Raw genomic sequence first — 72089 nt, 5'->3', positions numbered from 1 at the left:
AATAGGGGTGGCGAATGCAGTCTTTCGGTCTTCTGGTGCCACAGCCACCTGCCAGTACCCACTGGTGAGGTCAAGGGTGGAAAAGTAGTTAGCGGTTCTGAGCGCAGCCAGGGATTCTTCGATGCGGGGCAGAGGGTAAGCGTCCTTATGCGTTATCTGGTTAATTTTTCGGTAATCCACACACATCCGCATGGTGCCATCCTTCTTTTTAACCAGGCCCAGGGACTACAGCTGTCCCTAATAACCCCTGCCTCCTTCATGTTCCTCAACATGTCCTTGGCACATTGGTAGTGTGCAGGGGGAATAGGCCTGTACCTCTCTTTGATAGGGGGGTGCTCACCGGTGGGGATATGGTGTTGGACCCCTTTAATCTGCCCAAAGTCTGGGGGATGTTTGCTAAAAACCCGCTCATACTCCCGTACCACCCGGTATACCCCTTCTTTGTGATGGGTAGGGGTATTTTTAGTGCCTACGTGTAGCTGTCGGCACCACCCGTCTAACTCCCCTTGGGATGGGTGAGTGCTGGCAGTAGGTGGTGAGGTTAAGGGAACGGCCTTGCGGATGGTGTGGGGATCCAGAGTGCGCAACCTGGCAAGGGTGGCGTACCGGGGAAGCCTGACTTCTTCCTCCCTGCAGTTCAGCACCCTCACGGGCACTCTCCCCTTTACGTCTACCACCCCTCGGGCAGCCATTACTGTGGGCCAGTGTTCAGAGGGCATGGGCTCTATCATGGCGGGGTAGTCACATCCCTGGGGCCCTACCGCTGCCCTACACCAAATCATCATCTCGCTCCTGGGAGGTACAATCAAAGGGGCAACATTCATCACTCTCACCCCACCAATCTCTCCTCCTGTCGAGTTCACATGTTGGCGGTACATCAGGGCTCGAATCTCACGCTGCACAGCTCTGTCGGCTCCCCGCTGCCGTGGCGGCCAGCTGTTGCAGTAGGGTCAGCACGTCACTCATACAGTGCTCCATCACGTTAGTCCCTAGCACTACCTTCGGGTTATGATCGCTGGGTTCATTCATTATCACAATCATACCCTGGTGTTGCAGTTCAGCTCGCCCCACAGTCATGGCCACTTGTTTGTACCCCACTTGGGTCAATGGGAGCCCATCAGCAGCAATCATACTGTCATAGTGTCATACTGGCGTCTGGGGGAGCCAATTCTTTTCCCCAATACCGTTGATACAGAGTGTATGGTATGGTGGTTACCTGTGATCCAGTGTCCAGGAGAGCCATCACCGGTATGCCGTCCACGGCCACGGGGATGATGGGCCGGGCCCCGATGTACCGGTCCCGCCAGTCTGGGGGGCCATGGGGTTCTACTCCTGAGGATTGGCCCATGGCCCCAGGGGTTGCTCGTTTAACGGACACCGTCGGGAGTAGTGGCTGGGTTTGCTGCACCTGTAACAGATTGGGAGTCCATACCGTGAGTCATTGGCCCTCCTCCGCTGCATCCAGGGGACGTCCTCAGGGCTGTCGGCGAGCTGCATCTTCACCGGGGCCTGGGATCTGGTCGGAGGCTGGAGTGAGGCGAGGATCTTAGCGAGATCCCCATCCATTCGGCGAACCTGAGCAGCGAGTTCTTCCATCGTTCCACTTGGGGCTGCAGGTGCTGAAGATGTTGGTGGGGTAGGGGCCACCACGACTAAAGCAGTCTCAACCGGCTATGGGGCCGGCTCAGGAGTTTCAGATTCGGGGGGTTGCAGAGCTTTGATGGCCCGTTCCTTTAACACGGCAAAGTCCACATCAGGGTGCTCTAGGGCCCACAGCCGAAGTTGTTTGCGGTCTTCTGAGGACCTCATCCCCTGCACAAACTGCTCACTTAACATTTTGTTACTGTCCGCACTGTTGATGGTGTCCACCCGCTTCAGTGTGCGGAGTGCGGTTTGCAGGCGCAAGGCATAGTCCCGAATGCTATCAGCGGGTCGTTGCCGGCATTGATAGAACTGCATGTGCAACTCTGCCTCGGTACGGGTCTCAAAGGCGGTCTGCAACTTCTCAAAGATGGTGGCTACAGCAGACCGGTCCCCCTCGGCCCAGGTCTCCGCCTCTTGCTCAGCCGCGCCGGTTAGCTGCCCCAGCACTAGCGCTGCATGTTGCTTATCAGTCAGGGGGTACAGTTCCAGTAGCGGACTAAGCTTCTTCCGGAAAACCTGCAAGGCATCAGGTTTCCCATCGTACTGCGGTAGCCAGGCAGCTCCGGGCACATAGGGCAAGGAGAACGACATCACCTGAGCGAGAGCTGGGGACGCGGCGCCCCCCGCCAGCGCGGCCGGGACCTGGGCAGGCCCATTCCCATCTACGGGTGCCCCCGCGACCGCCGCTCCTCCAGCGGCTTCGTCGGGCGCAGACATCTTGTTTCCGTCCCCCTTAGTCTCTTTCCGGCTCCTCCTCTACAGGGGCGGGGTTTTAGCCTTCGCGCCTCCACTGCTCGAGGAGACGCTCGAGCGGGAATCTTTCGCGCCAAAGTTGGCGGCTTCTCAAATTTTCCGGCCGGACACCTCCGGCGGTAACAAGACGCACCTCTACCAGACGGCAGAGCGGTAAGATCCTGTTCGCGACGCCAAGTTGTCGCGGGCGGAGGAGGGGACGCTGCGCTCTCACTGCTCGGGTCCGGCTGCTGCTGCTGCTTGGTGGTGGCTCGAGCGGTGAGCCGGATCCCGGGGACTCGAGCGGCACTCCTCGCCTGTGAGTGAAAAGGGGGTTTGGATTGTGGGGATTGGATATTGTCCGTGACGCCACCCACGGTTGTGGTGAGGTTGGTGACACCACCGCTGCTCTGGACGGGGATCCCGGGAGCGATGACAGGGAGCAGCCTGGATGTTAGTTCTCCCCTCCGTGGGTAGGGGGTTGGTTGTCCCGGGGCCCGGTGATGGGGTAGGGATGGATGGCAGGCGGGTTACGGGGCCTGGCGAGGTGCAGGGTCGCGGGGGCAGCGCTGTGCCGCACGGCACAGTGGTACTCACTCAGCCAATGATGTACACAGTCTCCGGTAAAACAAACGGCTGGATGGACGGGTCCCACAGACGGCTGCGGTGCTTTCTCCCGGCAGGTTGATGGTGACTGCCTTTCCCTGCACCTGTGTAATGTAGACGGTTCCAATGGGTTCCCACCGGTAACCCGCTCCCCAGCTTGAAGGTTGCCGAAGGAGCCCCTTTTGCCCGCAGGCTCTGGCCCTGGGAACTGTAGCCTTGGCGGTGACTGTGTTTCCCTCTCTCGGTTGGACTGTTGCCTTCTGTCGGGACTTGGCTGCTGGGAAAACCAGGAGGTTCCCTTCGCTAACGGATTTGGCAAATTGCATGGCGACTCCTAGCCTTGCCGGGGTCCGTAAGCCCCTGCCTGATGGTGCTGGCTTCTCTTTGCGTACTGGTCCGGTACCGCCGGGCCACCGCCCGTCCACGGTCCTTACGGCTAGCTCCAATAGGCCTCTCCTGCAGACAGTCACCACAGTCTGCCAACCTTGCTGTTCCGTCCGGGCCACACACCCGGACCACTTTCTGTCCGCTCCTTTACCACTTCCCTCCTTCCTCTCACTTTCACTTCCTAACTGATCTGTTCTCTTTTCCCGCCTCCAGGACTGTGAACTCCTCGGTGGGCGGGACCAACCGCCTGGCCCACCCCCTGGTGTGAACATCAGCCCCTGGAGGTAGGCAACAAGGGTTTTGTCTGACTTAGGTGTGCCTGACCGGGAGTGTGGGGTGGGGTGTGTTGGTGTAGTGCTTGTGATGTCCTGGCTTGTCCAGGGCGCCACATATATACCGCAGGTGCAAAGAATCCCACATCCACCCCAATAGATAAAGGTTTATATGTGACCTCCTGACACTATTATGAGTATATACCGCAGGTGCAAAAAATCACATACTTCCACTAAATCACATGTGGTCATATGTATATAAATATACGCTCATCTCATATAGGGATATTGTAAGGTGTCCATTTGACTGTATATAACACATTTTTAACTGATCTCTATATATGTCCTGACCACTATATAGAATATGTCTATATAATATATATATATATCTATCTATCTCTATCCTCATCTCTATATATAGAATATGTCCTTATCGCTATATATTATGTTCTTTATCTATTTAATACTGTTCTATATTTTGTAAGCTATTTATTAGGGAGTGATATTAGTTTATATTGATGATCAAAAAATTGGTATATATTTTATTTTATAAAACTCTTCCACTTGGTGATTATTTATAGTATTGAATTTATTTAGATTTATATAAACTCTGATCGGGAAGGGGATATTAAAAGTTTACATCTATTTAACATATTTAGTTGTTTTGCTCTGGGAAAATACATATAAACCCTTACCTATTGGGGTGGATGTGGATTTTTTGCATCTGCGGTAAATACTCATTGTATAATAGTGTCAGGAGGTCACATATAAAGATGTCATCGGGAGTTTGCCGTGATTAGTATCTCCCAGATCCACTGCAGTCTGGGGTCAAAAAATTCCCCATATTTTTTTCTTTGATTTTAAAAATGTAATATATATATTTTTAAATAATAATAATAATAATAATAATAATAATAATAATAAATAATAATAGAAAATTGGTCTGGGGTAAAAAAATTCTCCATATTTTTAACTTTAATTTTAATTTAAAAAATCTGTATGTAATGCAAAAATTATATATATATTACATTAATAATGGAAAATTGGTATAATACACTCGTTATCTCGTTTCTTTGATAAATTGTATAAGTTAAGATGTTGTGGTTTTTTTTGTTTTTTTGTTTTTTTTTCATAGAGCACCATTGATTCCATGGTGCTGTACATGAGAAGGGGCTTACATACAGAATACATATATAAGGTATAGTAGACAGACTAGTACAGAGGGAAAAGGGCCCTGCCCTTGCGGGCTTACATTCTATAGGATTTTGGTGAGGAGACAGTAGGTGGGGTGGTGGTGGTGCGGAGGCAGCTCCGCACGGTGGTGGGGCGGCAGCTCTGTACAGTAGTGGGGCAGTGAGGTCATTGAAGGTTATAGGCATTTCTGAACAGGTGGCTTTTCAGGTTCCGTTTGAAGTTTGCGAGTGTAGTAGATAATCTGACGTGTTGAGGCAGCGAGTTCCAGGAGACTGGGGATGCTCGGGAGAAGTCTTGGAGTCGGTTGCGTGAGGAGCGAATGAGAGAGGAGGAGAGATGGAGATCTTGGGAGGACCGGAGCTTACGTTTTGGAGTGTAGCGAGAGATTAGTTCAGAGATATACAGAGGAGACAGATTATGGATGGCTTTGTAGGTCAGTGTTAGTAGTTTGAATTGGTTACGATGGAAGATTGGGAGCCAATTTGCAGAGAGGAGAGGCGCGGTGGTAGTGTAAAGAGAGGAGGATCATTCAGGCAGCAGAATTAAGAATGGACTGGAGAGGGGCGAGCGTGTAAGCAGGGAGACCACAGAGGAGGATGTTGCAGTAGTCGAGGCGGGAGATTATGAGGGCATGCTCTAGCATTTTTGTAGATTGGGAATTGAGGAAAGGGCGGATTCTGGAAATATTTTTGAGTTGAAGACGGCAGGAGGTGGTGAGGGATTGGAAGTGTCATCGGCATAGAGGTGGTATGTGAAGCCGTGGGACTTTGAATTGTCCCAGGCCAGATGTATAGATGGAAAAGAGTAAGGGTCCCAGGACAGAACCTTGAGTGACGCCAACAGAGAGATGGCGGGATGAAGAGGTTGTGTGAGAGTGGGAGACACTAAAAGTGCGGTTGGAGAGGTATGAAGAGATCGAGAAGCGGGTGAGATCTCTGACACCAAGGGAAGAGAGGATCTGTAATAGGAGGGAGTGGTCGACAGTATCGAAGGCTGAGGACAGGTCTAGAAGGAGGAGTATAGAGAAGTGCTTGTTAGCTTTGGCAGTAAGTCATTTGTGATTTTAGTCAGGGCAGTTTCAGTGAAGCCGCAAACTTTAATAATCATCCCCACCACAGCCGTAATATTAGTTTACCCCGCCAGGGTCAGTCGGGCCCCGCCACCACTGACTACCCCCCGGACTAGTCCGGCCCGGCACCGGGTGTCCCAAAGCCCTGGGGTGGGCGAGTCATATCATGCAGCCAGTCCCACCAGGTGTCATGCAGCCAGCCCCCTCAGGGCCTCTGTGTCATGCAGCCAGCTTCCCCCATGTGTCATGCAGCCAGCCCCCCCCTGGGCCTCTGTGTCATGCAGCCAGCCCCCCCCTGGGCCTCTGTGTCATGCAGCCAGGCCCCTCCAGGCCTCCATGTGTCATGCAGCCAGCCCCCCCCCAGGTGTCATGCAGCCAGCCCCCCCAATGCCTCTAGGTGTCATGCAGCCAGCAAAATAAAAAAACAAGTACCTCTCTTCTCCTTCCGACCCCTGCGACCGCGGTAGTTACGCCCCTGCGCCCATATCTCACACAGCCTGCTTCTCCCCCCGTATCACACACTACTCCCATATGTCACACACCCTGCTCCCCATACAGCCTGCACCCCCCATATCACACACTACACCCCCATATGTCACACACCCTGCCCCACATCTCACCCTGCCTGTACCCCAACTTACCACTCTCAAACACTCTGCACCCCTTCACATGCTTCTGTCACAGTCTGCAGCCCTCATATCCCACTCACCCTGCACCCCCTCCCCCTCATGTCACATCTTTTCTCATTACCAGTCATGTGTCCAAAGTATCTTCTCCTGCTTTCTCCCCGGCAATCCTGTGTCTCCTCCCAAACAGTCACATGGACATGACATCATCGCAGGTCCTGGTAGGGATGGATTCCATTTGCCGTGCAGGAGTGCTTCTGCTCTGCTGCAGCTCAGACACGCCTGGTGGGCCTCCCCAGGTCAGGGGCCCCTCTGCCCCCCTGCTGACACCGGGCCCCCCTGACTCACAGGCCGGCCCCCTAACGGTCGCGCAGTCGGCCACTACACAGCCGCACTACACATAGGGGCCCGGTAGCCGGCTCTGCAGAGCTGCCGCCGGGCCCCTATAACTCTGCGGGCCCGGTCATGGTGGCAACCTCTGCGACCACGGTCGTTACGCCCCTGCCTCCTGTGTCACATTGCCTCCTGGACCTTTCTGCACATGTTCTCCCCCATGGCTATCCTGCTCCTTTACATTTCTACTCCTCTTCACAATATTGCTGGACTTACAATTCCTGGCAATATGTCTGACACATGACACTAGAAACATTGCACACATCCAGGTTCTTCTCCATTTTAGTCCCTGACCATTTGCGGTTCCCGGCAATGTGACCTAATCCATTCCAGGCAGCATCTATCACACGCCATGCTGGATTCTGGGTCTCTAATAGTACATGGCTCATTCTCTTTAAAGCTTATAAATTGTTCCAATAGTAATGATTTACTTCTCACAATTTCCCTTTTACATTCTTTCTCACTTGTAGAAATCAGATTTGTCTTCCCATTTGGTAATGGGATCAAATTTAGAAATATTCGATCCATCACTTCTTCCATTTCTCCCTCTTTTTGCCCTGAACAAGGAAACATGGCTCCAGAATCCGGCCTTGGTTTCTCAGGCAATAAGGCTGGAGCCATCATTGCTAGTCTGCCTCCTAGATATCAGTTATTAAGAACAGCTCTCAACCAATCCATATCCCCAATATTTAATACATAATGTAATAGGAAGAATCATAGTATATAAACTTAAAAAGGACTAGGGCAAGTCGTAGAAAACCATAATGAAACAAAGGAAGAAACTACCAACAGAGCCCAATTGCTGATTGTGAAAAAGTCTTTAATAAAGGTAAATGGTGAGCGGCACAATCACAAGAACACCGATGTCAGAAATTCCCTGTAGGTGAATAAAAAATCCCTTTAAGAATCATATAAATATTCAATTATCATATACACAGTATAGAAGATAATAGTATACATGGTATAGAAATCAGATTTACCAGAGATAACAGGCATGTGTATGAGCAAACTGTGGATCATGTGTGAAGAGACTAATCACTACGTGAACATACTTGCTATAATTAGCACAAAGGGGCCCAATAAACCACAGACATAGACTCAAGAGGGGTCAGTGCCCAATGATTGTAGACATACCTGTAGGGGAACCGGGAAAAGCCTGCGACCGGCGTCCACCCGACGGCCGTTTCGGCAGGAAAAGCCTTCGTCAGGGAGAGTGGTTTAGTGAAGAAAGTGCGAGGCAAAAAAGAGGACATTATCCAATCAAATTGTGGGCGGATGTGTGACGCATGGGCTGCCACAGCAACCTAGGACGCCGCTCGCCCACCGCGTCATACGTCACTCGACGACCACGCGACTAATCACATGGCGGTCACATGAGCGTCCTTTTACGCGAGGCATAGAGACACAGTGGCGCGAGGACGCCCTGGAGCAGAAGGCACGCATGCGTACACGCCTGAAAGGATTACTTAAACAAAGAGCCAAGTTGAACTTATGCTGGTGCCATGGCTACATGAAAATTCTTAACAGAGAAAACCGCAGTCTAGCTATAATATAGATATCATAATAAATACATCAAGTAAGATGACTATCATGTATCTATTACATAGTTTGTAGCTCCATACATTATGATTTTAAATATCATTATATATATATATATATATATATATATGTATATAATGATATATTATAGCCAGGAGCCTATGTATAAATAGTTATGGCTGTTCTAGATCTGTCATCTACCTTTAATTCTGTCGTGGAGAAGCAAATATTGTGTGTCTCATGGATAGTAAAGATATACATATGTATATGCAGGCATATTTATGTATGGTCACATTTAATACAAAACCAAGGATGTACAGGCATATAATATACCATGGATACCTGAATTCAAATAGATCATAATTATTTTATACGATATTGACACAATGTGTAATATGAACACTCCATGTCGCCAACACATATACAAATATAAAAGTAAAATAAAAAATATATAAATAAATATATCTGGTCATATAATTATGACATTCCTGGCAACGATGGTTAAATCATGATGACATCAAAGACTATTAAATCAAAATTCAAGATATTTTGTGCAGACACCGCAAAGATGGTAGAAAAGTCCACAGCATTGGATCTCAGAAACATGGTCATCGTTCAATCATAATATCGATAGCATATCCCACAGGGTGTCCAGAACGACATGAAATATTTCCTCAGTATGAATAATAACTGACAGGATGATGTCTAAATAGAATATATAAAAAGAACCATAAATTAAAATACAAAAAGAACAACAACTTCCAGAACCACAAAAAAATCACAAGAATGAGGAATATGAGATATATTCATTGAGACCCATAGGGCAAAGGGTTTTAAGAGTCCAAATCCACTTTGTCTCCATCATTGCCAATCTTTGGCTAACTTTTCTGCCACGTATGTTAGTCGAGGCGGTCAATGCCCCTAACCCTAAGTAGTTTAGAATCTGGTGGTATTGAAAAAAATGGCGAGGGATAGTTTTTAATAGAGAAACATCTTGACATTCTATTGCTGCTGCTATCCCATTAACGTGTTCTCTAACCCTAACCTTTTAATTGCCTAGTTGTAAGCCTGACATACATTTTTGGGCAGGGACAAATGGTGTAATAGATTACCGCGGTGGTAGTGCAGGTAATGAATTTTTTGATTAAAGGTACGAGTCCCTGCAGAATGACAAAATGAATCAGCCCTATTGATATTTTGGCAGGCAATGCATTGTCCGCAGGGCACACAGCCGGTTCGAGGGGGCACCGGACCAAAGGGAGACGGTTGAGTTTCGCACTCGTAGTGACTAGTGACCAGATAATCGTGTAGATTTTTTTTTTTTTTTTTAGATCTACGAATGCTCATCATAGGTCTTTCAGGAATGATCTTAGCCAACACAGAATCCACCTGTAAAACAGGCCAGAATTTCCGTAGGCAAGACCTCATGGCAGAGAATTGACCATAATCCGTGACAAATCTCGGTCTCCCTTGACCGAGACTCCTTAGAGGCGTATAGTAAAGAGTGTCGGGTACAGTGTCTAGCCCAGTCATGGCGAACCTTTTACAGGCCGAGTGCCCAAACTGTAGCCCTAAACCCAATTTTTTTTTCCGAAGTGCCAACCAATCCTATTATATAAAGAATTGATTGTAATCTTTCCTTTGCCGTCTTCTCTTCAGCAGGGGGTATCACGCTCATGCTTACCACACATGGAAGCTGAGCCCCTGCCCCTTCCAGACACAGCAGTTGGATTGATCTTTCTGGAAAAACATTGCAGCATATTAGACAGATTTTAGCCTGGAATGTAATCAGATGTCACCCTGTAATCCACATCTACATTTCAAAGTCTGAACATCTCGAAATCCCATAAAGACGTACGAGTTGCTCCCCTCCCCATCATTGTGTAGTTCTGTCTCCCTTCCTGGCCACTTCCTGGTAAACATGTCTCCCATCCTGATATAGATTTCCTACATTCTGGTATATTTGTCCCCATCATGGTAAATGTCCTGCATCCTGGTAAATGTTACCCATTCTGGCATGTTCCCCCATGCTGGTAAATGTACCCCATCCTGAAATATTGCCCATCCTTGTAAATGTTCCCCCATCCCGGCATGTACCCCATTCCTGGTAAATGTTCCCAATCCTGGTTAATTTACCCCTTCCTGGTAAATGTACCCTATCGTGGCATGTTTCCTCCATCCTGGCATGCATGTTTTCCTCCATCCTGGCATGCATGTTTTCCTCCATCCTGGCATGCATGTTTTCCTCCATCCTGGCATGCATGTTTTCCTCCATCCTGGCATGCATGTTTTCCTCCATCCTGGCATGCATGTTTTCCTCCATCCTGGCATGCATGTTTTCCTCCATCCTGGCATGCATGTTTTCCTCCATCCTGGCATGCATGTTTTCCTCCATCCTGGCATGCATGTTTTCCTCCATCCTGGCATGCATGTTTTCCTCCATCCTGGCATGCATGTTTTCTCCATCCTGGCATGCATGTTCCCCTCCCATGCTGGCATGCATGTTCCCACCCCACGCTGCCACGTGCGTTCCCCCTCTCCCACCCCATGCTGCCGCTGCCGCACACGAGTTATAAAAATAAAAAAAAGCAACACACAACTTACCTGCACACGCTCCCCCGCTGCGCGCTGCTGGGTCCTCAGTTCCCACGCGGCCAGCAGATGGCGCCGGCGCTGCTCTCTGACGCTCCTCCGTCTCCTAGGCAACCCACTGCAGCCTGGGGGAGGAGGAGTGTCAGAGCGGAGGAGAAATGTCTCTTCCGCTCCAACACAGGTTTGATCTGCCGGCGCGACTGCACTAGCAGATCAAAACTGCAGGGTCGGGCGACAGCACACGTGCCACCAGAATGGGCTCAGCGTGCCCCTGGTGGCACGCGTGCCATAGGTTCGCCATCACTGGTCTAGCCCGATTATAGGCTTTAACACATCTTTTACTGTACCCACGGGCGTAGAACATATGTTTTTAATTCAATCGCTCTTGTTTCAAAGTCCAAGTCCGTAGAACAGATTCTACGGAGACGCAGAAACTGGCCCACTGGGATGGACCTAATCATAAAATTAGGGTGAGAAGAGGAGGCATGCAAAAGCATGTTCCCAGCAGTTTCCTTGCAGTAAATGTCCGTCTGTAAAATATTGGAGGAATCCCTCCTTACAGTGACATCAAAGTCGATGGACTGCGAATGGTTATTATATGTGATGTGAATGTTAGCATCATTAGAGTTCAGAGTCTTCAAAAAATTATGAAGGTCAGACTCCGTACCCTGCCAGATCAAAAAAATGTCGTCAATGTATCGTGTCCAGAAAAGGATACTGTCCATAGACTGCAGATGATCTGACAGGAAGAGGTCCCTCTCCCACGGCCCCAGGAACAGATTGGCATACGAGGGGGAAAACTCCGCCCCCATAGCCGTGCCCTGGAGCTGCAGGTAGAAGGACCCCTTAAAAACAAAAAAATTGTGCGTTAAAGTAAATTCCAGTAACTCCATGATTAAACATACTGTGTCTCCAGGTAAATTGGACATGTCAAGGAAAAACCTAGTAGCCCGGAGACCATCACTGTGTCTTATGCTGGTGTACAGAGACTCGACGTCTCCGGTCACCAGCAAAGCATCATCACCCACACACAGCCCATCAGCCTTCCTTACGAACTCGCTTTTGTCTTTGGTAAAGGACATTAGGCCCTCGACCAATTGTTGTAATTTAGAGTCAATATATCGATTAACATGTTCTAAAAAATTCCCTCTACCAGACACAATTGGTCTCCCTAGTGGATAGTTAACATCTTTATGTAACTTTGGCAGGAGGTATAGTGTGGGAACTACAGGCTCCGCCATCTGAAGCGCAGAAGCCAGCTCCTTGGTGACGACAACACTTGTCTAGTGCCGCCTTGAGAATCTTTTGAAGTTGGATGGTATATGGAGACAGTGGATTAATAGTCAATTTCTTATAGCACACTTTATGAAAAAGAATACCGACAGTTGAGAGCTAAAGTTCTCGTGGCCAGACAACAACGTTCCCACCCTTATCCGCCGGCTTCAGCACGACATCTGGCAGAGCCTGCAGCTCCCGTAGCCTCACCCGTTCCTGCCTAGTAAGGTTATCAGAAGTGATGAAAGATGGAATTTTATCAAATTCTTTGGAGACCAATTGTACAAATAGATCGACATTGGTACAAGAGGACAATGGAGGGAATTTTTTAGAACGAGGGCGTATAGAAGGAGGAATCTTCCCTCCTTCAGCTGTATTATGATCGATGGCCCTATGTGATCTTGAGGAACTCTCCATCTGTTCCTCCTCTGTAGGAAAAAGATTTAAATTAGGATAAAAAAAAAATGCTTCTTAAAGATTAAGGAGCGAGCAAATGGATGTAGATCCTTGATGGCCAGAAACTTGTTAAGCCTAGCAGTAGGTGACAAGCCTTTTTCTAAAAGAGATACATCAGAAGAAGTTAAGACATGTGTACTCAAATTAATCACCTTGTTAGTGTTTATACCCTGTGGTCTTATATATATTCGGATTATTCAAAAATGTCTTATCTCTAGGCTTCCCAAAAGTCATGCCAGATCGAGTAGTCATTGTAGATGGCAAGGAAGATGCATCAGAATGATCACTCATAGAGGACATAGATGAAAATGAGGAGGCGCGGACAGTCCGAGGTGAATCGGAGGGACTCTTGCTCCAAAAATAGACAGACCCCTGGGAAAAATCTCGCTGGTTCCGAGCCAACTTTCTTGCTTGTGTATCATGGATCTTTTTTTACACATGCATAAAGGGCCTTTTCAAGTTTGGTATCAAAAATAGGTAAATCTTCAGCTGGGCATTCCAATTTGAACTTAGATTGAATCTCCTCCAATTTAACATCAATGTTAGAGATATTCTTAGTATTAGATTCAACCAAAAAGTTCCATGAATATCAAGGAACAAGCATTGCACGCATCCTCCCATCTAGAGACAAAGGACTGGTCATCAATGAAACTTGAACCCTCAACCCTCTGGGTATCAATTTCTTAGAAACGTATTTTTGTAGAAATAACCGATTCCACCACAATTTAGATTGTTTTAGATGTAATTGCTGAATGGTGGAGAAAACTTCCTCAAAATTGTGATTTACTTGTGGATTGTGAACCGCTTGAGTCACCAAAGACCTGGTCAGCTTGATCTAGCCAACACTTTTCTTTTGCCTTTATAGTCCATGGTTGATGAATAAAATCCTGTGCAAAACACAGCAAACAAAATATTAAGAACAGCTCTCAACCAATCCATATCCCCAGTATTTAATACATAATGTAATAGGAAGAATCCTAGTATATAAACTTGGAAAGGACTAGGGCAAGTCGTAGAAAACCATAATGAAACAAAGGAAGGAAGAAACGACCAACAGAGCCCAATTGCTATTCTGCCTCCTAGATATCCGTTTAGAATGAGGAGCAAGTTCCACATTAATCTCATTAATTGTCGCCTTCTTATCTGTGACCTCAGCAGTAACCTGAGTCGGCTGTTTCTCAATATCCTCACAATGGCTTAAATCTCCAGCAGTGGTGATTCCAGCATGGAGATCTGCTTCTCTATCAATGTCGCCTTGCTCTTCTTCCACCACTTGTCTGTACACAGCATTGACAGTGGAAAGTTGGGTAATCTCTACATAATGATTCCTTATACACACATGCTTAGCAGCATGTGACGCCGTTTGGTGGCTTTCTTTTTCCACTGATGGTTTGTCTATAAACAATATAGCATGGCTCCATGATTGTGTGCTGCCCTTGCAGCGGTCCGAACCACTCAGATCCTGAGGTGATTATTCGTGGCTCGAGGGTCTCCGGACCCGGGGGCTAGGGGCCACACTCTAATGAAGGGGGTATTTACAGGGGAGAGATTTTTGTGACGCCACCCTTGGTGTACGGCAACTGAGAGTCCTGCCGCTGCCGTTGGGAGTACCCAGGGTGATGGAGTGGGGCAGGAAGGTGTCGTGGCCCTCCACGGGTAGGGGTAGGCCCCGGGACTCTGTGGGATGCAGGGGTCATTCAGGTACTCGCTCAGTCAATAAGCAGATGCTGACAACTAGGTAAACCAAATCTCGGGGTATCGCTACTGCTGGAGGGGAGCACATCCGTGGCCCGTCCCCTATGGTGTTGCCTGGTGAACTGTGAACTGCCTCCTGGCACTAATTTTAACTTTAACATGGTGGACCAGTAGTCTGAAACTTGCCAGGCCCTGCTCCCCACTGTGGCCAAGTGTGGGAGCTTGCTCTCAGGGCTCACGCTTGGGATTTTTTGGACCGTTTTGGTTGGAAGGCCCTATGCCCCTCGTTGCGCTAGTGTCCAGATTCTGGAGCGGGTGGGAGCATATCATAAAGGCTCCGATCTCCTCAGGTGAACTGTTGGGTTGCCTGAAGCTTCTCCCTGACCTAGGGTCTATACCCCGACGTGCCTCCGGTCCCTGACCGGTGACAGTGCCCGGCTGCTGCCTGTCCTCCTTGACAGGTCCAGGCACCTAGCCACAATCCCCTGCGACCGGGGTCCGACTCCTCTAAGTCCAGACCACCGTCAGCAACCTAGACAGCTTCTCTTAGGAGCCACCATTCCAAACTACCTCTGAGCTCCTCACAGCTCGAGAGCTACTTTCCAACTCTCCACTCACTGACTGACTACTCACATCCCCTCCACTCCCTGCCCCCTACCACCAAGGTGGGCGACTCTATTCCACTCAAGCCGTCCACTGGTGTCTGGTGGGTGTGGTGCAGGGTGTATCCAGGATTTGACTTGCTGTTGGGGGCAACACCATAAGAAAGGGACCCAGAACCATGCAGTACTCTGTGACGACCTGATAGTCTAGGGGCGTTTCATTTTCTCCAGCAGACCACAGCAACTGTGCAGATTTAGGGCTGCTGGGAGCTATTGGGGAGAATGAGGTGGATAAATCCATACTCTCTTCCAGGAGCCCTGGAGAACAAGGACTGTGGAGATCACTACAAATGCCACTTAAAAAGCAAACCAGATAAATGTTACTACCCTTCGAGGTACTTTGCACAATACGACATCGCAGCTGCGATGTCGGTGGGGTCAAATCGAAAGTGACGCACATCCGGCGTTGCTGTCTATCGTAGTGTGTAAAGCATTTTTGATACGATTAACGAGCGCAAAAGTGTCGTAATCGTATCATCGGTGTAGTGTCCGACATTTTCATAATTGCGCGGCAGCGACGGTACGATGTTGTTCCTCGTTCCTGCGGCAGCACACATCACTGTGTGAGAAGCCGCAGGACGAGGAACATCAGCTTACCTATGTCACCGCGGCTCAGGCCGGCTATGCGGAAGGACTGAGGTGGGCGGGATGTTTACGTCCCGCTCATCTCCGCCTCTCCGCTTCTATTGGCCGCCTGCCGTGACGTCGCTGTGACGCCACATGACCCGCCCCCTTAGGAAGGAGGCGGGTCGCCGGCCAGAGCGACGTCGCAGGGCAGGTAGGTGCGTGTGAAGCTGCCGTAGCGATAATGTTCGCTACGGCAGCAATCACAAGATATCGCTGCTGCGACGGGGGCGGGGGACTATCGCGTGCGACATCGCAAGCATTGGCTTGCGATGTCGTAGAGTGCAAAGTACCCCTTAGAATATCGGAAGCGGAGAATCCATGTGTTCTGTGTCCTATGTGGTTGCATTGCCGGATCTACCAGGCCGAGTTGCTCGGTATAACACTTCACCGGGAATAAAATGTCTCCTGTCCACAATCCTCTCCATATTTCACTCCACAATAAATCACAGAAAAACACATTCCAGTCTGGGCCTGAGCTCGCCATTGTACAAGGGTTAGAAGGAGCCTTCTATTGTTCGGGGGGACACCATGCTGCCGGTGTAAGAGGGCTGGCTACTCCCAAACCAGATATACTGTATATATTCACAAGGGTATATTCTCTATTACTGCTTTGTCCTATCTACCAGGTGTATCCCAAACACGCACAGACTCAAGACTGTTTTTATAATATAACACTAACAAGACTACAGTTAATACAAAATATAATACTAGCACATGTAATCAATATCAAAAGTATATACTAAATTATATACAATCAAACCCACAATTACATAGTAAAACACTATTACAGCCCAGCCTACTCTATACTATCCCTGTGAGATGATCAGCCATGTTGGTCACTCGCCATGCTGAACCCCTCCTATAGATACCATAGATTAATGATCTGACCAGTCTTATGACCTTTAAAAATTGAGATTCACTTGCGAAACACAGGGGCAAAAATATCCAGCTCACCTGATGCGGTATCACTCAGTAGAAGCTCGGCTAGACTCCTTGTGTGGGGCATAACTTGATGAAAATGTGCCGCCCCTGCAGCGGTCGAACCGCTTGGATCCGGGGGTGGCTGTGGCTCGAGGGTCTCTGGACCCGGGGGCTCACGGCCACTTCAAATGAAAAGGGGGTATTTACAGGGGGTAAGTGTGTGACGCCACCCGTGGTTCGCGGTAAAGTGAGTACCACCACTGCCAATGGGAGTACCCAGAGGAGATGGAGTGGGGCAGCCAGATGACGTTCCCTCCACGGCTAGGGGAGGCCTCGGGACTCTGCACCACACTCCCCTACACCTCCATCATCCAGATTGGAAGCAGGGGAGGACAGCGTACTCACTCGGGCAGTGTTGGTAGTGATGCGACCGCAAAGCAGTCTGACACAAAGTTAAACAAAGTCTCTGGGTGCCGCTGCCACTTCAGGGGAGCTCGGCCGGGAGTCCGCTCCCTTTTGGTATTGCTGATGGTCTGTACCTTGCCTCCATGCACTGTATTTTAGTGTCCGTTGTGACCCCTCTACTTGCTACTCCCTGATCTAGGGTCCAGTACTCCGCAGTGCTTGGTCCGGTTCGGTTACTAGGTACTTAGGTGCTCACCGTTCCCCAAAACTAAGCCTGGCACCTTTCTCCAATACCCTGCGACCAGGTCTCCAACTCATTCGGTCCCAGACCACCGTACGCGACCTAACCAGAATTCCCCAGGGAGCTCCCACTCCCAGCTCCTCACTCTTTGGGAGCTACTGCTCTTCTACCTAAGCTTTGCTCTCAGCTTCCTCTCTTACGTCCTCCCTCCAGTCTGCCTGACCCCCTAGGCGAATGGCCCTTTTCCAGCTAGACCACCCACTGGTGTGCCTGACAGGGTGTGGTGTGAGGTGTGACTAGGATTTGCATGCTGATGGAGCAACACCAAAAGTTAGGATCCCAGAACCATGAGGGTTGAGTACTGCACCAGCAGATAAAGGGTGCAGTTCCCTGTGACACCCTGACTAGTTCAGGGGCATCACAAAAAGGAAGAATCCAGCTCCAAGGTGAAATTGAAAAGATTTTAATTTGATGCAACTTAAAATCCAAGTAACAAATGATTGCAAAAGGAGGTGACTGATCCCCCTGTAAGGACCAGGTCCTTGTGGAGCGGAGGGGAAGTTCCACCGACAGATGCACGTTTCAGCCTGACAGTCCTTGGTCACAGCCGGTCTTCCATCATGGGAGGCTCCATTTCCAGCTAATCATTAATATGCGCTGTGCTTCTGTAACACAATAGTAATATATACTGTGAAGATGTTATATACTAGTTCAGGAAAGTGCCAAGAAGGTGAATAAATCAGTGGATTTTATGTCGTATTACAGTCTGACTGAAAATCACTGAACATCTTAGTACTCCAGGTGGAAATCTGCTCCATGGCGTCTGTGGCCGACACTGAAACATTTTTTGCCATTCAACAAAACTCCAGTAACCATTGTCTGTGGAATCTGCAGACGGCCATGGAAAGTCTCCTGTGAGGAAGTGGTAGAGGACAATCCCTAAGGCCCATACATCCAGGGAGTGGTCTAACAGCAAAGTGTCCTTGTCGGTGACTTGTCTCATCTCTGGAGCCATCTATGACCTGGTGCAAAGCCTAAATTTCATCTTTGACCCCTTGACGCATGAAAAGCAAAAGTTTGTAATTTTGATATTATGGCAGTCCTGATCAAACACCCTGATATTTTGTGGTTTGATGTCCAGATGATCCAGCCCATTACTGTGTATGACCTCCAGAGCACCGGAGACATGCACCGCACATCACTGGGTCTTCTGGAGTCCAGTCTGAAATAGAGAAACTCCACACCATGATTACAACCCTACAGGGATGAAGAATATTAGGATTGTAGCTTAATGGATAATCCAGGGACTTTCCACTTCCATGAGGTAGAATAAAGGAGGCCGGGTCACCCATCACCAGCTCCAAAGGAACAGCAAAAAGGTCACCAGTCTTGTAGGGAACGCCGAAGGGTCTAATGATGTTGGGATGGAAGGAGAGGATGTAGGTCATGCCGAACTCCATGAGAGACGAAAATTCAGTGGTTGTGTGTGTGTGTGTGTGTGTAACTAGTATAGGAATTTTTTGCTATTTTTATTTATGCAATATCTCTATATATTACATTACTCACTTGTAAAATCGAAGACAATCTGTTAAAAGAAATAATCTCCTGATAAAGTTTATTTGAAACGTCGGTCGCGGTGTATGGGGGCTTCTGACCTGAATACATTGTCAGTATTGCAGCGGATTACTGCGATAGGCCCTTGTCATGGGATAGCTCCTTACGGGATATTTAGAACAGTTTATAATATGACCGCATGTGATTAGTGGAAGTCTGTATATAAATATACGCTCATGTTATATAGGGATATTATAAGGTGTACATTTGAGTGTATATAACATATTTTTAGCTGATCGCTATATATATATGTCCTGATCTCCTATATATGTTTTTTTATCTATTTAATACTGTTTATTCTGTATTTTTGTAAGCTATTAGGGAGTAATATTAGTTTTACATTGATAAAATGTATACCAATTTTTTTGATTATTTTATAAAACTCTTCCACTTGATTATTTATAGTATTGAATTTATTTAGATTTATATAAAACTCTGAACGGGAAGGGGATATTAAGTTTACATGTATTAAACATATTAAGTTGTTTTGCACTGGGAAAATACATATAAACCTTTCCCTATTGGGGTGGATGTGTAATATTTTGCACCTGCGGTATATTCATTATATAATCGTGTCAGGAGGTGAAACATATAAAGATGTAATCGGGTGTTTGCCGCGATTAGTATTAGCTCCGACATCCACTGCAGTCTGTGGTCAAAAAATTCCCCATATTTTTGTCTTTTAAAAATCCATATGTAATGTAATATTTAAAATTTTTGCATAAATAATAATGGAAAATTGGTATAATATACTCGTTATCTCTTGTTTCTTTGATAAATTGTATGAGTTAAGATACCGTTTTTGTTTTTTTTGGGGTTTTTTTCTCGTGCATTCACAGCTAAGCGGGGCGGGGGTTAGGTGTTGAGCAATAGAGGGGGTAGATAAGATTCAGACGGTAAACATCCAGAGGATGTTTGTGTTGCAGACAGGATGATGTTTTTCTAAATCCAAAGACAACGCTGTCAGATCATAGTTTTAAGGGTGTCATGCAGCCTACCTATTTTACTCACATCGCCTTCCTGATGTAGGTTTCTTGCCTTTTCGAAGAATCTTTCACGAACTACCTCAGGCAGTGAGTCGAGCAGAAATTCAGTCTGATTCCAGAGTTGATCCGTGAGGGGAATTTGACATGGAGGGGTCACAGTGGGCAGTCTGGTTGAGACTTTTTCTAGGAACTTTACTCGTCTCTCAGTCTTCGCCAGACGTTCTATGAGCCTGTAGTGGTCACTTTTCAGGGATGTTATGATGTCCATCTTTTCTCTTTCGGAGTAAAGAAGTCTATCTACAAATCCTGACAAGGTGTCCATCCTTTGAGTTAAAGCTTCTATCTTTTTGTGGAGTGCAACGATAACAGGGTGATTTTCTTCCCTGTTTGATTTGGGCGGGGTGCTGCCTGCGTTCCAGCTTCCTTCTGCTTCATTGTCTATGTTGACCCAGGTGTATGGAGTCATCATCTTGATCTTGGACGGTAGGTAGGGTGGGTGTGTCTTGTTGACTGATCCTGGAATTCCTTCCTTTTGCATATATCCAAAGAGGGGGATTATATGCGTCAAAGTAAACTAGGCAAGGCCTGTTTTGGTTCATATCCAAGGTGTTCCAGATTGGTTCTTTTACAAAACCTTGGAACACAGGTTCCTTCCCACCTAAATAACTCCCGATATTCGTTGGTTTAAAGCAATTCAAGGTGCCGTTACTGATGAGATGAGGTACCAATTCTGTCACGAACTTTTGATCTAAATTGAGGAACTGGCCAACCGCTGAAAGCAAGATAGCATAGATGTCTCTCCGTTCTCCGCTGCTGTGATGTTCCACACACCTATTGGGCAAGTCAATCCACCAGATAGCCCGTTGAAGAATAGCATGGACTTTTTCTTTCTATCCATTCTTTGTACCAGATTGATGCTAGGCAACCCGAGTCAAGAGAGGTTTTGCTGGAGGTGGGGCTGGTGATGATGATGTGGGAAAGCCAGACAGAATCATCGGTGATTTGGATATTGGAAAGATGTTCCCACGGGAGTATCACTTGACTTTTGGGGATCAAATCTCCAATAATTGCTCCGTAGATGCAGGTTATTTGTCTAAAAACTTGCAAGTTGCTACTGCTAGTCCGTTTTTGTTCGTGAAATCTTTCACAATATTGCAGATGTGTGAAGACTTCATCTTCACTTAACTTGGCGCTTAGAAGACGGTTCCGCAGTCTTTCTCATCTATCACCAACGATTGGACCCCAGCTAGAACTCTATTTATGGATTCCGAAGTTGGCATCTTGAGGTCGCTGAGTAGGTCGTCCATGGCTTTGCTAGATTTTTTCATTCTAAAAGAATCCCTGACTAAACTTAAGAATGGGGATCTTCTCGGGTTCCTTCCTCCGTACATTCACTACCTTCTCCCTCCAAGATACCGTTATGGTGGTGGGAAACTGATTATTGACGTCTGTAGACATAGATATATACATATATGAGAAATCTAGTATATTATACCAATTTATAGGTAGAGCATTGGTGCACCCAAATTTTTATATGTGCATATCTTGTACATTAAAAAAGAGAAAAAAAACAAACACATGTCAAACTATAACATTTTTTTTATTGAAAAGATAAAACCATTTCATTTTGTAGTTTTCATTCTGTGGAGAGAAAAAAAATAAAATTAAAAAATGTTGCCCAGAGCAGAATAGTATAAAATGTCTTTACACAACCCAGTAACGGGAGCTCCAGAGGTCACAATTCACACTTGTTACTCATCACTGTGTAATTACAGCCACAATTACCCCATCTGCACGGGAGGATTTGTCAGGAGGGTGACAGCCTTACAATGATCCCATGTACAATTATTCTGACTGTAGCTTTGTGCATACTTACTCTAGTATTTTATCTTGGGCCTCCATGGTGTCATTTAAATGATGGAAAATTTTCCACCTTTTTCGGCCTCGTACCTACAGAAAGAGATGTGTGATTAAGTGTATGGAGGAGAATTAGGAATTTGTGCATAGATAGAAGAGCCGGACCTTACTCTTAGTATAAATGTTTCATTCTCAGGTTCGGCCTTTGGCTCAGGCTCGGGCTTGGCCTTTTTTGTCGGCTCCGGCGTGGCCTCCGGCTTGGGCTCTTCCATGCTGGAAGCAGCTGAAATTTATACATATCAAAATGTCAGTGAATAATTTATGTTACATCACAACCTCAGGCTCAAACTCCTACCTCTTTTTTGGCTCACTGGCATAGCCTCATCTGGCGGGGTCAATGACATATCAGAATCCTAGAGAAAAAAAAAAGAAAATTAAATAATTGCCGTTTCATTGCACACCAGCACACATCACTGAAAGCCAGTATGCAAGGAGCATCGATATCCATTCCAGACTTATTTATACAGCAGGGGGCATTTTGCAGACCCAGAATAAACAATGCTATTATAGGAATATATATGTGCCATTTGCCAGGAATATATGTCAGTTTCTCCTGAAGCGCTAAAATAATATAACTTTCTAATGTGTGTGGTTGCAATCACCCCCTGTGCAAAATGTAGAGTCACACATTCTACACTAAAGAAAAAAAAACACAACAACTAAGGGTTCCTATGCTAATCCCGTTAACAGAAAATAAAACCAGAAATAAAAATTGTTAGGCAGAATGATGATGGTGGTTATAACTTAATGCTGACACTTGCAGATAAGGTGAGCAGTGTGAGGATGATGGGGGTTATATTTCAATACAGGAGCCCTTTCTTTTTTAACTCTGTTACTCAGACACAAGTGTCTCTGGGCTCTCTGCAGCTTTCCTTGTAATGTACATTTATTTAGGGCACTAATATATTTAAAGATTTCTGTACTTACCATTCCTTTGATTTGCCTCCAACTCTGATCTCTGCAGAAATGAAGCAGCAAGGGACAAATCCAGACTTGCCCAACACAAAGGACCGCCCGCAGCTTGCTCTCCCTCATGATTGGCTGTGCTGGCTCCAGTTTTAGAACACATTCCTTTTGAAAAAATTCTAAACTAACATTAGAACTATTGACAAGCTATATGTAGGAGGATTGAAGCCCTGCACAGCACCTGTTGCATGGAAATTCCTCTAACTCCTATATAATATCTATATATATATATATAGCTATCTATCTCTATCAAATTCAAATATGCTTTATTGGCAGGACCAAAATACAATTAGTGTTGCCAAAGCAGGAAATATACAGTAAGTGTGGTTGGAGGGGATCAGGGTTATGGGGAGTTGGGGGCACAATTTGGGCTCTGAAAGTCCATTTAGAGGTCTTAGGTTCCCCTCAGCTTATGACATGTGGTGACATATTGGGCGGCGATCTCCACCATTGATTCCTCTTCCCCCAGTAGGAAGCGGAGTTTCATGTCCTCGTCCATGGATGGAAAGCCCGGGGTATGGGTGGTAAATTTCTGGAAGTGGGAGGCCCTCACTGCTGAGTATTTGTCACAGTGCAGTAGGAAATGCGTCTCGTCCTCCAGAGCCCCCTGCTGGCAGTGCTGGCACAGTCTGTTCTCCCGCGGCTTGTATGTCTGTCGGTGCCGCCCTGTTTCCACCTCAAGGCTGTGGGCACTCAGTCTGTACAGGCTCAGGGTCTGCCTGTCTTTGGGGTGGCGTAGCCTTTCCAGATATGGGGCCAGAGTGCAGTCCCTTTGCAGTGACCGGTAGATGGTGAGTTTCTGGGAGTTCTCTAATTCACTCTTCCAGACCTCTATGTATTGCATCTTGCAGCTCTCAGATCTTTTATTTGGGCTTTTGTCAGGGTGTGTTGCTGACTTTGGCTGCCGCAGTTCTTGGCTTGCTCTGGGCTCCGGCTCAGCAGGGCTTTATGATGGTAGGAGCTGGGGTTTGTGTTCTGTATGTGCGCCTGGTGTGATAGCGCCCTCTTGTGTATACTGAGCCATAAAGGGAATCGGCCCAGCTCTGCCCGACAGGCTATGTTTGAGGTGCTGCGATGGACTTGGAGGAGATATTTACAGAACTCCATGTGGAAGACTTCAGTTGTGCTGGAATCCCACTTTGTGTGGTCTGGGTAGGTCACTGGGCCCCATACCTCGCTGCCATACAGCAGTATAGGGGTGATGACGCTGTCAAATATCTTGAGCCAGACTCTCACAGGTGGTTTGAGGTGGTACAGTTGTCTTCTGATGGCGTAGAAGGTTCTGCACGCTTTTCCTTTCAGGGCTTCTGCTGCTTGCTTGAGGCTCCCGTTATTGCTTAGCTCCAGACCGAGGTAGGTATAGCTGCTGGTTTTCTCCAGCGTGGAGCCATTTAATGTGAAGGAGGGAGTGTTTATTTTGTTCTGGTTCCTCTTCTGAAACACCATGACTTTGGTCTTCTTTTGGTTGATGGGAAGCGCCCATGTGGTGCTGAATGTTTCCAGTACTGCCAGGCTATCTTGGAGGCCTTTCTCGGTTGGGGAGAGTAGCAGGAGGTCGTCTGCGTACAGCAGGAACTTCACCTCTCGGTCATGCAGACTGAGGCCTGGAGTGGGGGAGGACTCTAGAGCTGCTGCTAGTCCATTTATATAGATGTTGAATAGAGTTGGGCTCAGGCTGCAGCCCTGTCTGACCCCACGGCCCTGTCGGAAGAAAGCCGTCCTCTTTCCGTTCACCTTCACGCTGCACCGGTTCTCAGTGTATGAGCTCTTGATCACGTCGTAGGTTCTGCCACCTATTCCACTCTCCAGAAGTTTCAGGAACAGGCCTGGATGTCAAACTGAGTCAAATGCCTTTTTGAAGTCCACGAAACATGCAAATATTTTCCCCTGTTTTTTGCCGTGGACGTGGGTTTTGATGAGGCTTTGCAGGGTGTAAATGTGGTCCGTGGTGCGGTGGTTTGGCATGAACCCAGCTTGGCTTCTGCTGAGGACGTCACCCTGGGTGAGGAAGGCGATAATCCTTTTATTAATGATGCTGTTAAACAGTTTTCCCAGAATGCTGTTGACACAGATCCCTCTGTAGTTTACTGGGTCATACCGGTCTCCATTCTTGTAGATGGGCGTTATGAGACCTTGATTCCAGCTTTGAGGGAAGTAGCCGGCACTCAGGACGTGGGTGAATAGTTTTGCCAGTGCTGCATGTATTTCTGGGGAACTGTATTTGATCATCTCTGGCAGGTGCCGTCACTGCCCGCGGCCTTCTTACATTTTAGCAGTTTGATTCTGTCTTTTATTTCCAGCACACTGATTGGTATGTCCAGAGGATTTTGAAAGTCCTTGATTGTCTCCTCCATGTCCCTCAGTTTAGTCATTATATGCTCCTGTTCTGGGGTTAGGTCGTCTTCTGGGATATTCTTGTAGAGGCCCTTGAAGTAGCTGTGCCAGATGTTGCCATTTTGAATGTGGAGGGTGCTTTGCTTGGGACTTGTACCGATATGGCTCCATGTCTCCCAGAATGAGTTGTCCTGGAGGGAGTCTTCGAGCTGCTGCAGTTTGTGGGAGATGTGCTTTTGTTTTTTCTCCTTGAGGGTTCGCTTGTATTGCCTCTGTAGGGTGTCATAGACCACTCTTAGCTCCTTGTTGTCCGGGTCTCTGTGTTTTTGATTTGAGGCTATCCTTAGGGAGTTGCGCAGTGTCTTGCATTCTTTATCAAACCATTTTTGGCCTTGTTCATTAGTAGGTCTCTTGGAGTTGGTCCTTCTGAGGCCTGCTAGCTCTGCCATGGTATATAGGATGTTATTAAAGTCGTTTACTGCCAGGTTGACTTCTTGCTGGTTTGATGTATAGGATTTTGTGTGAAAGTTTACAAGCAGCTCTTTAATCTCTGTTCTGTTGGTCATGTTGGTGTATTCAATGGCTGTTTGGACCACTTGAAGGATGGTGGCAAGTTGTGGAGACCGCTCAAGTGGGGCTTTTGTGTGGGTGACTTGTCCGTGGATCTCAAGTACAGCAGTGTCTGGTTGTGGTCTGACATGTGGGTGTCGGGGGTGACTATGAAGGCATTTATGTTTGCTGGGTCTATGTCTGTTATGGCATAATCCACTACACTACTGCCCGTGTGGGAGTTTAGTGTAAATCTGAGTCACCCCTGGTGCGCCCGTTCAGTATATGCAGCCCCAAGCTCCGGCACAGGTTCAGCAGTTTTCTGCCGCTTTTATTCACCACTCTGTCGTAGCTGTTGTTGTCTGTACTGAGTCTCTGTAGAAGGGCTCATCTCCCAGGACGTATGTGTTTCCGTCAGGTGACAGGTAGTCCTTCTCTGTACCTGTCCTGGCGTTCAGGTCTCCACAGATGAGCACCTTACCTTTGGACTGGAATTGGGCTACCTCCCTCTGAAGTTCCTCGTAGATGTCCAACTTAAAGTATGGGGATTCTGATGGAGGGATGTAGGTTGCGCAGAGGTAGATGTCCTGCTGAGAGGTGAGGATGGAGCTACTTATCCTCATCCAGATATGGCTTTCTCCTCTTTTTATTGCCTTGATATGTTCTTGGATCTCCTCCTTGTACCATATTAGTATGCCCCCTGAGCAGCGGCCGTGTTTGGTGTTCTTGTTTTTCTGGGCGGAGACAGAAAATTCCTTGTATCCCATGGGTGCGAGAGATTCCTCCTCTGCCCGGGCCCATGTCTCCAGGAGGATCTGGATGTCAATGTTCTTTAGCCTTTGTTTGAAGTCTGGGTCATTTGTCTTGAACCCAAAAGCTGAGGCATTCAATCCTTGAATGTTCCAGCTGCTGCTAACTAAGGATGTCATTTTTAGTTGATATACCTTATGAGGAAGGATAGATTTTCATAGGACATAACCGGATTTAGTGGTGGGTTTGGGTGGCATATTTTAGTAGTGTCCTAAGAGTTTGCTGTACAATGTGTTGAGCAATGTCCTTATTTCTGCCATGTTGCTGCCCTCTGTTGCTTTGTATTGCCATTTTGGGGCATGTGGTCTCGTGTATTTCTGCCATCTCTGTGGGCTGCCATCTGTTTGGTGGGTGTCTTGCTTGTGGTCTTGGAGGTCTGTTTAGAACCATGTCCTTTAGCTCTCTTGCTAGATGGCTGACTCCTTGTTTATTGAGGTGTTTGTCGTCATAGAGGTGATGAAGCGTTATTTCAGGGTGTTTGTCAGCTGTATGTTTGGTGCTGAGGTTATACTGGCGGCCAGTTCTGAGTTGATTTGCTGGGTTATTTGTTGGTGTACATCTTTCCTTGGAAGCAGGGCAGACAGGATTATTTTGGTTCTGGGGAATTTTTGCTGGGCTGCTAGTGCGAGTTTTGATAGGTCCTTTGTGATTGTCTCTTGGTGGATATCGTTTGTGCCGGTGTGTAGTATGAGGTGTGTGGGCTCGGTGAAATATGGGTTACTGATCACCTCCTCTGCTTGTGGGATCGTTGAGCAGTGAATTTTTATAACCCGAGCCGTCGGAAACAGTCTCTTAGTATCCAGGTATTTCCCATTTGAGTCTATTATTAGGACTATATCAGGATCCAGTGTTTTATTTGGGCTATTTGTTTTCTGTGTGTTGGGTCTCTGAGTGTTGATTGCCCTTGTTTGTTGTGATGATGCATTTTCATTGCTGGGGTTGATGGTAGGGGTTTCCTTCGTGTTGTTGGGTCCAGAGGTGTTGGACCCCCTGATTTGCTGTGCTGGTGGGGCTGTATTGTTATTGCTGGGGTTATGTGTAGAGTCCGTCTGGCTGAGGTTGTCGCAGGTCTGATATATCTGGCACCCGGGTAGTTGGTGCAGGCATTTGTTTTGGGGGAGTGCTTATACTTTGAGGTGCCCTCTCTGGTTTTTGTTGTAGGATTGAGGATTTTAGCTGGGTTATTTCTTCTTTGAGGTATGCATTTTCTTCCTGCAGCCCTTGAAGTGACCTTTGCAATTCCCACAGGTCTGTTTTTCACCCTTGATATTTCCCCCCTCAGTTGGTCATTTGCATTTTTCTCACCTTGGCTTCTTTGAAATTCTTCTTTGAATTGAATAAACTCGCTTTCTAATTGGGCCAAGCAGTCTCTGAGTATATCCCTGGGGGGTTGTGATGATTGGGATGTAGATGGGGCTGGGGGGTGGATGTTGATTGTCTGGTCACTTGTGAATATGCTTCCTTCCTTCATTAGGGTTTTCAATTGGTTTTTAATGTGCTGGAATTGTTGATTATATTCCTCCATTTTTGGTTCCGTTCCTTGGACCATGATAGTTCCATTGCTATACATATTTATGGAGAGATTAAAGGTTTCAGGGTCCTCCTCATCCTGTATTCTAATTTGTTTGCCCCTGCTAATGCCCTGCGTTTTGATCTTGTAATGTTTGCTGAGAGTCTGGTCCCAGGCTTCATGGTGCCCTGAGTAGAATAACAGATTTGTTTTTCCCCCTGTTCATTAAAGTCTATTAGTAGTGTCTCTGGGTTTTTCTTCATAAGCTGGGTTTACACACTGCAACATCGCAAAGGACATCGCTGTAACGTCACCGGTTTTGTGACGTAACAGCGACCTCCCTAAGTCTCTGTTGAGTTGCTGGTGAGCTGTCAAACAGGCAAACCTGGCCAACAACTCAACAGCGATCCGGACCTGCAGAGCGACCTAGCTGGTTGTTGGGGACGTTGATAAGCAGCTTTTTGAAAGGGAAGTTGCTTACAAAGTCGCTGCAAAGTCTTTCACACACAAACTTTGTAGCGATGCATGCTGCACAGGGGGAAACAAAGGACCTAGGAATGGTCCTGAACGATTTGTAGCGATCAGCAACTTCACAGCAGGGGCCAGGTCGCTGATAGGTTTCACACACTGCAACATCGCAAACAACATCGCTATTGCATCACAAAACCGGTGACGTTACAGCAATGTCGTTTGAGATGTTGCAGTGTGTAAACCCAGCTATAGAGTCCAGTTTTATGGCTTTTCTAGCTTCCTTGGATTTGGCATTCTCAGGGAAGGGTATCACTAATGTGTCAGACCCCCTGCTGGCTCCAGTTGCCTTCTCCAGGTCTCCTGCATTGACTACAGTGCAATCCCCGTGTTTCATTTTAAAGGTCTTTCTTTTATATTTTCTAATGCGTAATATACGATCAATTCTTATTTTAGCAGTGTATTGGCATGGAGCCCTTACCTTGGGGATGCGCTGTGCTGGTAGGGTTTGATGGTGGTCTGTTTGCTGGGTTTCCACTAGGCAATCTTTTCCTGCTTTTCCATCTGTGTATTAATTTTTCTTGTGATTTTTATTGTCATTGCTTAAAATCCTTAAAATGTTTGTCCGGTGTGCTTAGTACTCCGTCATATCTGTAGATTTCCGTATTATGTCCTCCAATCTGCTCATTATAAGGTATAAACTCTGGTTGAATCAGGAGCTCATCTTAGTGTCCTGCTCCTTCAGTGTCCTGCTCCACTCTCAGAGAGATATCGAGAGAGAGATATCGAGAGAGAGAGATATCGAGTGAGAGAGAGATATCGAGAGAGAGAGATATCGAGTGAGAGAGAGATATCGAGTGAGAGAGAGATATCGAGTGAGAGAGAGATATCGAGTGAGAGAGAGATATCGAGTGAGAGAGAGATATCGAGTGAGAGAGAGATATCGAGTGAGAGAGAGATATCGAGAGAGAGAGAGAGAGAGATATCGAGAGAGAGAGAGAGAGATATCGAGAGAGAGAGAGAGAGAGAGAGAGAGATATCGAGAGAGAGAGAGAGAGAGATATCGAGAGAGAGAGAGAGATATCGAGAGAGAGAGAGAGATATCGAGAGAGAGAGAGAGAGAGATATCGAGAGAGAGAGAGAGAGAGATATCGAGAGAGAGAGAGAGATATCGAGAGAGAGAGAGAGAGAGAGAGATATCGAGAGAGAGAGAGAGATATCGAGAGAGAGAGAGAGAGAGATATCGAGAGAGAGAGAGAGATATCGAGAGAGAGAGAGAGATATCGAGAGAGAGAGAGAGATATCGAGAGAGAGAGAGAGATATCGAGAGAGAGAGAGAGATATCGAGAGAGAGAGAGAGAGAGATATCGAGAGAGAGAGAGATATCGAGAGAGAGAGAGATATCGAGAGAGAGAGAGATATCGAGAGAGAGAGAGATATCGAGAGAGAGAGAGATATCGAGAGAGAGAGAGATATCGAGAGAGAGAGAGATATCGAGAGAGAGAGAGATATCGAGAGAGAGAGAGAGATATCGAGAGAGAGAGAGAGATATCGAGAGAGAGAGATATCGAGAGAGAGAGAGATATCGAGAGAGAGAGAGATATCGAGAGAGAGAGAGATATCGAGAGAGAGAGAGATATCGAGAGAGAGAGAGAGATATCGAGAGAGAGAGAGAGATATCGAGAGAGAGAGAGAGATATCGAGAGAGAGAGAGAGATATCGAGAGAGAGAGAGAGATATCGAGAGAGAGAGAGAGATATCGAGAGAGAGAGAGAGAGAGATATCGAGAGAGAGAGAGAGAGAGATATCGAGAGAGAGAGAGAGAGAGATATCGAGAGAGAGAGAGAGAGAGAGAGAGAGATCGAGAGAGAGAGGTGCTGGGTTTCCCTTGGTCTACCTGCTGCTGCAACCAGGTGGAACGCTTCAGAGGTCCCCTAATGTTTCCTCCCTGTAGTTCCTCTCCGCTGTCATGGTCGAATGCCTGAAGTATTTCCAGAAAAGATACTTTGCAGGGCACTGCGGCTGATGCCGCTGCCCCTGACTGCTGAGCCCCTTGCTATGTTTTTCCATGGTCACCTCTCCCTCCTCCCCACTGTGCAATGCTCCTCGCTGCCCCCCTTCCTTGCTAGGACCTCCTCCAGGTCTTATAAGCAGCCTCCGGAGTCCCTCCTTTCTCTTACCACAATCTGCCCTCAGGGTGAGCATCGCCCGCCCTCCTCCCTCCCTTTGAAATGTTTAGTTACAAGTTCAGAAGTCACAGCCGATGGAAGAGGGATTTGGTGAGAGACAATCTGCCACGGACGGCCGTAGGCATCGGCCTCCTCCTTCAGGTTTAAGGTGGATTTGTGCCTGTGGTTAAAGCTATGGCCAAAATAACAAGCAACCCCCCTTTTTATATCAACATTGAATGGTGTTACGTGGATACCTTCAATAAAGTACAAAAGAAAAGATATTCCATGTGTGGTCTCATACATTGCGAGGGGGAATCGGTGGGTGGGTCTCGGCAGTCCTCTTTCTCTGTTAGGTTAGACATGGTACATGTCTGACACTTTTCTGACCAGCTGACTGGAGGCGCGTTTATACCTAGAAAGGAATAGAGTCGATCATAACAAGGCACAACATGTAAAATGAGTGTTGAAAGTAGAAAAACTTCAGCTTACCGTCAATCACTGTGCTGCAGGGCTGGGAATGCTCGTGATCCACCAGGTAGGCCAAGCTGTAGTCAAAGGGAAGGTTGGATCCAGCATCGAAAATCCATCATATGAAATATTCAAGAAAAAACAAATATAAAAGCGCAGAAGGATGGGGCAAAGTGCATGAAACACCTTACTCGTTTCGGACAGTGATTAAAAGCAGTCCTTAGTCATAGGTGTTTGTGTGAGGGGGATAAAAGCATGTTCTATGCCAAAAGGTAGGACTAGTAACAACAGGATTAGGAAACTCCTATCAAGCTGCGGTGTCCGGGGGGAGGGGGGGGGGAGTATCACTGCTGGCAAAAATTAACAAACCTACACAAATAACGTTTTACATAGGTAAGTATCAACAATTTAACAGATGTATATATCAAAAAAGAAAAACGGGACAGTCAATATAAGTACCAAGTTAGCGCGTATAAGAATATTATATGTATTGGAAGTACTCGTATGTACCAAATGCTTCATAGAAAAATATGTGCTAAAGCTGTAGCGATTATCATTATTATTGATCGATATGTACGATATAGAAGTAGATTTGAATAATATTACAACCATAACTGTAAATGCACATTTAAATATGTGTTTAATACATGTTATATATGATGATGATGATAGGAATAGAATCATATGGTAAATTATGCGATCTACCTACTTGATATTCTATAAGATCTATCTTAAGTCAGAGCGATAATTTAAACCGTTGGAGAAACTTACATTTAATTTTAGAATCCATTTGGCTTCTGTATACAAAAGCTTTTCAAACCAGTCTCCGCCTCGTTGGGGGCGGTTAACCCTTTCAATGCCAATGATCTCAAGATACGAAAAGTCACCATTATGTGCTTCGTAGACGTTTGGTGAGACCTGACATGGCTCTAGGTTTCGTGATTTGGCTCGGAATTACATTGGTCGCGGTTATGGGAATGTTCAGATATGCGTTTGCGCAAGTTTCGAGAAGTGCAACCAATGTAATGTTTGCAGAGCAAGTTGCACGATATACGACATGTTGTAGCGCAATTAATAAACGAGGTAATATTTTTTGTGTTCATCTGTGAAACTTATAGTTTTATTCATGTATTGCCATAAATGACAGCGACTGCTGCCGCATTTGTAGGAGCCCGTAGTTTTGAGCCATGTCAGTAGGCTTATTAGATAAATATAAAGATGGAGATCTGATGTTGCCTATGTTGGTAGATCTGCGAGCAATGACAATAATACCTTTTGGCGATGATATCTGATAGTATAGGATCTTGTGTAAGCATAGGAGTAAATTTGTAGAATATTTTTTTGATATTGTAAAAATCTTTACTATATGGAGTAGAGAAGACCATTTTATTACTCCAAATATTAGATTCCTGTTTATCAGCTATATGTATGGCTCTTTAATATCGTGTGAATAGCCTCTATGGAGTAGGCGTGATGTAATGCGTTTTTCATGATTATAGGCTATTTCAGTAGAACAGAGCCGACTGGCTCGTAAACTCTCCAACAGGTAAATGACATCTGGTGTGAGAGGTATGGCTACTTTGGGCATGTAAGATTGTGTTGCCGCTAATAGGTTTCCTGTAAAGGGTGGTTTGAATACGACCTGTATTATCAACAGAATCACATCTAAAAAGGGGGTCAAGCTGGTATGTTCTACAGTGAATTGTAAATAGAGATCATTGGAATTGATGTAGTTTTTTAAATGTATCCATGGTATTTTCGAGGTCTGTTTTAGGTTTTTTTCCATATCATAATAAGGTCGTCAATGTACCTTGCGTACCATTTAATATGGGGAAGAAAAGTGTTGTCGGGAGTATGAATGCTCCCACTATGTATGCTCCCACCATGTCATTTACAGGTTAGCAAGGGAGCAAGAAAAACTTTCTCCCATGGGACAACCGTTGATTTGAAGAAATGTTTTATTAAAACTGAAAAAATTGTGCTGTAACAAAAATTTGATAACAGTAATGATGTATTCCTTGTAGGATACATCCATATCAGGGTGCAAATTTAAATGGAAACAAAGAGCAGAAATAGCCTTATGTGGCATGGTGGAATAAAGTGCTGACACGTCACTGGTCACCCAAAATATATCGGGGGACCATTCAATCGTTTGGCTCACCTGAAGTAAGTGTTTAGTGTCACAAATATATCCTATGGCTTGTTTGACAAGGGGCTGCAAAATGTTGTCCAACCAGTCCGATAACCGGCTGGTTAGAGACCCTTTGCTAGCCACAATAGGGCGGAATGGTGGGGGAAAGCAATTTTTATGAATTTTAGGGTAACCTTGGAATATTGGGCAAATAGGCGTGGCAAATAACATTTAAAATATAGTTTTTTGAATTATCCCTTACTTTCTTAGGTGGCGTGCAAGGTCATTGGATACGTTCTAAACCCTTCTTCCTGTAGTCGATAAGAAGGTATTCGGACCGGTGCTGGCCACACAAGACAGCCCGGTCTCTCTTTTGAAAAGTAGACGTTAAACCACTGGGGGGGAAAAAAACAAAAACAATTAACCACTTGTTAGATTTTGAACGGGGCTCTTGAATGTTAAGGTAAGATTTCAACAAGACAGTTTCTTACTGGAGTCCACAACAGCACCCACCTGAGAGGCATCCGCTCCACCAGGGCAGGAAAACGTCAGGATAAAATATGGCGGAGGAGAGGTACCACCCTCTTATTCTGTAGGTTTACTGTCCTCATAGGGCAGAACCCCCTCATATGTGTGGCTGTCGCTGCAACAGGAAAATCTGACCACTTCTTCTTGATTAAGGACAAAACACGCTACTTGTTGGAAGCAGTTTTATGAGATTTAACGCCAACAACGGCCAGCTCTTCTTTATATTCATAGAAGTGATGCATCCTTTCCGTCCACTCAAACCTGGGAATCAATACATGGGAGAGTTGGAGAGAGGTGGTTTTAAAGAACAATAATGAGGTGCAGGTTGTTACTTAGTCATATTTCTGACGACTCCTGGTCTTTGTAAGTGTCGTAGTACGAGTAGGGCTTCAAGATAATACAGTATCTCCAGCTGATACGCTTGATCTCTGGATCCATCTTTGACATTCTTGATGGCTTGTGAGAAAGCTGGCTTTGCGATATTCAGAAGCACCCGACATTGCTCTGGTGTTTTGTCGGATTTCTGCAACTCCTGGTACCTAAGAGATTAATAAATGTGATGGTTAGGTAAGGCCTATAAAAGTGTGTGTGTGTGTGTGTGTGTGTGTGTGTGTGTGTGTGTGTGTGTGTGTGTGTGTGTGTGTGTGTGTGACAAACAAACCCCCCCAAAATTTAAAATTGTTCATGCCTCTGAATGAGAAGTTAGCTCATGACATACCTTTTTGTCACCACCTCTTTTGCAATTCCCTTACAAAATGTCTTGGATATCCATAACTAAAATATTTCATGACCTTGTAGAGTTTTTGGTTTCGCCACGTTACACTGGTCACAAACAGCAGGTAGTGTACAAATCTCCGGACATGCTTCAGGTAGTTGGAGGCGGTTTGGTTGCACAGGCCAATGTCTTTCAGCTTTTTGAATAACGAGCGTGTTTTCTCAATGTACTTTCAAAGCTGAGGCTCACACGGCGCTTGTTCATAAAATATAGAAACCTCGACACCTCTTCAATATTTTGTTTGTACCTTTCTAGTTTACAATGGTTTTGCAAATAGTCAGAAAAACCTTGTAAGATTGGATCGGACAAAGGATGGCGATCATACAATCCTGCTTCCCGCATTTTGATCCTCGAAGCAACACTCAATTTCATCCTTTGAAGATTTATAAATTTGGAGGAAAAAAATTACAACTTTAATATAAAAAAAAAGCAAAGAAACCCAAACCCATATGTATGTACAGGAGACAGAGACCAGAGAGGGAGACAGAGAAACAAATGGAGACAGAGAGAGAGTCTTACCTCTGCCCATGCTGGGCTGTTGCTGGGCTTCTCTTTTCTTTGGGTGGTCTCCGGTTCTACAGGTTCAGGTTCGTGGTCATTCTCTCCTTCACTGGTTTCAGAGTTATAATCCTCATCAGTGGGTGCAGCGTTGGCCTCATCGTCCTCACTGGAGACATCAGAGGATGTAGAGTCTTCTGTAGCAGAAGTATCCACACATTCAGGATCTGCTGTGGGTGGGTTGTCCACAGTAACTGACCTATGCCAGTGGATGTAGATGGCTCCTCATCTTCCACAGTCCTGTAAATTATAAAAACGTTAGTAATATAGTGATGTGCAAACGTGAGTAGGCCAGCGGTGTTCGCAGTGGTGTAACTAGAAAGCTATGGGCCCCCAGAGCGAGAGGACGGCAGAGCCAGAGATCACAGGCAGGGAGAGGCTGCAGGGAGCAGAGCCAGAGATCACAGGCAGGGAGAGGCTGCAGGGAGCAGAGCCAGAGATCACAGGCAGGGAGAGGCTGCAGGGAGCAGAGCCAGAGATCACAGGCAGGGAGAGGCTGCAGGGAGCAGAGCCAGAGATCACAGGCAGGGAGAGGCTGCATGGAGCAGAGCCAGAGATCACAGGCAGGGAGAGGCTGCATGGAGCAGAGCCAGAGATCACAGGCAGGGAGAGGCTGCAGAGAGCAGAGCCAGAGATCGCAGGCAGGGAGAGGCTGCAGGGAGCAGAGCCAGAGATCGCAGGCAGGGAGCAGAGCCAGAGATCGCAGGCAGGGAGAGGCTGCAGGGAGCAGAGCCAGAGATCGCAGGCAGGGAGAGGCTGCAGGGAGCAGAGCCAGAGATCGCAGGCAGGGAGAGGCTGGAGGGAGCAGAGCCAGAGATCACAGGCAGGGAGAGGCTGCAGGGAGCAGAGCCAGAGATCACAGGCAGGGAGAGGCTGCAGGGAGCAGAGCCAAGCACTGTCTGGCCGCTTGTATGAAAAATAGTACATGAAAAGCACGACTTCTCTCACTGAGGACTCTGCTGTTTCTCTGCAGGGCGGGTGCGATCGTTGCGCTCTGGAACGTTTGTTTGTTTTTTTTTGTGGTCTAAAATGTCTGGAGGCCTGTACAATGTTTAAGTCAGGTGTTTAAGGGAACCTGTCAGGTACAATATGCACCCAGGACCACGAGCAGCTCTGGGTACATATTGCTATTCCTGGCCTAACTATACCTGTATTTAGTAGCGTACATAAAGAGATCTTTAGAAAAATATTTCTAAAGATTTTTTTATTATATGCTATGGAGTGCAGGGACTAGTCACAAGGGCGTTCGTTCCTGTGCTTCTTTCGCCCTCTTTGCATGTTAGTACACCCACAGGGGCATGTTATCATGCTATTCAATGCAGCATCACCAGAGGTTACGTGTGTACCTGTGGTCCGCTGTCCCCACTGATCTGAAGTACCGGCACGTCCAGTCGTGTGCACCAGACCTCTCTGAAGCCGGGAGACGTACACCCAGCTTCATAGAGCGCATGTCCGGAAGTGGTGTGCATTCAGATCAGTAGTAACAGGTACACGCGTCACCTCTGGTCATGCTGCATTGAATAGCATGTTAGCATGGTAGTACACGGGGGGGAGAAAACAGATACCGCATATGAATCAAGGGCACACCTACAACAATGATGGAGATTATAAATAGGCTTTATTCAAAAACACACAGAGGTAAAAACATCTAAAAGGACATGTAGGACAGCACACTCTGAGCGAGGCTTGAACCAATATACATGGCAAATAGAAAATCATACATGTACAAACATGAGGTAGAATATATGTATTTAAATACAGATGCGCATGTATAAACAATCAGAAGTACATGTTATGATACCATGTGTACCTATAAGTCTGATGCCATAAAGAAAGGCACAATACACCAGACAAAAGGAATCAATCCGTCACCTGTGCTATATATGAGTATTGCAGGAGGAATGCCATGAAATAGTACTGAAAGGCCCAAAACTAGAGATGGAATATACACAGACCCTGTCAGTACAGGTGGTTCTATATAACCACAACCTTGAAAGGGACAGCAATAACCATAGTAACAAAACATTGACATGTACTAAGTTGTAAGAAATACAAACAGGTAGCCAGTATGTTGAAAAAGCAATATAACCATCCTGGTGTGCAGGGAGCCGAAAATAGAAGACTGGGTAACCTTTCTGCTGACGCCACAATCAGCTTGGAACACTTGTAATACCTCTCAAAATAACCACATATGACACAGCCAAATTGTATAGTGGAGAGGAGTCCCCTAATGATATAATACTTAGTCGTACCAATGTTACAAAATGGAAGATGGAACAATAGCATTACATCCGGCGAAAAGGTTTTTAAACAACATAATAGTACTGCCCACACATGGATAGAAAATAAACAAATGCTGGAAGGGAGGCAAATGTCCCGCAATACAAGGCGTCCATTTGATAGAGTTTACACGGACAAAAAATCAGATAAAATCTCAAGCACTAGGGAGCCATGAGGCTACCATTAGGCATGGAAAGAAGCACAGGATGGCTGATGAAAGGAACACAGGGTCCATAGAAAAGTAATTACCATGTGGTAAGCGTAAATAGCTCAGAGTGGGTGACCCCACGCGTATCGCCACCTAAAGTGGCTTCATCAGGGAAAGGTGCTAGAGTGTGGAGAGACACGCCTATATATATTGTGAATAAAAACAACAAATACACCCACCTGTGGTGCTGGTAACACTGCCCGGCTAGCAATACAAAGCGCCATGTATGCGCTTGCGCATTAAGGACACCGGAGGCTTGCAGAGATCAAAAAAGCTGCTGAGCACAAGGCGTCCCTTGTGCGCATGCGTGGAGCTCTGCAAAGCTCGTACAAGGAGAATACACATCGAGGAAAGTCTCCCCTGTAGGGCTACCATATATAGAAAGGAACCCGTGCGTCTGCACTGGATGGAGGCCACCAATATATAGTATTATTATAGAAATGCTGATATGAACGTCTATTATGTATATACATATATTGGGTCCGTGCCCTTGGTGGTGCGGTTAGTCTGTGGCCTTTTCCCTGGCACCTGTGTTTCTCTTTGGACCCTCGAGTCTGAAACTTTTTGGGTCCCGCTCACCCATATGGCTAACTGAGTGAGCTTGCTTTCAGGGTTCACGCGTAGGATTTCTTTGGACTGTATTGGGAAAGTCCTATCCCATCGGTGTGTTAGTATTTCTTTTTTTTTTTTTTTTGGAGCGGGTTGGGGATGAATCTTGAAGTCTTCACCCCCGTCGGGTAAATTACCAGGACACGTGAAGCTACTTCCCGGCCTAGGTTCCACGTACCCCGTCGTGCCCTGTCCTGTGATGGCTCAAGGCAGTTTGCTGCCCTCCTCGGCAGTCCGTGCCCCTTGACACGATCCCCTGCGACCGGGGTTCCAGCTCCTACCAGGCCCAGACCAACCTCTGCCACCTAGTACACAGGAGCCCTGCTCCCTGACCTCTCCTCACGAGGATCACTACTCCACCACCTCTCCTTTCACTCTCCTTTTCCGCTCTGTCACTTTCTCACTTTTGCTCACCAACCCCCCCCATGTGAGCGGCCCTATTCCCTTCAGGCCCCCCAATGGTGTCTGGTGGGTACAGTGTAAAGTGTTTCTAGGATTTTGATTGGCTCAGCTGTTAGCAACACCAAAGGACCAGGACCCGTAACCAAGGAGGAGTGGATACTGTGCAGAAGGGCAGATTTCACAATACCCTGTGACGACCTGATAGGCCAGGGCATCACACGAACATATAGGTCTGATTGTTTAACCAGTGTAAAACCTCCGGCAAAAGCAGAAAATAATGTATACGACAAACTTTGTTTTACTCGAGATTAACTTATTCACAGAATTTTAGAAGTTCATCTCGTGCAAAACAAGACGAATGTTTGGAGCCATGATGACGCATTATTCTGTGATACCTCAGTGACTGTTTCCCCGCTGCATTCCTGCTCATTCCCAGAATCACTTGATGACTCTAGTGATCGACTCTTACTTATCTCACCCTCCCCTGAACGAACCATGAGTTCATGGGCATGACACATGTCTTTAATAATTTTTTCCCAGTAGACTCTTTCCGCCATCTCATTTGAATGTGCCAAGTACCAGGCAAATAGAAGCTTCTCCGGATCAGTTTATCGCGGTAGAGTCCATGTCTCGCACACTCGTACAAGTTGGCTGGTTACGATCGGCAGGTCGTAGCTGTGGAGGAAGACCGGGCACAATAAATACATATATTCTACATTTGTTTAAAAATTGGCTTGATGAGAAACTTACCTTAAGTAATATTGCCTGAGGGTGCTGGATGAGCATCGTATGCACTGCCCGCTAACGGTCACGAAGAAGACCTTTTCCGTTTCACAGCTCCTAGTGAAGTATGGCCTGATGTTTTCAGCATATACCTTGAATCACTAAAAATATAAAAGCAGTTAACCGCCTTTCGCAAAATGGAATGAGTCAAACAGGATTTGCAAACCCTTAAATTTTAGATCCCTCAGAGAGCACGAATGTGGCCACTTGTATCGATGCAATTTTGTGCGCCTTAACCCCAATGACAATCTTGTGATGTCCTTGGTGGATGTGTTCTGTCCTCTCCACTCTGCGATCTAAGGGTTAGAGGAAAACATTAAAATGGTTTGAGCTACTGAACAAGACCGCGCAGGTCTGGCCATTATTTAGTCATGTTCTGTACAACACAAGGCCTTTGTAGGTATTGCAGGACCAAAAGGCCCTGGATGTAGCTGCTTAATTCTACGTCAGCTGGAACCATTCTTCAGCCTTAAATGTCATGTATTCAGCGAAGAAATTACTGCTTTGCCACCTCCAATACTTGGTGGCATGCCTGGGGTGTCTTTGAGGGGCGCATCAGGGCATCGTACCTTTTGCTAACCATAACGTGTCCTTTTATAATACCTTCATGAAGTTCACTTGTAGAGTTCATAAAGAGGTCACAGGCTTGATAAAGTAGAGGTCGCTGTATACTCATGTTTGTTGCATTCATATGATACATGGTAAATCTTCAGTGTTTAAGCAGAACAAGTGTTGTCCTCTTTGAGAGCGGCAAGCTACACAGCTTGGTAAAAAAAAAAAAAAAAGCCTTGGTCTTGCTGGGTCTGTGAAGGTACTCGAAGGTAACAGCTCTGGGGTTCACGTAGTACAGAAATCGGGCAATATTTGTGACCTCTGCTGGGAGTGGATGAAAAAGGTGAAGGTGTAGGAATCGGTTCGGAGAGCAGAGAAAACTATGGGAAGATTCTGGACGATGAGTGGATGGTGGTAGTGGTGTGGAAATGGGGGAAGGGAAAGATGGCAGGAGAGTCACGATTAGTAGCAGGGGAAGGATGACATGCAAGATAATGGGTAGGCGGAGATTGTTGGGACAGTCCAGGGTACTGTTGGGATGGAGCCAAGTAAGGTTGAGACTCCTTTGGTTGTTTGCAAGTTGGGAAAGGTTGGGCGGGGGCATGGTAACTTTGGCAGAGTAGTGGGGCATGGTAACTTTGTGAGTGGTTGCAAAGTTTGGGGGGGCATGGTAAGATTGGGTGGGGGTCTGATAATGTCGGGAAGGTTGTGCTTGAGGTGGGACAGGAGACTGGTAAGGTTGGGTGGGCTGTTGACTATTTATTTCGTGTGCTACAGTTTCCTGACAGGCTTGCATTATATTTAACTGGCTGTCACTAGGTAGAGTTTCCAAATGCCGTAGTACAGTCAAGAAAAACAAATGGTTGACTGATTTTTGTAGCATCGGCCTCAAGTTTGTCCAAGCGGTCTGACATCTCTGAAGCTTTTTTTAACTTGGACAAAACCTGATGTCATTTTTAATCTGTGAATGGTCAGTAACCTGAGGGAGAATGAACAGTCACACAGATCTGCTCCCAGGGGAGAAAGCCACACAAGAAGTCACACTCACCAATCTGCTCCGGAACAGCTCCAGGATGGCTCAGAGCACCGCTGCTCCCAGGACGGATGGTCACACTGCTGCCCCCACAGAGCCTCTTCTTTCTCTCTCCAGGAAGGCTCAGAGCAGCACTGCTCTCACTATGGCCTCTCTTATCTCTCCCTCCAGGACTGATGGCCTCCTCTCTGACTGCTGCCACCATGGTCACGGCAGCTCCTCTTCTCTCTAACCACTGCAGATGCTCCAGATCTGTTGGCCTCCATCTGAGATCGGCTTCTCTTCCTGCTCTCGCCGATCTTCGCTCCACCACTGTTGGTCTCCATCCGAGCCTCTCCTCCACCTCCTCTTCTCCACCTTGAGTGGAGATCGGCTCCTGGCCTCACCCCACTCTCCTCCATCTCTCTCAACCTTCACCTCTCGCATTAGCCTCCATCCGGGGCTCTCCTCCTCTCTTCTCCAATGGAGATCGGCTCCTGGCCTTACCCCACTCTCCTCCATCTCTCTCAACCTCCATCCGGGGCTGTCCTCCATCTCTCGCATTAGCCTCCATCCGGGGCTCTCCTCCTCTCTTCTCCAGTGGCGATCGGCTCCTGGCCTCACCCCACTCTCCTCAATGTCTCTCAACCTCCATCCGGGGCTGTCCTCCACCTCTCGCATTAGCCTCCATCCGGGGCTCTCCTCCTCTCATCTCCAGTGGCTATCGGCTCCTGGCCTCACCCCACTCTCCTCCATGTCTCAACCTCCATCCGGGGCTGTCCTCCACCTCTCGCATTAGCCTCCATCCGGGGCTCTCCTCCTCTCTTCTCCAGTGGAGATCAGCTCCTGGCCTCACCCCACTCTCCTCAATGTCTCTCAACCTCCATCCGGGGCGGTCCTCCACTCTTCATACCTGCACCTCTCTTCTCCAGTGCAGATTGGCTCCTGGCCTCACCCCACGTTCCTCCACCTCTTGCATTAGCCTCCATCTGGAGCTGCCCTTACTATGGCCTCTCTTCTCTCTCCCTCCAGGACTGATGGCCTCCTCTCTCTGACTGCTGCCACCACGGTCACGGCAGCTCCTCTTCTCTCCTAACCACTGCAGATGCTCCAGATCTGTTGGCCTCCATCTGAGATCGGCTTCTCTTCCTGCTCTCGACGATCTTCGCTCCACCACTGTTGGGCTCCAGCCGATGCTCTCCTCCACCTCCTCTTCTCCACCTTGAGTGGAGATCGGCTACTGCCCTCACCCCACTCTCCTCCATCTCTCTCAACCTCCATTTGGGGCTGTCCTCCACCTCTCGCATTAGCCTCCATCCGGGGCTCTCTTCCTCTCTTCTCCAGTGGAGATCGGCACCTGGCCTCACCCCACTCTCCTCAATGTCTCTCAACCTCCATCCGGGGCGGTCCTCCACTCTTCTTCTCCTCCACCTCTCGCATTAGCCGCCATCCGGGGCTGTCCTCCACTCTTCATACCTCCACCTCTCTTCTCCAGTGGAGATCGGCTCCTGGCCTCACCCCACACTCCTCCATGTCTCTCAACCTCCATTTGGGGCTGTCCTCCACCTCTCGCATTAGCCTCCATCCGGGGCTCTCTTCCTCTCTTCTCCAGTGGAGATCGGCACCTGGCCTCACCCCACTCTCCTCAATGTCTCTCAACCTCCATCCGGGGCGGTCCTCCACTCTTCTTCTTCTCCTCCACCTCTCGCATTAGCCGCCATCCGGGGCTGTCCTCCACTCTTCATACCTCCACCTCTCTTCTCCAGTGAAGATCGGCTCCTGGCCTCACCCCACACTCCTCCACCTTTCGCATTCGCCTCCATCCGGGGCTGTCCTCCACTCTTCTCTCCTCCATCTAAAAGAAGTTTAAACAGTTGTTTATTACATAAACATAATATACCACTAAATAGTGATCATTGTTAGATCGATTAATAAGATCAAAGACTATATAAAGGGCTAATCGCATAAACAAGTAAGAGGAAAAGGAGAGGAGCAATCAAGAAAGCCCAAATATACAAAGGACAGATTCATCAAAATTGATTTTTATTGAGAATAAATAGTAATGTACAAGTGCTTATTGGGACAATTCTGCATGCATCTATGTTGGACAATTAACAGGAACTGTATCATAGAAAAATATATATATTGCCCATTCCCCATCCTTTTATTCAGTGTGGACACACAGTCTCACAATTGAGAGTTCACGTTCTAGAACATGTTCCACTGTTGAGACGTGGGGGTGATAGGGTTAAGAAATTAAAAGAAAGAGCATCCTTTTGGATCCATATGCTCAATACCCTCTCCCCCCACGGGCTCAATTGAGAATATGAGAATTTTTGATCTGGAGATATGAGAGACCGAATCATAGGATAGGATGGACATCTGTGATATACATTACTTTTCATGTATGTGTTTAGCTATTGCTGGGGCTCTGATCCTGTTATTAAATAGCATAAACTACTTGTGTATCAGTATATATGCTTGTGTGTTTATAATGCACGCACACATGTATATGTACGACATATAGTATGATAACGTTCATTCCATATGTTAGATCTAGGAATCTACATTATTCAGTAGTATATCTAAATCCTGCTGATATATTGCAATTTGTCATTCTCTCCCTGTTCCTTGCAGACACGCTGACCTAATTTGCTCCCTGACTGGAGCTCTAAGAGTTTTCATCACTTTCACCCGTCATATGTCACTGCGCATGCGCGCAATTCCGGGTTTCACTGCGCACCCGCAGCGTGCGCTCCACCGTGCGTTCCACAACACAGGAAACAATTAGCTTGGCCCGCCCTCTCCAGCATATAAACCTCACTGCGGTCACATATCTGCACACTCCACCGCTGACCACCGGCTGCACAGGTAATACCATACGTTCTGTCTGCACCTTCTTTTTCCTCTATATGATATACCGTTTTTGCTATGGGAATACTTCGACTCCGGAATGTCTGACTAAAGGCCTTACCATTTAACCATTAACCAAATGTCCCCTACCCGCTAAGACTCTTATCTAAAAAAAAAAACACCAATACTGCGTGACATTGGATATAAAAGGCCACAGCAGACCATTTTTATTAATAACAAAGCATAAACAATATAACATTTCAAATCTTCATTGAAGAACACCCGAAAAAGGAGGGGGGGGCAGTAACTGAAGGTTAACAAAATTGTTCATTGAATCATCGGCCCACCACCTGCCCTCAGCCGCACCACACCGACTCGAGAACTCTGGCCGGATGTTGCCCACACCATGTCCCGCTGAGACTCAACCCAGCAAGGACCCGTTTCACCAAACGCTTGCACCACTAGAGGTAACCCGCTCTTGCACTGGGTTCATCCTCTTCTGTGCAAACCCCCGCCTTCAGACACGCCCCTCCTTTCCGCCACCGTGAGCTCGCATGGTCCCTTGTGCGCGCGAGTCCTCCCATAAACCCAAAGCCTTCTCTACCCCATCCATAAGCCCCAAGGCCCACATATCAATGCCGACCGAATTCACATGGACACAGTCCCGACGCACAAATTCAGCGGATGAAGATTCCAAATCTGGGTGCCTAACTGCGACACCCTCCACGTGAGAAACAAAACGTCGAATTTCTCGATTAACTTTCACTCGCGCTCTATTGACTCCCCCAAACGAGCTAGCGTGTCGGCATACCATTCACGCAACTATGTCAGACCACACAATCACTAAACCAGGGTGGGATGACAAGAGCCGAAAACAGTCACATTTTGTTTTGAATCAGATCCCTAGACGCCCGAAGACTCAAGTCATTCCCACCCGCGTGCAGTACACATCCGGTGGTCTATCCAATTCGGAATAATAGCGCCAGGTAGGCAAAACTTCACTCCACAGCATGCCTCTAAAGGGTGCTTTACACGGAACGACCGATCGTGCAATTTCTCGATCGATCGTACCCGCCCCCGTCATTTTTGCGTCACGGCAATTGATTGGCCGTGGCGCACAAAGGCGTTAAACCCCCCCGTCACATGTACTTACCTCCCGTGCGACATCGCTGACGGCGGCAAACATCCACTTCCTGGAGTGGGAGGGATGTTCGGCATCACAGCGACGTCACAGCGACGTGTGCTGCCACGGAAACTATGAACAACCGGCGCCAAGTTTCATAAACCATTTTATGAAACCTAGCGACTAGTACACGTATCACGATTTGTGAGCGATACTGCGTCGCTAGGAGGTGTCACACAGGCCGGCATCACAAGCGATGCCGGATGTGCGTCACAAAAAACGTGACCCCGACGATCTATCGCACGATAGATCGTCTGGTGTAAAGCAGGCTTAACTCCGATCCATCACACCGTCGCCTTCTCTCTGGGGACCTCCAACTGACGGCCATTAGGTCTGACACCCGCGTGAAAAGCACCCCAGTAGACATACGAGTGACCAAGCACCCACACAAACAACGGTAAATCTATGAAACAAAAGTGAAATACAGGAGGGTGGGAAGGGGGAGAACATAGGGAAGGAAAAGGTAATGAAGACCAAGCAAACATTACCGTAGTCCCACCCCTGAACATCTTACAACAGGGCCGGCAGCACATAAGATCTATACCTAGCCGATTCCCAGCGTCCAATCTTGCGGAGAGCCTGCTCGCTCAGGCCCCAACGAGCTGCCTGAGTCGCCGCCCCAATCCGAAATGAATAGGCGCGAACTCTACCTCGTTAAGACCGCAACACTGCAGGCACCTCTGAAAGATCCAGACAAACTGGTAGCTGGACAAGGCTGACCCGTTTTGATGAGACAAAAAAGACCCCACGCGTGGTCCCCTCACCTCTAAAAAGGACGACACCTGTCTGACAGGGCACTCTACTAAACCCGGTGCGCCCCACAGTTCCACCACGCGACCTCTACCCAGCTGATCCATCTTGGACCGTTTCAAACAACACCGTACCACATCCACCCCACATTCCACATCCTCCAACAGCAAACCTCCATGACTGTTCCTACTAACCAGTTCACTGACTCTAAAGCCACCAAATAAGGCCAACACAAAAGCGGTCCCAAACAAACGACATTCATAATCCGAAAAACACACTTGAGGCAATACCGATAGCAAATCACCCAGCAATTTAAAAGACACAGGGCACCTGAAGTCCCGGCTCACCTTTTTCTTACGGTAGCCCTTCAACGCCTGACGCACCATGAAATCTTTAGTAACGTCCTTCCAACCCAGCAGTTTAAAAAAAAAAAAAAAGCCATGCCAGCCAACCTGCCAGCAACCGCCGACCATGACAAACCATTTATTTATAAATATATGTATGTGTAAAATTGTTTAAAAGAACTGAGAGTCCTCAGTGGTTGATACCTTTTAATGGTAACTGAAAAGATGGTAATAATCGCAGCTTTCGAGACTACTCAGGTCTCTTCATCAGGCATGGTATAACACAAAATCTGAAGAGTCACATATTTATACACAATAGGACTTAGAATAGTGCAGTAAAAAAAACAAAAAAAAGTTATATAAAACAGAACTCTCTATGGCAGGGGGCAAACTGTTGTGGCCATAAATATTGCAGCAGTTCAGTGTGAAAGTTTTATTGTCCTCTGATAAGGGTCTGGTCCGGGCTGTGACGCCCCCGGATGGTCAGAGGAGCACATTTCTTAATTGATGTAAAAAGACATGAATCTATGAGACACATTCATCCCTGCTCTGAATGTGTCTCCGGTCATCATAAGTTAGTACACCCATAGTCTCCTGTGTCTCTGGGACTTGAAATTTCCTTTCAATACCAGCAATTTCATGTCCATGATGCTGTGGTCTGGGTTACAGAAATGTTTGGCCACAGGTAGATCCATCCTTTTTTTCTCTAATTGTGTGGCGGTGAGACTCATCCTTGTCCTGAGCTGTTGTCCGGTCTCCCCTACATACAGACCCCCAGTTGGACATTTGGTACATATAATTAAGTACACCCCATTGGTTGTGGTGCAGCTGAAGGTACCTGGGATCTTGTGGTCCTGATGTGATCTGGGAATCTTTATCTTGTCCGTTGTCAGTATAAATGGACAGGTCTTACATGTTTTCTGGTTGCAGGGAATGCTCCTGTTGGTGTTGGAGAGGACAGGGAGCTTCTGACAATGATGCTTCTTAGATTCGGGGGCTGTCTAAAACACAGAAGTGGGGGGTCTGGAAATATAGATTGTAACCGGGCATCTTTTTGCAGTAATGGTTGTAGCTTCCATGCAGCTCCTCGTAACACCTCCAGATGTGGATTGTAGGTGACTACAAGAGGGACCCGGTTGTTTTCTTTGGTTTTATAATGCAGGAGATGGTTTCTTGATATTCTGGTGGCTCTTGTAATCTGGTTTTCAATTGTTCTTGGGTGGTAGCCTTGATTCAGAAAGGTCTTTCTGAGGCCCTCAAGGTGATTCTCTACCTGTACTGTTGGAACATATCCGATTGTACCTGATAGCCTGGCTGTATACAATAGAGTTTTGTATGTGTTTTGGATGAAAACTGTCCCATTTCAGGTATGTTGGACGGTCAATTGGCTTCTTGTACAGGGATGTCTCTTTCATTGTTCCGTAGTTTAATGACTGTGTCCAAGAAGTTGATTTCCGTGCAGGAGTAGTTGAGTGTTAGGTTGATGGTGGGATGAAACGGATTAAATTGTTCATGGAAGGTCTTCAGCTGCTCCTCAGACTCTGTCTAGATGATTAATATCGTCAATGTAACGGTAGTAGCCAGAGGCCGGATAGGACAAGAGGGTAAAAAGTCACTCTCAAGCTTGGCCATGAAAAGATTTGCATATTGTGGTGCCATTTTACTTCCCATTGCAGTCCCAGTCTCCTGTAGATATATGTCATTGTCAAATGCAAAGTAATTATGGGTGAGGAGGAATGTCGTAAGCTTCACCACAGAATTGGCATCAGTTCCTGTATTTTCCAGGAAAATTTTGCAAGCATTTAATCCATCCTGGTGTGGAATATTCGAGTACAAGGATTCCACATCCATGGTAGCAAGGATAATTATAATAATAAGGATAATTATACATGTATTTTGAGAAAACAAGTATATTATACCAATTTATAGGTATAGAGCATTGGTGTACCCACATTTTTATATGTGCATATTATGCATATTAAATGAGAAAAAAACAAAAACACATGTCAAACTTTAACCTTTTATTGAAAACAGAAAGTTATGAAAAAAATAACAAATTTTATTTTCCAGCTTTCATTCTGTGGAGAGAAAAAAATAAAATTTAAAAAAATGTTGCCCAGAGCAGAATAGTATAAGATGTCTTTACACAACCCAGTAACGGGAGCTCCAGAGGTCCCAGCCCCAATTCACAATTGTTACTGTGTAATTACAGCCACAATTAGCCACCATCTGCACGGGATGATTTGTCAGGAGGGTGGCAGCCTGACAGACGATCCCATGTACAATTAGGCCCTGTGCGCACTAGTGCGTTTAACTCGCGGATTTACCCGCGGATTTGCTGCAGAAATTTCTTGAGAAATGTCTGCAATCTTTGTGCAGACATTTCCCAGCAAATCCTATGAGAAAAAAACATATCTGTGCGCACTGTGCGGATTTTTCTCAAGAAATTTCCTTGAAAATTTTCTCGAGAAAATTTCTTGAGAAAATGATCATGTCCATTATTTCCGCAGAAATTCCGGGGGTATACCGCAGGTAGCAAATGATGTGCGGTATACCACCAGATTGGCCGCGATTTACCTGCGGGAATGTTCCTTCCTTCCATGCGGATTGCAGGGAAGTGATGTCAGACCGGATGAGGAAGTTCCGACATTTTCTATTGAAAATGTCGTGGTACAACAGAATGACCCTAGATGTTAAAAAATTAATCGAATTGGTAAGTATACAATGCACCCACAGATACATACATTACACTGACCCGTATTAAAAAAAAAAAAAAAAGCGTGAGCTCCGCTGTATTTTTACCGCCCGACCAAGGTAAACACACAGCGGGGGGCTGGTATTCACAGGCTGGGGAGGACGAGGGCTATGGTTATTGCCCCCCTCCTCCCGTAGCCGAGAATATCAGCCAGCGCTGCCCCGAGACCGTGGCATCCATCAGATGCCACAGTCCCGGCGTGTCACCGGCCCTTCCCGGTTGCTGTGGCTACGGGGTAATGAATGAGTTAACGGCAGCCCATAGCTGCCGCTAAGTCCACAATTAGTAATGGCAGCGTCTATGACACGCCATCACTAATCGTGCCATGATAAAAAATAAACACACACACGCCGAAAAGCCTTTATGTTAAATAAAATACAGCCCCCTCTTTGACCCCTTTAGTAACACGGCCCCCCCAAACATCCAGGTCCGAAGTACTTCCATACCGGAGGTCTGGCGACGCTTGCATCCAGTGACGTCGGCGGCAGAATGATCAATACAGCTCCATGTACGAGGCTGCACGGGTCACTCCAGGGCATTTCCCACGCTGCTCACATTACCGCTCGCGGGATCTTGTGTGTCCTCACACGACCTCGTCAGCGGTAATAGCGTGACAGCACCAGCCTGTGAGATTTCAGATCCGAGGTCCCAGTGTCACTGCTCTGTCACAAATACTGTGGGGGGGGAATCACATACATCACAAATTAAAACTGTTAATATCTATCTATCTATATCCATCCATCCTTATATCTATCTATATCCATCAGTCTATCTATCTATCTATATCAATCCATCCTCCTATCTATCTATCTATCTATCTATCTATCTATATCCATCCTTCTATCTATCTATCTATCTATATCCATCATTCTATCTATCTATCTATATACATCCATCCTTCTATCTATCTATCTATATCCATCCTTCTATCTATCTATCTATCTATCCCTCTATCTATCCCATCTATCTATATCCATCCATCCTTCTATCTATCTATAGCCATCCATCATTCTATCCCTCTATCTATCTATATCCATCCCTCTATCTATCTATCTATATCTATCCATCCATCCTTCTATCCCTCTATCTATCTATCTATCTATATCCATCCATCCTTCTATCTATCTATCTATCTATCTATCTATCTATCTATATCCATCCATCCTTCTATCTATCTATCCCTCTATCTATCTACCCTAACCCTACCCCCCCCCCCATCCACGTGTAGGTGACCTTCTTAATCTCATTCTGGATGCTTTTTCCCCCACCCAAATAAATAGACCAATTAGAAACCTCCCTCAACAAACAAACATTGCTTATTGCTACAATATGCATCCACAAAATCAAATAGCTGGTGCAGTAGCTAACACAACTTATGAAAGCCACTCACAAGCAGCTGCCCCTTCCACCCAGGCTGACTCCTTTGGATATGTAACGCAGGACTTGTATAGGTTGTAAAAAGTGTTGCGCTCCCCGGAACACTAACCCAAGTTCTTGTTTGAAAATTAGATAAGGCAGATTGCAGAAGCCTAATTACGGAGTACAGCATGGCTTGATGTAAGGGTACTTTGCACGCTGCAACATCGCTAGCCGATGATAGCAATGCAGAGCGTGATAGTCCCCGCCCCCGGTGCTGATGAGATCTCTTGTGATAGCTACCGTAGCGAACATTATTGCTACGGCAGCTTCACAAGCACTTAACTGCCCTGCGACGTCAATCTGGCCAGCGACCCGCCTCCTTCCTAACGGGGCAGGTCGTACGGCATCACAGCAAGAGTAGGCGGCCAATAGAAGCGGAGGGGCGGAGATGAGTGTGACATAAACATCCTGCCCACCTCCTTCCTTCTGCATAGCCGGTGCAGGCAGGTAAGGAGATGTTCCTCGCTCCTGCGTTTTCTCACACAAACCGATGTGTGATGCCGCAGGAACGAGGAACAACATCGTATCTCCTATTGGTGTGACATAATTAAAATGACAGAAACTACACAGATCAGCGATTTACAATGCTTTTGCGCTCGCTTATCAGTGTTTTTTTGCTTTACACATTGCGACGGCGTTACCGGCACATGATGTGCGTCACTTTACATTTTACCCTGGTGATATCTTACTAGCGATGTCGCAACGTGCAAAGTACCCGTTAGGTTTTGCTATAATGAACTGCGTGCACCGACTGATTCCGTGACAATTGCATTTCAGTTAATGACAGCTGCGGACAGGCCGTGCTGAACTCTGTAGCTCAGGTGAGAGCTTCGTACTTCAGCATGGCTTGTCTGCAGCTGTCATGATTCATGAACTGAACCGCAATCGCCGTGAAAGCAGTCAGCGCTTGCGGTATAGTCTTGCAAAACTTGACTTCAGTTGCGGCTGCTCAGCGGAGCTCGGGTGAGAACTCCAGATTGCAATGTATGTAACTTTTCAGGTCCTCACCCAGTTTGTGTCTTGATTAAACATGATTGATGCTGATGTTGATTATTGATGTATATTGTCATTAAAGAATATCTTTTTCAGTAATGTAATTTTTTGGTATGTTGCAAGAAAACAATTCAATTGACAAATATGTATGTGTTGGTTGGTGGAGGAAAAAATAAACAGAATTTTTCTTGGAATTAAATTTAATTAAAATATTTTTTGGGCAAAAAGGAATTCAAGCAATTTTGTCCATATATTACCTTAAGCTAAAAAACAAATACATATTGCAAAATGTATATACATAACACACTATCAGATGAAGGGTACAGCAGATGTCCCATTGCTGTCTGCAGATCTGGCTGCACATCACATGCACAGACTGTCTGTGGCAAATCACGTACAAAAACGTCCCCTTTTCATCGGTAGTGTCCACGTGACCAACGGGTCTGGAGGATCCCTCTAGCCATCACACGGGTCCGGATCCGAGCTGCGCCGGCTGCTGGCACAGGGGCGTCACATTTGCCATTAACCTTGTCCCATGGGTGTCTGCTGATCCGGCTGCACATCACCGACACAGGAGTATTGCCAGTGCACGGCACCTTCTGGACTCATGAAGTAGTCAGTGAAGGATTCTCGCACCAACACACCCGAGTTAGTTGGTCTTCCCGAAGACACGTTGAACACTGGATTAAATTCGGCCTGCTGTGTTTCCTCAACTTGCTGAGAGCTATACTCTCGAGCATAGTTGTGGAGAACACAACAGGCTTTAATCACCGTGTCAACGGTTTCTGTTTCTAACTGGATGGTTGTGTGTAGAATCCTCCACTGACTAGTCAGGATTCCAAAGGTGCACTCCACATATCTGCGTGCACGACTCAGCCTATAATTAAAAATCCTCCGCCGGGTATCCAGTCCCCTCCGTGGGTATGGGCGCAGCAGGTTTGGCAATAAAGGAAATGCCTCATCCGATACCATCACAAAGGGGAGTGGATCTGTGAAGCCCAGTAAAGGTTGTGGGGCTGGGAGCGTTACACAATCCTGGAGAACTTGCAGTCCAATCTGTGATGTTCGCAACACCCGAGAATCCCCCGTACTGCCATAAGCACCGACATCAATGGCAATAAATTTGTAATGTGCATCAGCCACCGCCATGAGGACCACCGAAAAATACTTCTTATAATTAAAGAAGAGTGATCCTGATCGCGGTGGCTTCTGCACTCTTACATGTTTGCCATCGACCGCACCTATGCAGTTGGGGAAGTTGGCCACAGTTTGAAAGCCCGCTGCAACCTGAAGCCAAGTCTCCTCGGTTGGGGAAGGCATCACCATGGGCTGCAATTTCTGCCAGATCACGCCACATGTGCACCTCACAATTTCAGAGATGGTTGATTTACCAACCCGAAATTGAAGGTGCAGGGATGTGTAGCTCTCTCCTGTGGCCAGAAATCTGCAAAATACAAAGACAAAGAATTAGAAATAGACACAAATAGAAAGCATTGCATGCATGGAAATGAACTCTTCACATGATCAGAAATAAAATTTAAAAATAAAAATAAAAATTTGAAAGGATTTTTAAAAAATACTTACCGCAAGGTGATGAGCAGCCGCTCCTCAGCAGACACTGACCTCCTCATCCGGGTATCCGCATAACATAAATCAGAATGCACAATTGCTAATAGTCGATCGAAGGCGGGAATAGTCAAGCGACAAAAAGAAGTAAACTTTTCGGGAAATCTGGAAAAAAATAAATCAAAAAATGTGATACAGATAAATATGTAGACAGAGATAAAGGATTTCTACAGACAGACAGAGGTAGAAGGATAGAATAATATAGATAGAAGGATATATTCATACAGAAAGAGATGGATAGATAATAAATAGATACAAAAAGATAAATGGATAGAGGGATGGATAGAGGGATGGATAGAGGGATGGATAGAGGGATATATTCATACAGAAAGAGATAGATAGATAATACATAGATACAAAAAGATAGATGGAAGGGATAGATGGAAGGGATAGATGGAAGGGATAGATGGAAGGGATAATTGATGGATAGAAGGGATAATTGATGGATAGATGGATGAATAGATAGTCAAAAAATAAACCTACCTTCGTAAATCTTGATAAAGGACCCTAAAATGTCTTTTTGTCTCCCGATCCACTAGAAGCGGATGAATCCACATTTTTTTTTTTTTTGGCCTAAAAAAACTATTAATACCAAAAATTAGTTTTTTTTTATATGGCAAAAAAGGAAAATAAAAAAGCATACCTGTTCTCTACGGCGACGTAATAAAGTGACTACGGTCACTAAAAGAAGTTGAAAATGAGGCGTGTGGAGCTGTAAGGAGAGTGCATTGCTTGCCATCTTTCCTGAGGTAAATTGAGAATAAATACACCATAGAATATGGAGACTGATGAAGAAGGAAATGACATCAAATATAATTTTTTTTTCTTGCTTTTTTTTATTTTTCAACATGCTTTATTTATATCTAACTTTAGTTTACAGCCTGAAAAAACCGCAGGGACCAACCTGCGGCAAATCCGCATGCGTTTTTGCCGCGGATTTTTCTGCAGGTGCGGAGATCTTCCACTCCCAGAAGTTTCTCAAGAAATTTTCTTGAGAAACTTCACATTTCTAGTGCGCACAGAGCCATATTCTGACTGTAGCTTTGTACTTACTCTCGTATTATTTTGTCCTCGGCCTCCAGGGCTTCATTTAAGTGATGGAATATTTTAAATCTTTTTCGGCCTCGCACCTACAGAAAGGCGTGTGATGAAGTGTATGGAGGAGAATTAGGAATTTGTGCATAGATAGAAGAGCAGGACCTTACTCGTAGTATAAAGGTTTTATTTTGTGGCTCGGGCTTGGCCTTTTTCGTCGGCTCCGGCGTGGCCTCCGGCTTGGGCTCCTCCATGCTGGAAGCAGCTGAAATTCATAAATATCAAAATGTCAGTGAATAATTTGTTACATCACAACCTCAGGCTCAAACTCCTACCTCTTTTCTGGGTGACCGGCACAGCCTCGTCTGGAGGTGTCAATGACAGTTCAGAATCCTAGAGAATTTTTCCCCCCTCCCTTCTTCCCCTCCCCTCTTTTAAATAGGGGGATCTTTATAGTTTTTTGTGGGATGGAACTGTGTCCCTCGTGACTCCTTTGTGAACGGTCCCCCTGACACAATTGTAAGATCAACCTTTATGCATGAATTTGTATATGACCTTGATATACTATTTGGCTTATGCGGCCTTTTTCCCGTTGTAATTCTTATATGGAAAGAAAATATATATATTTATGGTTTCTGTTTACCTTGTACCTGTTGGTCAGTATACATTGGGTGGCTCTGAACGGATTCGTGATGTGGCTTGTGTTGCGTCTAGCCACCGCAAGGCTCCTGATGATGTGGGTGTGTCTGAGCGCGCGCTCCCTGACAGTTCTCCTTGGGTGTAGACACCTCACAGCCTCCGTTTACTTAATGCGCATGCCCGGTGACATCACTGGTAGATTTCTCCCGGAGTCTGCGCATTGGGGTTGGAGTGCTGTGTTCTGTTTTACATGAATACTGGAGGCTGTTTCACCGCGCGTGCGCCGCACTGACACGCGCGCATCACCTGGAGCTTAACTAATAACACATGGGTATTTAACATGGACAATTGGGGAATGAACGCACTTCCGCCCCTGCCTCCATCCTGCTGAAGAAGCGATAGCGACACGCGTCCGGGACTGGGAGCTGCATTCCTTCCCCCACTGTTTTGTGTCCGGTGCTCCTATCTTTGTCCACAATATGGGTAAGCCTTGAACTTGTTGCTTAGATTGACTGAATGATTTTACAGGATATGGCATTTACCCTGGACTATTTGGGAGCGGCATATATAAAAAGCTAGTGGCAGCATATCTCTCTGCAAGTATAAAATAAGACCTGGGATCTACTCATTCTGTCTGCCCTTTATAACAATATATATTTATGAGAGGTTGTATTATCCGGACACATACAAATACGGTTGTGGGGGGTGGATTTTAGGTAGAGGTCCTCCTTATACCTTTTGATTGATGAATTTTGTAATTTTATACTATTGTTTGTGTTTATATATATATATATATATATAGATATAGATATAGATATATATATATATATATATAGATATATATATATATATATATATATAGATATAGATATATATAGATATATAGATATATAGATATATAGATATAGATATAGATATAGATATATAGATATAGATATAGATATAGATATAGATATAGATATAGATATAGATATAGATATATATATATATATATATATATATATATATATATATATATAGATATATATATAGATATATAGAGATATATAGAGATAGATATATAGAGATAGATATATAGAGATAGATATATAGAGATAGATATAGAGAGAGAGAGAGAGAGAGAGATTTAATAAAAATTTAATAAAAATTGAATTTTATGGAAATTTGTACTCCGATGTGTGTGTGTGTTGTTTCTTGGACACATATTTTTTGAAGAATACTATAAGATGTCTTTACACAACCCAGTAACGGGAGCTCCAGAGGTCCCAGCCCCAATTCACACTTGTTACTCATCACTGTGCAATTACAGCCACAATTACCCCATCTGCACGGGAGGATTTGTCAGGAGGGAGCAGCCTGACAATGATCCCATGTACAATTATTCTGACTGTAGCTTTGTACTTACACTCTTATTATTTTGTCCTCGGCCTCCAGGGCTTCATTTAAGTGATGGAATATTTTGAACCTTTTTCGGCCTCGCACCTACAGAAAGGAGTGTGATGAAGTGTATGGAGGAGAATTAGGAATTTGTGCATAGATAGAAGAGCAGGACCTTACTTTTAGTATAAAGGTTTCATTTTGTGGCTCGGGCTTGGCCTTTTTCGTCTGCTCCGGCGTGGCCTCCGGCTTCGGCTCCTCCATGCTGGAAGCAGCTGAAATTCATAGATATCAAAATGTCAGTGAATAATTTGTTACATCACAACCTCAGGTTCAAACTCCTACCTCTATTCTGGGTGACCGGCACAGCCTCGTCTGGCGGGGTCAATGACAGTTCAGAATCCTAGAGAAAAAAAAAAAGAAAATTAACCCCTCAACGACCGCCGATACGCCTTTTAACGGCGACAAATTAGGGTACTTCTTCCGATCCGCCGCTTTTTAACGGCGGTCGGAAAAAAGGGTCTAGCGCCCCCCAGAGTCCCAAAATTTCCGGGGTCTCAGCTGCCGGGGGTAGCTGAGACCCTGGAGATCATGATTCGGGCCGGTTTTTCCGGTCCCCAGTCACGTGATGACGGTATACACCGTATACCGATCATCAAGTTATAGTAAATGACCGCGCCGGTAAAAAATGATTTATCTCCCATCTGGCATGATCATACATGCCAGAAGGGAGATAAATCTTTTTTCCGGTTCCCTCCGGTCCCTTCGGTATCCCTAAAGTGCCCCCCCCGACCCCCAACCCCCTCCCGAAAATCCAAGATGGCCGCGCGTACCGGCGAGCACAGCAGCGCGCCGGCCGCATTTACACTTTTCTTATGGTTTCTGTCGTATGTGCCATAACACATGCGACAGAAACCTGCTCCCTAGGCCCTACCGGGTCCCCCCCTATCCCCCCCGGTGTTCCCCGGTGTCATACATACTTGTCGGAGCGCTGATCCCCCGCGGCCCCCTCCTCCGGCTCCTTCACAGCAGACGCCGGTCACATGTGCAGAGCGCGGCTGTCAGCTTCCTGTGTTCAGGACGCTGGCTGCTGCTGCTGCTCGGCACACTGCAGCTGTGACCCAGGGAGGGTGGGTGCAGATTCTTTGCACCCACTCTCCTCAAATGGAGGGTCTGCAATACTAGAAAATGGGGGATACGTTCCCTGAACGTGTCCCCCATATTCTAGAAGGTCCAGAGTCGACGTGGGACGTCCAAATGGATTACAGCGGATTTTTTTTTTTCTTTTCTTTTCAATAAATTGGTCAATCAGGGAATGTTTTGGGGAGTGTTTTTTCAAATAATTTTTTTTTTTTTATTACTGTCAATTAGTTATGTCGGGTATCTGATAGACGCCGTGACATAACTATTTGCTGGGCTTGATGCCAGGTGACATTACACACCTGGTATCAACCCCATTTATTACCCCGTTTGCCAACGCACCAGGGTGCGGGATGAGCTGGGGCGAAGCGCCAGAATTGGCGCATCTAATGGATGCGCCACTTCTGGGGCGGCTGCGGCCTGCTATTTTTAGGCTGGGAAGAGTCCAATAACCATGGCTCTTCCCACCCTGAGAATACCAGACCCCAGCTGTCAGCTTCACCTTGGCTGGTGATCTAATTTGGGAGGACCCTACGTTTGTGTTTTTTTTTTTTAATTATTTATTTATAAATAATTAAAAAAAAAAACAGCTTGGGGAGCCCTCCAAATTGATCACCAGCCAAGGTGAAGCTGTCAGCTGTGGTTTGCAGGCTACAGCTGTCTGCTTTACCCTAGCTGGCTATCAAAAATAGGGGGGACCCCACGTCATTTATTTTAATTAATTATTTTTTTTCTTTTTGGGCTAAATACAAGGCTAGGCACCCTTTAGTGCCACATGAAAGGCACTAAAGGGCGCCAGCTTAGAATATGCAGTGGGGTGGGACGTTATATATGTTTGACATCTATCCATTCATCCATTGTAGCATTTTAGGCTGTGTGCCCACAATCAGGGTTTGCAGCGTTTGGGCCCAGAGTGTTTTCCCTGCGTCCATAACGCTGCGTTGTGCAGTAGAAGCACAGTTGAAGGATTTTTAGAAATCCCGTGCCCACTGTGCTTCTTTTCTCCGCAGCATAAACCGACCTGTGGTGCAGCTTCCCGAGCCTCAGCATGTCAATTTATGCTGCGGAGACGAGAGTGTTCTCTGCACGTAGAATAGAGCTAAAGTCCACAGCAGCCTGAACCCAAATCGTGGGCATGGGCAGCTGCGTTCTCCCGTGGACAACACTCACATCTCTGCAGGAAGGCTGACACTGTGTACTGGACGCCGTGTCGCTGGATCATGGCCACATAGCCTAAAAGTGAGAAATTTGTTGCTACAGCAACATTTTTGTGAAGTACCTGTGGATTCAAAATGCATACTATACTCCTGAATAAAATCCTTGAGGGGTCCAGTTTCCAAAATGGAGTCACTTGTGGGGGGTTTCTAATGTATAGGTACCCAAGAGGCCCTGCTAATGTGACATGGTGCGCGCAATTTATTTCAACTTTTCCAAAATTCAAATGGTGCTCCTTCCATTCCAAGCCCTCCCATTTATCCAAACAGAGGTTTTTGGCCACATGTGGGATATCCCTGTGCTCATAAGACATTGGATAACAACCTGTTGGGTCCACGGTTTGTTGTTGTCTCTTGAAAAAGTGAGAAATTTGATGCTGAAGCAACATTTTTGTGAAAAAAAAATGAAAATTTTCAATATGGCAACCTAAGCTTATCAAATTCTGTGAAGTATTCGTGGATTCAAACTGCTCACTATACACCTAGATAAAAGCCTTGAGGTGTCTTGTTTCCAGAATGGAGTCACTTGTGGGGGACCGCCACTGTTTAGGCACCTCAGGGGCTCTCCAAATGCAACCTGGCGTCCGCTATTGATTCCAGCCAATTTTGCAGTCAAATGGCACTCCTTCCCTTCCGAGCCCTGCCATGCGCCCAAACAGTTGATTTCCACCACATATAAGGTATCGCCAAACTCAGGAGAAATTGCACAATAAATGTTATGCTGAATTTTTTCCTTTTACTCTTGTAAAAAAAAAAGCTACCTGGTTGAAATAACAATTTTGTGGTAAAATTTTATTTTTTTTTTTTATGGCTCAACGTTATAAAATTCTGTGAAGCACCTGGGGGTTCAGGGTACTCACCAAACATCTAGATAAATTCCTTGAGGGGCCTAGTTTCCAAAATGGGGTTACTTGTGCGGGGTTTCTGCTGTTTAGGTACCTTAGGGGACCTCCAAATGCGACATGGTGCCCGCAATCTTTTTCAGCCAAATTTCCTTTCCAAAATTCAAATATTGCTCCTTCTTTTCCGAGCCCTCCCATTTGTCCAAACAGAGGTTTCTGACCACATGTGGGGTATCGGCGCGCTCATAAGAAAGTGGGGAACAAGTTTTGGGGTCCATTTTGTTGTTATTTCTTCTAAAAGTGAATAAATTTGGGTTAGAGCAACATTTTTAGGTAAAATTTAATTTTTGCTTTTTTTCATTCCACATTGCTTTTGTTCAAGCACCTGAAGGGTTAATAAACTTCTTGAATGTGGTTTTGAGTACTTTGGGGGGTGCAGTTTTTAGAATGGTGTCACTTTTGGGTATTTTCTGTCATCTAGGCCTATTGAAGTCACTTCAAATGTGATGTGGTCCCTAAAAAAATGGTTTTGTAAATTTTGATGTAAAAATGAGAAATCGCTGATAAACTTTGAACCCCTCTAACTTCCTAACAAAAAAAAATTTGGTTTCCAAAATTGTGCTGATGTAAAGTAGACAAGTGGGAAATGTTATTTATTAACTATTTTGTGTCACAGAAATCTCTGGTTTAACGGTATAAAAATTCAAAAGTTGAAAATTGCTAAATTTTCAAACTTTTTGCCAATATTCAATTTTTTTCATAAATAAATGCAAAAAATATTGTCCTAAATTTGGTACTAACATGAAGTCCAATATGTGACGAAAAAACAGTCTCAGAATCACCGGGATCCGTTGAAGCGTTCTAGAGTTATAACCTCATGAAGTGACACTGGTCAGAATTGCAAAATTTGGTCTGGTCATTAAGGTGAAAATTAGCTCCGTCACTAAAGGGTTAAATATGCAGATGTTCCAAATGTTTATTGCAAAACTAATGATATAGAACACACAGATGTTATACATTTTTAATTAACCATCATATGATTGAAACCAAAACGTCTTTAAAATCAAAATAAAAACATTCATAATTTTTGAATTAAGCTTGTTTTCTAGTTAACTCCAGCTGAAAATAAACCAATCAGAAGGTAATTTTTAATTTTTTAAACAAAAAAACCTTTTGTTATGGTTATAGACATTTCTTGAACAATTAAAATATGACATTTAGAATGTCAATGGTTTATTGAAATTAACATTTTAAGCACAATATTGTTAGCCATATTAAGAGTTTTCAATATTTTTACCATTTGTTTAAATTTTTTGGTACCAAAAAAAAAAATTCCCCCAAACCAAAAAAACAAATGTACAACATAATGAGCTAGTCTATGTAGTCATCATGACTTACAACTGACTCTTGTGACAAATTGATATTTCCTTCTGGTTCAGAGGTTGTTTGGGTAACACAGGTAGTTGTTTGTGTCTTATTGACACATGTGACTAAATTTTGCATCAGGGCCAGATGTGGATTGTAACACATGAGGATGAGGCATACATGGGTTGGGTTATTTGTTGACCAATCATCAGTGGTGTTTGCATTTGGGGATGATGTGTGTATGTGAGTTGTGTAGGAAATTGTTGACCCTGTAGGAATGGTTGAGAAGAAGTTTGTCCAATGTAAAATGACTGTGGGTAGGTAGATATTTGGTTGAGTGTTGGTCTTGTTTGAATATTAGTGGGAGGAATGTATGTTTGTGCTTGTGATTGTTGTATGTAATTTTGTGGTAATGTTTGGCTTGCAGGTTGAGACATGTGTCATCATGTTGGTGCTTTAACCTGCAATCAAAGTTGATACAGATGTTTGGGGTATATTGATGACATTTGGGCCTCACTATTTTAAACAGTTTGATTGGCCAAGTTTGTTATACTAGAAGATGATGGCTGGTTGCTCAAATTTTGAGTTAGTAGTGGTGCTGCCACATCCAGACTTGAAGAATTGTAATTTGTTCGCCATTGTTCTATGGTTAATAGAACTTAGTTCGGCAAAGGTGTGGTTTGACAAGCTGAAATTAGAGTGAGAATTGCTGCTCTAACACGTTCTTGGTGGTCTGATGATACTTTAGCAAGACCTGATGCTAATGAGCTACAAAAACGCTCAACGTCATTTTCAGGCATTAAAGAGTTCATTATGGACATGACACGAGTATCTATTATTTCAGGGAGTGACCTCATATCTTCTGGCTGTCTACGTGCCCGATATGTGCTAGGATTATAACGAGGTACAGAAGGAGAAATGGTTGATGGTGGAACATTAGTTGTAGTGGTTTGTGTAGTGCTTTGTGTCTGAGTCACTGTAGACTCCGCACCAGGCTCACTTGAGACATGATCAGTTTGGATATTTTCAGGGGTATGGCTTCCAGTTACGTTAGGATGTGGTGGGTCCACCTCGGATGCAGATGTGGCTGTTGCTGAATGTGCTGCAGATGGTTGGTCATCTGAATCATCCAAATTATCATCGGTTCTGGAATACAAATTGTATAAATTAGTGAAAAAGAAAATGTAATTTTTATATTTTGCATTACAAAGTGGATAAGAATACATTTATCATATGTTGGAAGAATAAAAAATAAAACTCAAATACTTACGGTTACCTCCATTATTGGACGAAGTAAATCTAAATTATCAAAGTATACGTATTTCCTCTTCCGCGTGTTGGCTGATGTTGAGGGTATGGGATTGAATTCCCGCCTATATTGGTCCCTTGCTGATCTCCATCTCTGACGGACTAAGACAACTGTTAAGATTAAAATAAAATAAGTGTTACACGAAATTAAGTACATGCATACATTATTTGATAATGCAAAAGCTTTATAAAATTTAAAAAAAAAATACCCTAAGTGTTGTGACAATCAATATCGCAGATGCGTTCAGCAGAGAACGCACAGAGGCCTTATTTTTTTTTAAAACGAAAGCTGCATGTGCGATCTGGGCTTATCGCATCAGCGCTCTAGCGTGTCACATCTCTAATGTGATCGCTAGCAATGTCGCAGTGTTTGAAGAACCCATGATGGATAAAAAAAAAAAAAAATTTAAAAACATTATACAAAGTAAAATATAAATCAATGCAAAATATTTATTTTTAAAAAAAGGACTTGCCAAATTGTGCACGTTTCCCCGGTGAACAGAGTGCCCAGCCATTGTTGGGGTATAGATCCTCAGCCACGACCTTCCATGTCCTCTCAACTGTAGCCCAGTATCCTTCCATCCTGGTGTCCCATAATGCAGGGTGTCTCTCGATGACCGAATTAATCCGCCGAGTGTCAACTCTTGGAGCCATGATATTTTAGGGATTTAAAGCAAAAAATGTCTTGAAGGCTGCTGACAAATAGCCAAACACTGCTTTCCCCACTGTGTCCAGCCAGCACAATGAGTTTAGCACATGCACTTTTAAAATTACATGCACCTGGATCAAAAATTACAATCATTGCCATATTTGTAAAAAAAACGGACAACACTGAGATGCATCCGTGTCACGTACGTGTTCTCACGGACCCACAGGCTAACATTGGGTCCGTATGTGCGTGTTCCGTGCAGAAAACTGACAAGCATCCGTAACAAACGGGTACACAAACGTATCACGGACACACGGACCGTATGGAAAAACGAACGTGTAAACGCCAACATAGTATAACATTGGAGTACGTCTGTCCGTGTCTCCGGGACATACGGAAACGGACCAAACACTCACGTGTTTAACGGACGTGCGAAGGGGGCCACAAGGAAAGTTCCCGGAGAAGCCTTGTCTGGATCTGTCTCTCTGGCGATCATGTGATCGGCCTCCACAATACATTGTTCCCGCTGCGTGTCAGTAAAGGGTTACAGGCGCCATATTCTAAACCATTGATTTATTCTCCACATTTCATCAAACCGATCAGGAAAGTTCTAGAATATTCTGAATTTCTCCTCACATGTGGGAACGTCTTTCCATGATCTCAGTAGTTTCTTCTCTTCTGTGGCTTTTATCCGGTGTTTAGTGAATGATCCTCATGTCTCTTCCTCCATCGCTAGTCACCCGGTCGCCTTCAGCCGATACAGAAACTCTTACGTGTGGCGTTTTCCTCCCTAGTATTTTTTTATTTACATTTTTTTCTTTAAGGAACACTGCTTAGAAACAACTTTTTACATTTTATATTTTGCCTTTAAGCAAAACCGAAAACCATGAAGTTACATAGATCCAAAGATGCAGAGTTTGCGAATTTTGCTCAGAAAAGTGGTGATTTACACACGTAACCCTCGAGCGTCTCCACTTGTTGCTCCTCTGTGACTGCTCCAGGCTCTTGGTGGCGGCTGTAATTTGGATGACGGGGCTCTCTCTCAAATTTTGAGCACAATTGTTTTTCAAATGCAATTTTTATTTTTCAAATTAAAAATTGCTGACCGGAAACAGCCAGCGGGGTCACACAAGATCCCACCGCTGCATCAAATATGTCACAGGCCGGGGGGTGTCACTTAGATGCCATTCCGCTCAGATGTGACCCTGCCAATCTGTGACGCCACACCTTGCAGCCCCACCCTGACGTCTATAATATATTGGGACCACATGTTACGACCTCGTCACTTCCACCAACACGCAACGTTCTGTGCCCCCAAGGAGTACATAAGGTTCGCTGTGTACAATGTAGCACTGACCCTTCCTGTCCCAGCTGGCATGGGGCGTGGAACAGTCTGCCACCTAACCTCTGGCACAGCACCCAGCTTTCCCACAACCCTGACAGGAACTTTCCACTAGCCCCAGCAGAACAGAATTCTGCCGGTCCAGTACAGTGCAGTAGTCTGCCACCAGGTCCTCGTTAGATCTAGGCCTGGTCTTCTAGCAGGTTTATATATATATATTATATATGGCCAGAATCCAGCCCAGGTAGTGTATATAACTATGCCGAAATCAGACATAGGATTCGTGACTCGAGATAAAAGAAACCGCCGAAGATTAAATTCTATTTAGTCGCCTTATGGGCAAACTAGATAATACACTATATACAAGATGGGAGTTACAGAATGTTACACGTACAGTTATAGATAGGATAGGGTTACAAACAGATACACCAATGGATAAATTACCTTGTTCCTTATGAATGACTGGTGGTTGGCTAGCACAAGGGAGGCACTGTGGAGCCACAAGTTTCCTGGGACTTCTCCCACGTGGTATCACACGAGGCCACCCAGAGACCGCACAAGATATCCGCTCTGGTTTTTAAGAACCAATGTTTCTCCCCCCTCCATCCCCCTTCCCAAGTCCCCTCTCCCATCACCCTTATGACCGAAGATTGGGCTGGCCATGGGTGTGCCTCCTCCCTCCCATGGAAAATTATAGACTTTCAGTTTTCCTCATATCTCTGCCCTGGAGTATCCTACATGGAAGATATGAATATTCTATTTAATTGATGGCTACGCACATCTCACAATTTAGTGGAAATGTGTGACGTGTCTTGCTGTCGGGAATCAGAAAATATACCTGCTTAATTTGTGGGAGCAATGAACTCCCCTATATTTTAGTTCAATGACTGTCCAGTCTAGCAGAGCCTCTACCTGTTTTATTCTTTTCAGACTAGAAGCTTGTAGTTCTCCACCTACCTCCTGAGCAGGACAATTCACTCAGCAGGGAGCGCAGTGACTTTTTTGGCCTTAATGGAATTTTGTCACCTTGGCCATTTTCTGAGTAGATCAGAGAGGTGTGCAAATGGACAGTGACAGCTGACTGACCTTTGTCATAAGTCTCATATCTTTCAGAATATTCCTCACAATTGCATTCATTTTTTTTTTACAGAGAAATCACTGCACTCACATTTTGAGTAATTTGAATCTTGATCCTGGAGCGGGTGATTTATGGAGGGTTTGTGCCGGGGACATGTCTGCCACAGACTTGATTTCTTGGGGTCAAGGTTTTTCCAGATATTTAGTTCCTTTTCTTAGAGAAGCAGATATGGCCAAATTTTACTGATGGGGAGAGGGGGAGTGGGGTTTGGGGTAAATGCACAAAAGCAATTTGCTCTGATTTCTGCAGTTTTGCTGCTTTGGGCTTTGGTTTCCTGTGGTTTGCAGTCTAGCAGCTGATAATGCATAAATTACTTCCTTCAGTGGCCAATAGCGCAGTACCACATCTTACTTAAATTCACAGGATACTGCTGGAAGTTGCCAGGTATTGAGTGCTGATGAGGATGCAGTAATTTCTCTTTATCCTGATCTTCACTTGCATTTGTCCCATCTGTTTCTGTAAATCCACCTGAATTTATGGTCTTATCTGTGTCAGATACAATGAACACTGTCAGGAAACAGACTGAAGTTACTTTTTGATCTATGATTTTTATCTTCTAGATTTGTCTGGTTTTGTCCCTTCAGATAATGTATTTAGTTGTGACTATCCTTGCCTCAGGCTCGCTCCTCCGGCCAGCAACTACTTTGTGGACGCAACCTGGGAGGCCCCATAGTAAGTCCAGATCCCTGAATAGGGGTTAAAGGGTGAAGGCCGGGGTTCAACTGGAACCTGCTAGACAAAGTGGCTAGAGCAAAGTCTGTCCGAGGAGCCTTTTTTGAGCTGATGGCCTTTGACTGACATCCTTTAAAAGCATAATTGAACAGAATGGATCCCCAACCAGCTGCGGTTGATTATATGCGAGGCCTGGCCCAATTGATATTGCAGAACAGCTAGAATGCCATAATGTAAAGCCCAAGTTACTACAGAAGCTGCTTTGGACCATTTTAGAACAAAAGGTGACTTTCTTGACCAGTTTTTCAGTTGACTGTAAAGACCATATCCTATTGACGAGCGAGCGATCTCTACTCAATTGAATATCTGCGTGTATAAAAATGCTCCAGTTTCCCATTGACTTCCATTATACTCCGTACTAGAGAGAGACTCTGAATAGGACACAACGTCGAACTGAAGGCCACAAGTCGTTTCATGCACAGGTGGTTACTACTTGCTTATCCACGGGGCTCGCATTGCCTGTGGGGAAGCTGGATTACCTGCGCTGCATCAACACCAGCCCCGGAGGAGAGCCACATCTCGCAGCGGTGGACGATTCCTAGCCACGACCCACGGGTGGCGCTGCAAGGCATTCTCCATCCAACACTGCTCCTGGGAGAGGAAAAGTCGCAGGGAGGGTCGGCAGTCGAGGAGGCAGAGACCCCATTCGCCGCTAAAACTGGTGACATGCTTCCCAGGGACCCTTCACCCTCCTTCCACATCGGACACCTTGCACCTGTTGTCTTTACATGTAGCCGACGGAGCCTGGTCAGGCCAGTCACAGCAGCCCCATGAAACCACTGGCTCGGTGACGAGTAACCCCTGAGGCCCCGTGGGGCGCTACAACTCCCGTATATTGTCCGGATTTGTTACACTGCTTACAATCGGCGAGCTAGTCAACCTATCGAGTGCTTCATGAGCCGCTTTTAACGCATTATTTGTGGGAATGATCTGTGTTGTCATGGTGTAATGGTGAAGGGATCTACAATGCGGTTTATATTTATGGGTCTGTGATTTCAGACAGGTTGTCCCATGGTGTTTTGTGGTCACAGCTCTACCTGTGTCAGATACATGTGTAACGATACAGATACTATTTCTGTGCAGTCTTTATACACCTATATACCGTATTTTTCGGGTTATAAGACGCACTTTTCCTCCCAAAAAATTGGGAGGAAAATGAGGGGTGTGTCTTAAAATCCAAATATAGCTTTACCTGGGGGGCTTGTCTGTGCGGCGATCTGGTGCGGCCAAGTGCCTGTGCCTGTCGGTGCGGGCAGCAGCCGGGTGCCTGTCGGTGCGGGCGGCAGCCGGGTGCCTGTCGGTGCCGCTGCCTCTCTGTGCGGGTGGGCGGCTGTTCGGCAGGTTTCCCAGTGTGTACGCGGTCCCAGTTTCAAATGATGGCGCCGGGAGACAGCGCGTGCGCAGATGGAGCCCTTGGAGGAGAGTTCCATCTGCGCATGCGCCGCTCCAGGCACCATTTGAACTGGGACCGCATACACACGGACACTCACTGCACTGATCTGCTGCACCACTCGCCCGCTGCCTCCACGGATGCCGCCGCGCCTGCCTCCACGGACGCCGCCACGCCTGCCTCCACGGATGCCGCCGCGCCTGCCTCCACGGACGCCGCCGCGCCTGCCTCCACGGACGCCACCGCACCTGCCTCCACGGACGCCGCCGCATGTGCCAGCAGAACCTCTGCCTCCTGTGACCCGCTTCACCACCACTGCTGCCCCCCTCCGGTAAGACAACACCGGAGTATAAGACGGACCCCATTTTTATTACTTTTTTTACCTTTTTTATCTCTAAATTTGGGGTTCGTCTTATAATCCGGTCCGTCTTATAAATCTGAAAAATACGGTACCTGACAAGCGGTTTGGCCAGTTGCTTGCACTATATTAGTATCCCAAGATACTCGTGTACTCGGCCCGAGCACCGAGCCCAATGTTATCCTATGGGAGACCCGAGTATTTTTCTGAAATGACCCCCGGCAGCATGTAGAAACCCTAAAAATGTCACAAAAGTCTCAGAAGAGTGCTCAAATGACATGGCAACAGCATGGGGAAGACCCCTTGAAGCATTTATCACTCAAAAGTCACAGCTGTGAACAATTTTGTCCGCGTTTTACGCCATTTTTACGGACTCGCCAGAAAACCTTCCAAAATGACACCAAAATTAATTTTCATGGCGGAAATGTTAAGGGCACATACCCAATAGTGAGATAGAGCTGGTGTATGTTACTTTTGGAGATTACATGAAAGATTTTACGTGAAAACATTGTGTGGCACTCCGATGTCCCTGAGAAGAGACGTACATGAAGACCTCTTGAGTCTGTGCCCATTTTGAGGAAGTGAGTCTTTGTAGTATTTTCCTTTGCCAGGGCAGCCAAAAATTGAGAGGCTCCACATTGTCCCTGAATAGGGACGTGCATGAGGGCCTGTAAACCTGAAGTGCCCATTGTAAGAAAGTGGGTCTTTTGTAGTATAGCCCTTTGGCAGGGCAGCCAAAAATTGGGACGCTCCACATTGTCCCTGGATAGAGACGTGCATGAGGGCCTCAAAACATTGTTCCCATTGCAAAGGAGTGGGTCTCCTGTCGTTGTAATGTCCATTCTGAAAGAATGGGCGAAAAAATTTACCACTGGGGGTATACCTGAAACAACGGCCTATCTATTGTAACTGTCATCATAGTGGCGCATGAGGAGAAGGAGGAGCAGTCCAGCGATTATCCAAAGTCCAGAAGTGTGTACCCATGGGTGAGTGGAGGTACATGGCAAATTCCCGTTACAAACGTTAAATTCCGCTCTCGTTTGGTGGTGTGGTGAAGTCTGGCCCAATCCAACCCTTGTTCATCTTGATCAGAGTCGGCCTGTCAGCATTTTCAGTTGACAGGCAGGTTCGTTTATCTGTAATGATTTCCACCTGCGGCACTAAAAACACGCTCTGACAAAACGCTATCGGCAGGGCAGGCCAGGACTTCCAAGGCGTAGAGAGCCAATTCATGCCACGTGTCCACCTTGGATACCCAATAATTGTAAGGCACAGAGGAATGTCGGAATACAGTTGTTCGATCTGCAAGGTACTCCTTGAGCATCTGGGCAAACTTAGGATTTCTTGTGGCACTACCCTGCACCTCAGGGGCTGTGGTACGTGAGGGGCTGAGAAAACTGTCCCACATCTTAAAGACTGTTCCCCTACCTCTGGCGGATTGGACTTGTGCCCCTCTCGGCTGTACGCCTTGGTTGTCCACTGATTCCTGACCTATGCCACTAGCATTTTGTGAGGGGAATGCTTGGCCTACTTCCGTGACTATGGCCTTCCGGAACTGCTGCATTTTGGCTGACCTCTCCGCCTCGGGAATAAGAGACATAAAGTTCTCCTTGTAGCGTGGGTCTAACAGTGTTACCAACCAGTAATGATTGTCGGCCAAGATGTTCTTAACGCGAGGGTCACGAGACAGGCAGCTTACCATAAAGTCAGCCATGTGCGCCAGACTCTTAACAGCCAGGACTTCAGTATCCTGACCAACACGATGACTGAACATGCTGTCCTCCTCCTCCTCCTCCTCCTCCTCCTCCTCCTCCTCCTCCTCCTCCTCCTCATCTACCCTGTCCTCTGGCCAGCCACGCTGAACCGAGGATATGATTGGTGTGCATGTCATATCCTCAATTTGGCCGGAGAGTTGCTCCATGTCTTCATCCTCCTCCTAGTCATGGTCCTCCACTGCATGTTGTGATGAGACGAGGCTCGGCTGTGTGTTATCACCCACACCCACTACTGTTTCTTGCTCCAACTCATCGCGCTCCGCCTGCAATGCATCAGGTTTGTTTTTGAGCAGAGACCGTTTTAGAAGGCAGAGAAGCGGTATGGTGACGCTAATAGCGTCATCCCCACTCACCATCTTGGTGGAGTCCTCAAAGTTTTGGAGAATGGTACATAGGTCGGACATCCAACTCCACTCCTCAGGTGTTGTGTGGAGGTTGACCCATTTCCCGACGGCTTAGGTGATGCAGGTACTCAACAACTGCCCTCTTCTGCTCACATATCCTGACCAACATGTGCAGAGTTGAATTCCAACGCGTGGGGACATCAGACACCAGTCTGTGAGCCGGAAGATGCAAACGGCGCTGAAAGCCGGCAAGGCCGGCTGAAGCAGTAGGTGACTTTCGAAAATGTGCAGACAGGCGGCGAACGTTTTCCAGCAGATCAGACAGCTCTGGGTATTACTTTAGAAACTGCTGAACCACGAGGTTGAGCACATGGGCCACGCATGGAACATGTCAGCTGGCCTCGCCTCAAAGCCGCCACCAGGTTCCGGCCATTGTCACACACGACCTTTCCTGGCTTTAGGTTCAGAGGTGTGAGCCAGTGATCTGCCTGCTGTTTCAGAGCTGTCCACACCTCTTCTGTATTGTGGGGTTTGTCACGTATGCAGATTAGCTTCAGCACAGCCTGTTGCCGCTTCGCCGAGGCAGTGCTTCCAGCTTGGAACTGGTGTGGAGGGTAAAGTGGATGAGGATGCGCAGGAAGAGGATGAGGCTGAAGAGCATGACATTCCGGAGCTGTAGATTGTGGGTGAAACCCTGACTGAGGTAGGGCCTGCAAACCTTGGTGTGGGAAGGACGTGTTCAGTCCCTCGCTCAGACTGGGTCCCAGCTTCCACAATATTAACCCAGTGTGCCGTCAACGAGATGTAGCGGCCTTGCCCACAAGCACTTGTCCACGTGTCTGTGGTTAGGTGGACTTTGGCTGAAACAGCGTTGTTCAGGGCACGTGTGATGTTTTGTGACACGTGGTTATGCAATGCGGGGACGGCACACCGGGAGAAATAGTGGCGGCTGGGGACCGAGTAACGTGGGACAGCTTCCGCCATCAGGTCGCGGAATGCTTCTGTCTCCACCAGCCTAAAAGGCAACATTTCCAGCGCAAGCAGTCGCGAAATGTTAGCATTTAGAACTGTGGCATGTGGGGCGTTGGCAGTGTATTTGCGCCTGCGTTCAAAGGTTTGCTGAATGGATAACTGAACGCTACACTGGGACAAGGACATGCTTGATGATGGTTTTATTTCTGCGTAGGCAACTGCAGGTGCAGGGCCGGAGGAGGCTTGTTCGCAGGCAGCATGGACAGGGGATTGGCTCGCATGCACAACAAGCGTAGACGTAGCAGTGACATCAGCAAGCACTGCTCCTCGACTCTGTTGTACATCCCACAAAGTCGGGTACTTGGCTGACATGTGCCTGATCATGCTGGTGGTGGTCAGGCTGCTAGTTTTGGTACCCCTGCTGATGCTGGCACGGCAGGTGTTGCAAATGGCCTTTTTAGAATCATCTGGAGCCAGCTTAAAAAACTGCCAGACTCTGGAAGACCTAGCATTTGTACAGGCACCTTGTGTCGTGTTGTTGTTCCGGGGAACGGTTGCCTGACTTCTGCCTGGGGCCACCACCCTGCTTCTTACTGCCTGTTGGGATACTACACCTCCCTCCCCCTGTGCACTGCTGTCCTCGCTCTGCATATCCTCCTGCCAGGTTGGGTCAGTTACTGGATCATCCACCACGTCGTCTTCCTCTTCCGCACCCTGCTCCTCCTCCTGAATTCCTGACAATTGTGTCTCATCATCGTCCACCCCTTGTTGAGACACATTGCCAACTTCGTGAGAACGTGGCTGCTCAAATATTTGGGCATCTATACATACGATTTCCTCATGACCCACTTCAACAGGAGCTGGCGAGAGGCCAGAATGTGCGAATGGAAACGTGAACAGCTCTTCCGAGTGTCCAAGTGTGGGATCAGTAATGTCCGTGGACGTGTACTCAGCCTGGTGGTAGGAAGGAGGATCAGGTTCTGAAATGTGCGATGCAGTATCACGGGTACTGACATTTGACCGTGTGGAAGACAGAGTGTTTGTGGTGGTGCCAATCTGACTGGAAGCATTATCCGCTATCCAACTAACAACCTGTTGACACTGGTCTTGGTTCAAGAGCGTTGTACTGCTGCGGTCCCCAAGAATTTGGGACCGGACGTGCGAGCGAGTAGATGTGGCCCTTTGTTGTGGCGAAATTAGAGCTTGCCCACGACCTCGGCCTCTGCCTGCACCACCATCACGTCCACTTCCTTGTTCGTTGCCAACGCCCTTGCGCATTTTGCAATGCTGTGCTGACGTGTATTCACTAGACTTGTGCGTTATATCAAAGTTTGTGCAAAACGCACACAAGTGCACCTGTACGCTGCCACCGACAGGCACACACGTGCGGTTTTTAAATGCAAGCACGGACGCACTAAGAACCTAACAGGTTTTTAGGAGCGACAATTACTGAGAAGTCTGACACTATCAGGACTGTTTTAGACTGTGTACACCAGCCCCAGATATGGTGATGAAGGCTGGTATACGGTCACCACTAGGAATGGCTATGTACCCTGCCTGCCTGCCTGTATACAGCTAC

General features: G+C 46.2%; 1 long non-coding RNA gene across 1 annotated transcript; it reads right to left on the bottom strand.

The window, feature by feature from the left end:
• Positions 1-22044: 22044 nt before the first annotated feature.
• Positions 22045-22899, bottom strand: LOC142302855 (uncharacterized). The gene is made up of 3 exons (XR_012752975.1): positions 22781-22899; positions 22149-22206; positions 22045-22076 (listed from the first exon to the last, which is right to left on the bottom strand). It is a non-coding gene; the product is annotated as an uncharacterized LOC142302855 (long non-coding RNA).
• Between the last annotated feature and the right edge of the window lie 49190 nt (positions 22900-72089).

Source organism: Anomaloglossus baeobatrachus, chromosome 1 (genome assembly GCF_048569485.1).
Source record: "Anomaloglossus baeobatrachus isolate aAnoBae1 chromosome 1, aAnoBae1.hap1, whole genome shotgun sequence".
NCBI lineage: Eukaryota > Metazoa > Chordata > Amphibia > Anura > Aromobatidae > Anomaloglossus > Anomaloglossus baeobatrachus.
This window is presented reverse-complemented; position numbering and strand designations above follow the sequence as displayed.